Source organism: Alexandromys fortis, unplaced genomic scaffold, assembly GCF_014885135.2.
Source record: "Alexandromys fortis isolate MF-2015 unplaced genomic scaffold, M_Fortis_MF-2015_v1.1 scaffold_68, whole genome shotgun sequence".
NCBI lineage: Eukaryota > Metazoa > Chordata > Mammalia > Rodentia > Cricetidae > Alexandromys > Alexandromys fortis.
In genome coordinates, this window is record NW_026067948.1 from 1,126,382 (window position 1) to 1,178,942 (window position 52,561).

General features: G+C 40.3%; 1 protein-coding gene across 3 annotated transcripts; it reads right to left on the reverse strand.

Annotated features, from left to right (window-relative positions):
• Nucleotides 1-544: 544 nt before the first annotated feature.
• On the reverse strand, nt 545-46,149 carry Ankrd13c (ankyrin repeat domain 13C). 3 transcript variants are annotated; one of them, XM_050149468.1, is made up of 13 exons: nt 45,562-46,149; nt 35,471-35,512; nt 31,621-31,725; nt 27,186-27,271; nt 26,275-26,320; nt 24,042-24,108; nt 20,611-20,755; nt 14,554-14,685; nt 11,619-11,780; nt 7,411-7,490; nt 5,873-5,971; nt 3,418-3,518; nt 545-2,693 (listed from the first exon to the last, which is right to left on the reverse strand). In XM_050149468.1, exons 1-13 carry the CDS (start codon nt 45,995-45,997, stop codon nt 2,563-2,565), a joined length of 1,632 nt encoding a protein of 543 aa, XP_050005425.1. In that variant the 5' UTR covers nt 45,998-46,149; the 3' UTR covers nt 545-2,562. The 3 variants fall into 3 exon arrangements, with proteins under 3 accessions (XP_050005425.1, XP_050005426.1, XP_050005427.1); XM_050149469.1 differs by lacking the exon at nt 35,471-35,512; XM_050149470.1 differs by lacking the exon at nt 11,619-11,780.
• Between the last annotated feature and the right edge of the window lie 6,412 nt (nt 46,150-52,561).

A 52,561-nucleotide genomic window follows, 5' to 3' on the forward strand; every position in this document is an offset into this window, starting at 1 on the left:
GTCTGTCCCACAAGAAGAAACCAAGCTACAAAATCAGCATATACGCAGAGAACCTAGGGTCAGACCCATACAGGCTCCCTAACTTGTCACTTCCGTCTCTGATCCCCTGAGCCCTGGTTAGCTGATTTTGTGGTGTCCTTGACCCCCCCTCTGGCTCCTAAAATCCTTCCTCCCCAAATTCCCTGAACTCTGCCTAATGTCTGACTGTGGGTTTCTGCATCTACTCCTATCAGTTGCTGTAGGGATTCAGCCTTCTCTGAGGATTATGCTAGGCTCTGTTCCACAAAACTGCAGCTCTTTGCCCAAGAATATCTACTAAGGACATGTCTCAGGAATGGTTTCTTGAAGATGGAACCATATATACAGATGTCACCTGAGTGATGAGGTATCACACCTTTCAGGAATGGGGCCCCTACTACTAGCTTAAATTTTTTAAATTTACAATACAGAATTTTATCTACATTTCAAAAGTGATCTGCATGTAAGATTGTAAAAAAAATACTGACCTTAAATCATTTCATTAACAGGATTAAAAGGCACATCATGAAATTTTAATATTGTGAAAAGTTTATTTGCATTAATTATTAACTCCTTTTTTTCCCACCATTGTAAGAGATACATTTTTCTTTGTGATCAGAGAAAAAAAATATTTTGGAATGGAAAATCTGATTCTACTATTTGTTAGAGAAAAATTAAGTCTTAAAACAATCCAGTGCAACAATTTTCAGTAGTACAGTCCAGTGCAGCAATTTTCAGTAGTCCTGCCTCCAGTGTAATCCAGCAAAATATTCACATGGTAACAAGCTCTAAATCTCAAGCTACAATTTATCGTTGTGTCCTACATGGTCTACAGGGCCAGGGAGCCTAAAGCAGCAGTGGTCACTGCCTTTCTGAACCTCAGACCTTACAAATGACAACAGAACTCAAGTCACTGGATCAGCCATTATCTAAATGCCAGGGGCCAACAACCCTCCATTCCATCAAGCTAGCTCTGGGCTTCCCAGTTATTAAAATTATCTTACTGGAGTGGTTAGGGCTTTGGATTTTTAACTCTTGATTATTTTTCTTATAAAAAGTAATAAAACAACATATGCAAGGTGGTTTCACTATGTGAGATGTAACCGTACAGAGATAAATATCTGGTGGCTGATGCTTTGGATTTTTTTAAATAAGTCATCTCTTCAATAAAAGTCTCTAAAATCTTGGTAAGTGTAAACTACGGGTCACTCTATGACAACCTGACAGGTGCATCCTTGACACAGTTCATCAGGACACATTTATAAATATTTAGATAAATCTTTAATACAACATGATTCCTTATGACTCAGACATTAGTCTCCCTAATTTATTTTCATTCTTGGACCTTCAAAACATCTTGTAATAAATATGAAAAAATTTAAGTGCAAAAATGAGTAATGCATGATTTTAACACTTTGGAGACAGAAATCAGTAAATATTTTCCTGTGACTTAAAAAAAAAAATAAGAACTCAATCTTGCATGTTACTGGACTTTTAGCCTATAACAAATATATTGTAGCATATAAAATGTTTTTACCTTATTTTGAAAGCATTACATACACAGTTGTCCAAAATATGTATTTTTTAAAATTGACACCAATGCACTAATATTCCATTAAAAATAATCCGACTTATGTGCACTTACTAGAAAGCAAGTTTAAAAATTTGGAATTTGTTTAAAGTGCTGATACTTAGGAGAGGGCTAGCTGTAAGCATGTTACCGTACCTATCAACACGACAAGAACCTTTAAACTCAAGGTTAGGAAAACAAAAACAAACAAACAAAAAAGAGGTTCTATGAAAGGAAGATCAGTAACAAACAGTTTCCACTGAAAAGGGATTCAGGTAAAACATAGAGCACCACAATGAGCTGCACAAAGGTGCTGGGGGCACCACATTCCCTGCAGGGAGCACTCCCAACTGGATGCATTGCAGCTGTCAATGCAACTGTTACTGAGGTGCTGGGGGGCAGGGCACCACCTTCCCTGCAGGGAGCACTTCCTCGGAATGTATTGCAGCAGGCTGTAAATGCAACTGATGACTACCATTGCTCTGTTCACCTCAGAAAACTCATTTCCTTCTAGTTCACTGAACATTCAAATTACAGACTATACACAATAATGAAAAGAAAATTTAAAGGAACATTTATGCATACGACCCTGGATAGAGGTGATGCATTTCAAAGGGTTTCATATCTCTTAAGACACTGAATTTACATTAATGGTCCAGGAGTGTTTTAGATATAGCTATAGATATATTTATATGCATATATATTCCAACAGGAAGTGTAAAAATCTTTAAAAAGAAATCACAGCACTCACAGCTGCTTTACATAGGAAGGTCTCGGGGTCACTGGGTGTCAAACTATTACAGACAGGAAGTGACTTTAAAAAGATGGATGGCACATCCATTTTTTCATTTAATAAAATGAAGCTTCGGACATTTCATTAAAGGTCCGTTTCTCATCACATCACTGATGTGTCGACCCTCCGCTTACAGAAGCAATGTCCCTGCCACCTGGAGTCTCTTGCTCTTCTGGATCAGTTAAAGGTCAGGAAAACGACTCGGGTCTTCCTTGTAGTCTTCAGGGATGGCAAAGATGGACCCGTCAAATTCATCACATCGGAACTCCTGAAAAGTCACAGTGGCTGTGATCGTGGGAAACACGGGGATATCTGGAGAACAAATGGTGAGACACTGTCAGATGCCATCTGAGACAGTCCACTCGAGTAGGCCACATTCCAGAGGGACCCAATACACACCACCCAAGCCTGTGCAGTGGGCTCCAATGGCTTCCGTAGAAGAACATCCCGATTTCTCTTTCAAGTAATCTTCTATGATTACTTGAGCACAGCAATCACAGAAGAGTTTCTGGCCCAAAAGGTAAGTGAGTCTGAAAAGTATGTTCACCCGCTCTGCTCATTTGCTTCTCCCTGAGTGGGTTCTTGCTGCAGAAGGCACCCTGTGGCAACTGCAGGGAAAGCTTAGTAAACCGATGCAGATCTCTACTTCCCGACTCCCAACGTGAATGCTGAATGGTTTGTTTCCTGCAGCTCGCATAGGAGCCAGTGTGTCACAAAGGTTTCTTAAGTTTCTCCTGGTGCTGTGAAGTCTGCACCTTGTTTCATTATTTATAGCTGTGCTTCTTTATTTTAGTGACTTAAACGTTCACACACACTCTCCTGCAGGAGGTGCTACCATGACCTTTATATTTCATTTCATTTAAATCACAAAGAAATCAAAACTTTTATCTGCTATTGTTATTTCTCAGGCATTTTAACAGAAACACTAACACACTTAAGTAATAATTTTTTTAAACCTTAATAAAAATGAAGCAACTGGTACATTCTTTGAATTAAAAATAAAGAACACTAAAATTATACCTGAATTTTGTCTTACCTAATTTTACAGGAAAGCCTGGAGGAAGCTTCATTTGAACAAATTCTCTAAGCTTGTTAAAGTGCTTGAAGGGTGCTATTACTTCTAGAACATTCAATAATCTGAAAAATGAAAGAATAATGTTTTCATGGTTTATGTCCTTAAGGTTGTTCCTGAACTGCGTAGCTCAAACAAGATAAACTGAGGCAGACCATGTCCTCAGTCTTTCTGGGATGCATCTGTTTTCTTCTATTTTCATGACTGACTTCACTTTTAGGTTAGTAGGGTTAATCCTGGTTAATTTCAGATCACATAAGCAACCCCTCTGCCTAGATCCCAGAGTTCTTCAGTGTCCTATACAACAGAGTCACACAACAGCTCCTTCCAGCCTCTGGCTGGGCTATTCCAACACCCACTATTACTTTCCTTCCAACAGAGCATATCTTCCAGTGTCTTGCTGTGTAAGCAACAGCTAAACACATTAAAAACCTTAACTGCTTTGCTTTCCTGACAGCTGGACACACACAGATCACACTACTTCCTTTAACTTACTTTTTTTTCTAGGGCTGAGAGTTGGTCCCAGGATCTTGTGTATACACGGTCAGCACTTACTACTGAGCATAATCCCAGCACTTTTTTTTTTTTTTTTTTTTTTTACTTTTTGAAAATTCTTGAGACACATATAGTCTCAATAACTTGTCCAGGCAGGCCTTGAAGTTCTGATCCTCCCGTCTCAGTCTCCAATAGCTTGTGAACTTAGATTGTTCACAAGCTTGGAATTGTTCCAATAGCTTGGGATTGTGAACTTGAGCATAATTTACCCTTTCCTGTGTCAAAAACTATGGGTGAGTGATTGCTATGCTTTCTCTGCCCAAATCTCTGAAATTTGTTTCTTAATAACTGAGAGCTAAGCTAGAGAGGTCATGGTAGAATATTTGTCCAACATGAGCAAGGTTCAATCACATGAGAAAAAAAAAAAAAAAAAAGAAGTTTATCTGGAACCAGGGAGAGTAGCTTACATCTGTAAATTCATATGATCCCAAAACTCAGGAGTCTGAAGCATGGAGACTAGGGGAGTTCCAGGAAGGTTGGGCTAGAGTGAGGTCCCATCAAAGCAAAGAAACCTTGTCATTTAAAGGGGCAATTTTCCATGTGATTGTTCTGTAACAGCTTTTTCCCATCTTGGAATGAAATGCTATCTCACAGACTCTGCCCTTTCCTACAAAGACATGTCTATCACATCTCGAACACTAGCCCCCACTCTTGGAAGCTGGTAAATGTTCTGTACTCAGTCATGGCTCTGACTTCATCTCCTGTCAAAATTTAATTTCAGCCACATCTACTCTTGTCCACTGTGTCTGATGATTTTGTTTTATGAATAGTGCTGTTCTCTGCTCAGTTTAGTATTCCTTCTTCACTTCATTCTTGCCCTTCATCTCAGGAGTGATTTAGCTACACTGATTTATGCTCTCGGTGTGTTTCCACAGCAGTAACATTTCTTCTGTGATAGAATGGACTCTTGTCTATCTACTGTATGCAGCATTTCTTCATTTCCTTTCTCCTAGGACAGTGGTTACAATCATCACATGCACTAATACATCTATTTCTCACGTCTTAAGGCTCTCTGGAGTTAATTCCAAGCACACTATAAAATCAGCTGTATTCCTTTAACAGGGACCAGAGCTATCTCTCCATGTCTATTAACTCCCTTCTCACATCGCCTCCAGCTTCTACCCATGTGTGGCCTCTAGCTTACATAGAGGCTCTGTACAATATTCTATCTGACCTTCTTAAAGCTTCAGGGTAACAAAGGCAGGTAGTGTGAACAGATTTTGTTGAAAATTATATCTGGGCAGTGGTGGCACACGCCTTTAATGCCAGCACTCGGAAGGCAGAGGCAGGAGGATCTCTGAATTTGAGGCCAGCCTGGTCTATAGGTTGAGTTCTAGGAGTGGCTCCATAGCTACTGGGAAACCCTGTCTCTAAAAACAAAAACAAAAACAAAAAAAAAAAAAAGAGGGGAAAGAAGAAGAGAGGAAGAAGAAGAAGTAAAAGAAGTAGAAGTAGTAGTAGTAAAAGAACAACAAAATAAATGAAGGAGGTTAGTACTATAAATTCCAAGAAAAAGAAGACAAATGTATAATTTGACATAAATATGATCACTGTTGGAATCCAAGACACACTGGCTCATAAAGCACAGAAACTTGTGTGGAAAACTCGGACTATTTTCAGGCTCTGCATTCAGAAGCATAGTTGAAAAAACAGTCTAACTAATGTGCTGGAAGAAAATACCTTTTTATTCCACAAATGTCTATGCTTTCAGTTTTTATAAGCATGTATATTTATGTAAACCAGAAAATTTATGGGCAGGTGTACACACTCTTGACCCAAGAGCTGTCTGCTTTTTTCACATTTCAACACCTCAGATGCAAATAATGGTGCCTGTCAGAAATTTTGTAGTCAATAGCACACTTACGACTCAATCCCCAGGGGAAACTCCTGGCTCATGGCTACAGTGGCTTTAAATGTTTTCTTGCTCTCTTTGCACACCAGTTCTCTGCCCAGGTGTGGAGCCCTGCAACAGAAAGAACACTGTTAGGGAGCCTTGCAGAGAACTCATCACTCTATCAATACTCACCAATCTTCCACTTATCTTACCCTGTCTACAGAAATATTATTATGCTAAAAAAAAGATATATATATATATATAAGAAATGAGACAAAAATAGAGCTTAAAAGAAAAAAAAGTTAATACTCAAGGAATTTCATACTGAATAATACAATTTTAATAATAAACATTTTTAGGAACAAAAAACACTATGAGAATAAAAATTAATCTCTTTCACTATCTACTTAGTCTTAGCACTCAACAATAAAAGTACTGTGATTAAAGAACTGTGTACATATGCACTGTGTACAAGTGCCCTGTTAAAGCTGTGTACGTGTGCACTATGTACATGTGCACTGTGTACATATGCCCTGTTAAAGCTGTGTACAGGTGCACTGTGTACATATGCACTGTTAAAGCTCTGTACATGTGCACTGTGTACATGTGCACTGTTAAAGCTATAATAAATTTAAGGCTCCTTCTTTTGGTGTCTGTGACTGCACTGCGGCAAACACCCCTTCTATTAAGAGAGTGAGCAGAGTGGACAGGCTTGAGACCTTCCTTCCTTATTCCATTGAGTTGTGCGACTGGGCTTTCCTGCCCTGTTTAAAAGTTCTGTTGAACTATCTAGCACACGCCAGTGACTACATGATGGTTTCCTCTGACCTGCTGGGGTATCTAACAAAGGCTAGGCAAAATAGTGGTCACTCACAAAAAGACTATGCCCAACACTGTAAAAAGTTATGTCCATCCAACACTTTAACACTAGAACAGAATGTAGAAAACGTGTGATCACAACACACCTCTCAGTAAGGAAAAAACAAGGCAGCTTCTTCCTGAACACAGTGGAGTGGGGTGGAGTGGGTGGGAGTGGTAGGTGCAAGGGGGCTATTTTATTCTCCACCAAAGAAAACATCCGTTCGTCCATTCCAAATCACCTTTATTCACTCAGCTCTCCTCTAGTCAATGCACAGTAAAGGGAGAGGGATGCTGTGCCTACTCCTCTCCAGGTTATGGAAAGACGCTGAGCAGTCAATGAAATGAATGGTGACGGAGGGGAAACAAACTGGGTGGCTCACGCATCAGCACAGCTAAGAACAGTCTGCCAGACAAGGGAGCTGAAGAGCAGCACTCCCTTGAACCAGTCCTACAAGGCTCTTGCTTATCGGTGCGTGCGGTTGACAGAAGGGATGTAAAAAGAAGGCTCTAGATTCACAATGCACACAAAATTTGGGGATGTTTTTCTCAGGCTTACTTTATATTTCTTAAAGTTGTAACAATAGCTTTAGATAAAAATACATCAATAGTATGCTCTCAAGACTCTTGTATCTCAATAGACTGTTTTAATAAATTTTCTTCCTAACGTCCAAAGAAAACATAAATCAAAGGGGGGAAAAAACACCTACTTTCCATTTTCAGCAGATATGTATTCTTCCCACGTAATAGTGTTCTGAGGAGGAGGGGTAAGGGACTGTCTTCTTACCGGCTGCCAATAAGAAAAAGAAAAAGGAGAGTGTAGAACGTGGAGTGAGAAGATCACATTTAAAATGTAAAGTTAAAACATACTGAGGCAGAAAGCTTAGCAACCCCAAATTCCTCACGCACCACTCCAAAGAATACATACAGTGGGCTCCTCCCCAGCAACCCTTTCATAACCCCATGACTCTACTCACACATACATGTCCTACAACATATTCAGCTTGATAATGAACAGTAAAACAGACTGTCGTTTGAGTGACCTTTTTGTGAGGCTTTTTGTTTTGTTTTGTTTTTTTGTTTCTCGAGACAGGGTTTCTCTAGTTTTTTTGGAGCCTGCCCTGGAACTAGCTCTTGTAGACCAGGTTGGTTTCGAACTCACAGAGATCCTCCTGAGTCCTGGAATTAAAGATGTGTGCCACCACTGCTCCTGAGTGAATTTTTTGGGAGAAAAATTTATTTGCCATCTGATGCCAATGCATGATTAGACATGCAAAACATTTAAGATCAGATGCATCATCGTAAAGGACATACACAGGTAACTCAAGCATGTCAATCAAAACAGAAACCATCATACCCCTCTTCTAGCCACTAATTTACCTTCTTCGCAGACTCATTAAAAGAAAGCTGCAAACACTATCTGTGGCTCCTGAGTGCGCTAGCTCAAGTAGGCCACTGCTCCTCTGCAGTCTCTATTACTGTCTCTAAATAAAACTCCTTGCTGCTTTGCTGTTTTTGTGCTTTCCCAAATAATGGCATCAAGTAACTACCTGTTCTTCACTGTCTCAGTTATCTAAGATTCTTCCAGGAACTATGCTAGATACAGAAGCACAGACAGATACGCACATACTGGCTTCAAAAAATTTAAAGCAGCAGAAGAAAAAAATATATCAACAAGCAATTCAGCAGGAAAAAAATCCAAGAGTCATAGTCACTAGAAAGGCACAGGTGTCTGGGAAAGCATGAGGACCAACGTCATCCTCAAGGCCATTCTGAACTATGTGAGACTGTCCCCAAACAGGGCAAAAGACAAAAATACAAGACTAGGTCTATTCATATACTGGTGGGGGTACAGGGCTGAATTCTCCTGCAGGTTTCCCACAACCCAAACTCCTGGGCTCAAAAGCCTTCAGCAATAGTCTCCCAAGTGCCTAAGTTATAAATGCACAGCACTATGTCAGCTCAAAAAACAAGACAAAACAAAACAAAAAAACACAGGCTAGAGAGATGGCTCAGAGGTTAAGAACACTGATTGTTCTTCCAGAGGTCCTGAGTTCAATTCCCAGCAACCACATGGTGGCTCACAACCATCTCTAATGAAATCTGGTGCCCAATTCTGGCCTGCAGGCATACATGCAAAAATAAAACCACAGAAAGCAGCTCTACAGACTTGTGGAGGGTTCCACCTTTATGGTTTTGTTTTTGGAGATGGGGGTCCCTCAATGTAGCACTACCTGTCCTAGAACTTGCTCTGTAGACCAGGCTAGCCTCGAACTCAAGAGATCCACTTGCCTCTGCCTCCCAAGTGCTGGAATTAAAGGCGTGCACCGCCACTGCCCAGCTTATAATAATTTTTAAAGCAAAGAGAATTACAGTGAAGAATATGAATTGATGTATTTATTTCAACTATGGCAGGAAACAGCAAAAGGAGAGACAACACAAGGAGTTACCTATTGACTGTCTTTAAGGTCAAATTTCAATGCCTGTTAAATATGACTTTCGATCACTGTAGGATGAGCCAGCAAGAGTAACTAAACTAGGGAGAGGCAGTGCAAACTGAAAACTGCTAGGGAGAAATAAGGTGAATGACAGTCAAGAGTAACACCACTACACTTTGATTAAAGAAGGAAAGGATTTTTGTTCTGAGTTGTTTTAAAGACAGACCTTGGGTAGCCCAAACTGGCCTCAAGTTCACTGCGTACCCAAGATAACCTTGAGCTCCTGCTCTTTCTGCGTCCATCTCCGAAGAGCACATGCCACCTGGCCTACCTCCCCACCTCCCCCTGTTTCTATTATTAGTATGTCCCACTAAGAACTGGGGCTGGTAAACTGTGGCTTGTTTTAGCAGCCTGCTAGAGACTTTACAAATGCCTGGAGGCCAGAACCTTACTTTAAACTAGCAGTGACTGTGCAAAAGAAAAAGACTGGCTTTGAAGAGAAGACCCATCCTTTATGACAGCCTATAGAAAGCAGGAGCTGCCCCCAAGGAGCCAGATAATGGGAGAGTGCTGATGCCGGGGTAGCCAAAAGCTGTGGTACACATGAAGCCCCAAGTTCTAGACCCAGCAAAGATACATATAAACATAAACAAAGCTTCAAGCAGCATTTTATATAGTAAAGGATTTATCTATAAATTCAACATCACAATCACCAAAAGCCTCACATACACATACATTAGAAATTGATAAACTAAACTTAGGGCTGGAGAGATAGCTCAGAGGTTAAGAGCATTGCCTGCTCTTCCAAAGGTCCTGAGTTCAATTCTCAGCAACCACATGGTGGCTCACAACCATCTGAAATGGGGCCTGGTGCCCTCTTCTGGCCTGCAGACATACACACAGACAGAATATTGTATACATAATAAATAGATAGATAGATAGATAGATAGATAGATAGATAGATAGATAGATAGATAGATAGATAGATAAATAAAATATTTTTAAAAAAACTAAACTTAAATATTCACCAAGAATAGAGGTTCTTAACTGAGTTTGGTGTGCACAGCCACAAAGCTGAATGAAGCAGTAGGATCAGAAATCTGGGGAGAAATCTGTTTCTCCTACTTAGGAGAAACAGAAGATCCTGTTTCAAAAAGAAAGAAAGAAAAGAAAGAAAAGAAAAAGAAAACCCACAAAACTGTGTTTTTCCTGTCCCACTATGATCTGCCTTCAGCAGACACTCACAGCACCAGAAACTAAGCCAACATCTGCTCCACTATGCCAGAGCCAAAATAAGCCTACAGTTCACAAGGGTTTCCTTTAATTTCTGACTAAAGCTGAAAATCTATGTACTTCATGCATATTATTCTGTTCTATTCTATAGTTACATCCAGTAAACTATATTTTAATTTCTAATTTGAAAAATTACAGCTTCTTAAAATGTCATTTAAAGAGTCCTTAAGCAACTCAAATACAATAGAATACATTTCATGTTATCGTACATAAACCAAGTTGTCTCCATTTGAATGAACAGGCTTTAGTCGGGTCTGTAGACTTAACACCAGATAGTTTTTTACATACATTTATGCAGCAATTGGCTCATCAGAGCTAACTGGCAAACAGCCCATTAATTTCTTCTGTTTGATAGTGTTCCATGTATTCAGCCCCAATATTAAACAGGGGTAGCAATAGCCACCATCACAACAAAATTCATTTTTAAATCTAGTCTGTCACACTAATTGTAAGGAAATCCGGTCACTTTGCTCTAGGGTAAGCAAATACCCAAGCCTCCTGACTGCAGTTCCAGAGCTCACACATGCATGCATGCTTACAAGCACATGCACAGCTCTGAGACTGCTGCTTCCCAGACTGGAAGATGACTGTCACTATGTGTGAGATGTGCTTTGGTTGCTTTCAATCAGTCTTATTCAGACACTAAAAAAGGTGCCCATTCTCTCTCAAGGATCCCTACTCTCCTGGTTAGAGAGGAAGTTAACATCTGCAGATACTGACAGAGGGAATGGCTGGAAGAAAATAAAATCTTAGAATCTAGAAGAGACAGCTCAGCGATCAGAAGCACTTGCTGATCTTCAGAGGACCAGAGTTTGGACCCCAGAACCCCTAGCAAGCACAACTCCAGTCCCAGAAGATCTGACACACGTCTGGCCTTTCCCCATCCTTCCTGACCCCACACTCACTGCACCAGTGTTTCAATAAGCAGAAGCGACTCCAGTTCCCAGGCTGTGCAGGCTAGGGATGATCTATAAAGTGGTGGATCTTAAAGGCAGCAGGCAATAGGATACAGAATAAGAATTAACACCAGGTTTCATGCTTACAAAATGGCTTCAGTCTATTAACTAATGAATACTCAAAAGATAAAGTACAGATTCAAAAAATACCAAAAGTCTCCTCCCCCTGTCTATTCATAATCAACAAAGACAATAAAGGTACACAGGTAGACAGAGGTAGTAGAAGCGCACCTCGAAGTTCTGCTCCGTCAGGCTCCCACCTTTACTCAGGCTCTCCATGATGGCCTTATTCCGCAAAATGTCCTCCTCGCTGAGGTGCTCTCTTCTTTTTCTTGATTCTAGAACAAGCCCATTCACCAGATAAAAGTCTGCCAAAAAGTTTCCTACTCTTTCCTAAAACAAAATCAAATATTCCAAAATGACAGTTTAAAGGAAGGTTGATTTCAGGTTTCTAAAAAGTGTTGAGATCATAAAGTTCTCCATAAACATGTACCATGTCAATGAATATAAATATTCTGCTAATATGTGAAATCATCAGATATTTTCGGGAGTTAAATATACAATCATTCATTTCCAAACACAAAGGGAAATTTAAAGTACAAAAGATATTTGCTAATTAACCTGCAAATTAGGCAGCCTAAACAGAAGCATGAACGGTGTTCATTCACTACCTACTCCCAAGTAGCACAAAACAATCTAAGAACCTTACTAAAGAGTCAAATCTGAGTAACAAGGAGGGGTCAGGGGTAACACTGTTCCCATTTTATAGATAGAAAAGCAGAATTAAAATCTATAGTCCATGCCACACTAGATCCTCTCTGATCTCTGACAGAATAAAACTTCAAGTCACTGCTACTCACTGATTTGAAAAGGGGGGAAAAGAGTAGCCTTGCTCACTAACACGTTTAGATGTTAAATTACAGATGCAGGCGCAAAAACTCAAACGACAAAAGGCAACATGAAGAAGGCGGGCAGTTCTTTCCAATGAAGTCTCAAGTATAATCCGACGCTGACCCGCACCTCCAACACCCACACAGACCCGCGTAAAACTACCTATTCCCACTTCCACCTGCGTCCAGATTGACTACTCCACCTTGATGTGCCCTGGTATTCCAAAACTACATGTACAGCGCATCTCCAGTGCTTCCGTACCTCCTTACAAGTGACCAGGAAGCCAAGCATTTTGCACCCGTTTCTACCTACAAAATGGGAACCATGGCAAACTGACTCCCTCCTTACCTGTCAAAGACTTAAGAAGGTCACCTAGCCGCTGTTCAAGAGCTTTTGGCTGCTTAGTGGTAACACTAGGTGGACAGCAGTTTCAATTTTTATCTTCTCTTGAAGTGATCCGTCTAATGCTGCCCAGAAGAACAGAGCACAGACAAGTAAGACTTCAAAGCAACAAATGCACTGCAATAACTGGACCCACAGCCTGGAGTCCTAAGTGCCAATTGTTGCCAAATAGGCTTTGAGGGCTCAGGGGTAGACTTCTGTACGCCAGTAGGCTTTGAGGGCTCAGGGGTAGACTTCTGTATGCCAGGGAGGTGATTAACAGGTCTTGTGACCATAGAAAGAAGCAGAATTGATCAAATATAAATTATCCCAAAAATGTCAAGTGTGTACTACTTATGACCCAGCCACTGCTGTACCATGTGTATCATTCTTGCTGCCTGTACCGTACACTACAAAGGCATAAGGGAAACGAATGAATTCTGTTACAGTGGAGAAAATGGCAGAAACATGTGCTAACACTAAGGCTGTAGGAAAAAGTTGTAGTATGCTTACTTTACTATGTAACATGCAAACTGCTAACAGAAGCAGCACTCCTGTGAAAAGTAGAGGCTCCCACCACACACTCATGAAACAGCCAGTTCCAAAGCCTTAGACACCATTGTATTAGTATCAGGACAAAACACTACACATTATTTACAGATATATATTTATGTGTGAGAAATGCTAAAAAGGTCCGCAGGAGGGCCAGGATTGTAGACAGTGGTCACTAGAGTCTTCTGGCTTCATATATATGGCTATTTATATATGGTATTTATTTTGTGATGTCAACATGCTGCTGTGGTGGCATTTTTAATACAATTATCACTGAATTAACAGACTCTGGAAAAACAGATATCCCTCTATAAACTGTGTGAGTCTCATCCAGTTTCCTGAGCCTTAACAGAAAACACTAAGGATTCTAGAAGAAAAAGCAATTCTTCTTTAAAACTGCAATACAAAAACCTTGATATCCTAGGCATAGATTTCTGACTCCAGATGGTAGCACCTCTCCCCGTCAACAACCAGTTGGCTATTACAGTTCAGACAAATTCTCAAAAGTACACAAGCCAATCCCTTAAAGCAAGAAAGCCCACATGCCACCCTCTCCTTTTCTTCCCTTTTCTCATACCTTATCTCATTTATCCAACAGCCTTCATTGCTATCTCCTGAGTTACAGTTTTAAGTGAATATAAGCTTTGTTTTTCCAATGTAATAACATTCACTTACTATATTCATAAATATTATCTTAAAAAAAACATTAAATCTTCACCCCTTACCTGATACAGCTCTTATTGTTACATTTATAGTTATTTATTTTATTAATTTACAAACAATTATTTATTAATTAAAATGTTTCATTCATAATTTCGTAACTCAGGTCAGTTTCAAACCTGAACCTTCCTGGCTTAACACTCCATAGAGGCCATGCCAGGTGAAGCATTCCTAGCATGATTTTAAGTAGTCAGATGTGACGGAAAGTATAGAAACTTCCACTGAGATTTAAATTCACCATAGTCTGTAGAGATGTAAGCTTAATATGGGCAGACATAAGATACACGAGCTCTAAAGGATGAAGAAAAGACCCAGCAAAATAAATTCAAGTGTGCATCTTTTCATAGGCCTCTTATAAACAAATCACCAGAAAAAGAATGGAAACATGTGCAAACTCCCCTTATGAGGAGGGCAGACAACAGAGTTCAAATGAACTATACTTTCTATCTGGGCCTTTCCAAAAACACATGCAAACTATGTAATTAAGAATTCTAACTACTTCTGTGAATTCAAAAGAGAGGAAAGATCAGCCTAAAAGATAATTCCTATATTTTCATCATTATTTTGGTGATATTAGATACCAATTTTTTAAACTTAAAAAAAAATCTATATTTTTACATACTGTTTTATCTTCCCGAAAAAGCCATCCAGTTTGGGCACGTGTGAAAGAAATCGATTTGGTTGATAAAGTTGCAGAATAAATATCACTGCTCATTAAAATATCAACTTCTTCTTCTGTTTCCATCTCGGACTCCTAGGTTGGGGGAAAAGTTAGTATCAGAATCTGGGTTTCCTTCAAATATGTAACAAATTTCAAAGGACAAAAATATAGTTTCTAAATAACGTGAAGTGCTATTTATTCTAAAACTAGATGCTTACATTTCATGTCTGATATCTTCTCTAGTAACTAGGAATTATGACTAATTATGAATCTTTTAACCCATGGCAAAGGAAATATAGCATTTTCACACTATCATATAAAAAAGTAATAAACTCACTGTTTTTCATTATAGAACTATATGGTTGTGACACAAATTTTTTTAAACGCCTTTAAGAATCAAATAGAAAGATCTGAGACAAAAATCCTATTCAGAGGTTTTTATTTACTTTATATGCAGATAAATTAGCCTTTAGTTATTGGTAATATAAATAAAAGAATCCAGGGGCTGGTGAGATGGCACAGGGGTTAAGAACACTGCCTGCTCTTCCAGAGTCCTGAGTTCAATTCCCAGCAATCACATGGTAGCTCCCAACCATCTGTAGTTAGATCTGGATCTGGTGCCCTCTTCTGGCCTGCTGGCACCAAAACACTGTATACATAACAAATAAATCTTTCTTTAATATTTATTTATTTATTTATTTGTTATGTATGCAATATTCTGTCTGTGTGTATGTCTGAAAGCCAGAAGAGGGCACCAGACCTCATTACAGATGGTGGTGAGCCGCCATGTGGTTGCCGGGAATTGAACTCAGGACCTTTGGAAGAGCAGGCAATGCTCTTAACCACTGAGCCATCTCTCCAGCCCCAAATAAATCTTTAAAAAAAAAAAAAATCCATCACTGTTATCTGAGTTTTCAGATTTTCAATATTTAATTTCTTTCTTTTTTTTTTTTTCCTTCCCCCTCCAAGACAGGGTTTCTCTGTAGCTTTGGAGCCTATCCTGGAACTTGCTCTGTAGACCAGGCTGGCCTCAAGCTCACAGAGGTCCTCCAGCCTCTGCCTCCAGAGTGCTGGGATAAAAGCTGTGAACCACCACTGCCCAGCCTCTTTTTCAAAAATTTCTAAGAAGAACAAGGGAGCTAGCTGTGGTGGAGGACAACTTTTATTCCAGCACTTGAGAGGTAGGAAGATCTGTAAGTTCAAGGCCATCCTGGTCTCCATAGCAAGTAACCAGCCAGAGTTAACATGGGGAGAACAAATAAATATGACTTCTAAATCTTACCAGTAGTCTTGCTTAAGCTCTGTCTTTCTTTTCTTTTAAAGCATTTTCTATGCATTTGTAAATGCATGATGTGCATGTGGATGATGAGGGAAACCTATGTCATGATGTGTACAGAGAGGTCAAAAAACAACTATCAGGTGTGTTCTTTCTCTCTTCACATAGGTTCTAGGGACTGACCTCAGGTCAAACTCACATAGCTAATCTCTGCACTTGTTTCTAGGACAGAAAACCACATGCTGGGAAGCTGGGAAGCAAACAGGGAGATATACAAAGAGGTTCTCTCGCATAAAAAAAAACTCCTATTAGATAGAGACCAGGGAATGAAGGCTCTCTAGAGGCAGCAATGGCTACAAGCAGATAGCTATTTTCTACTCTTACAGCCCACTTTCAAGTGGGTATCACTGTGCCTGTGTCACTGAGTCCACAGCAATCAGCACCAACAGCTGGAATATACCAGCACCTTTGTCACCACCCTTACAAACCTTGATATTACTGCTAATGTATAGTGAGTGAAAGTGGATTCCTGGGTAGCACAAAAACTGGACAGTTTTCTAAAGAAATGTTTTGGTTCAACAGGTTGAGAAGAACATGAAATATTCCACTTCAAACTTTCTAATAGGTCATCTTGGGTACCAAACACTGTAAACCTTTTTTTTGGTGTTCAAACAAACTTTAGAAAACAGAAATCTATCTGTAAAGCAAGGACCCATCACTGAAAGAGATCTGCTGTTAATTATATTCTATCAATAAGCATTTAATAAGCAATCACTGCTTATATTTGCATATTACAAAAAACAACTGATTTCCTCTCTTAGTATCTCCAAGAGTTTGATTCTGGAACCTGAGATGCTCTAGTGTCTGCCAAAAAATGGCATGATGTCTACACATTGCCTACACACACCCTCACATGACATTAACGTCATTATTTCAGACAACATAAACACCACACTAATCTACAAGCAGGAGGACCTACCGTATTCCTATTCTAAGAACTACTGTTCAAAATCAAATTTCCCTGCATTTTCAGAATCATGAACACAGACACATCCATATATATTAACCCTGGGCATCACCACTCAAATACTCAAAGAGTCCTCCGCACCTTCAGCGAAGGACACACACACAATCCTAAGCATCACTGCTCTGGTGACCACAACACCTACGTCAGCTAACACTCACTCTTCTGCTTTTCTTTTAGTGCTGTGTCTGTGTGCTGAACTGCCTACAGATGCCACTTACAAAAAGAGGTCAAATTATCTACATCACAGTCCGCAGCTGGCAAGATAAATTCAGCTGTAGTCGTTTTACACTGAGTTGCACTGAACATGGCTGTACTCACTTACTCAGACTGTGCATAGCTTACAACCCACTAAGTGGTTGTAATGTTCTGTCCAGATCAAGAGTGTATCTAAAAAGTCCCAATATGTTCCAGATTCTCTAACAGTCTTTCAATCTATGGTGTAAATGTTGTATTAGCTACCAGATGATACAACTAAAAGAACCCCATTGCCTTCAGGGAGATTCACCAAAGAGAGAGGTAAAAAAGGTTGGGGATGGGGGTGGGACATAATAAACAAAGTTTTAGATTTTTGCTTTTTTTTTTTTTTTTTAAAGAAATATACAGCCCAGGCTGCCTCAAACTTGCTAAGTAGCTTTAACTCCTGATCTTCCTGCCTCAAACTAGCAAATGCTGGAATTGCATGTGTTTGGCTGGATTTTTTTCATTTGTCCATAAAATTTATTACATTTTACTGTTTAAAAGCATCCTAATTGAATCTTTGCAACTTTACTGCATTATTTGATATAGTTTTAAAATACATTTCTAACATTCTAGCAAATGATTTTTTTTTTAATTTTACATTTACTTTACTAAAACAAAATCCCTGAGAGAAATATTTTACAAGCAGGAAAGTTTTGGGTTGACTCACAATTTCGGTAGTTTCAGTCCATGATTTCATGATTTCACTGCTTATGGTGTGGAAAGGCAAAGCATACAGCTCTTGGGAGCATATTTGGACTGAGTCTGCTCATTAAACAAGCAACAGATAAAGCGATAGACTACGGATCAGAGAAACAAATTTTACTCTTCAGAGGTAAAGACTAGCTACCCACTTCATAACAGTCCATTGGTGTCATAATAATCTATTGATCAGCTGTCACCTTAATGAGTCCATAGCTTTCTCATCCAATGGCTGGAAAATCAGCTTTCAGGATATATATGGCTGGAATGATTTTTAGCGCATTCTAAGTAATATTTCACTATTAACTTGTAAATTAACAATAACATTTTAGTGCCAGAACATAATAAAACAACACCTTAAAATTATCACTGTAGATAATAGACAGGGACTATGTTACTGGTACATGTGTTTTCGGAATCACTTGACATTGTCTTTTTGCATAGCTCATTTTTAGGCAATCAGAATGCTAAAACTTTTTTGATCTTCTGACATTCCTAGCAGAAAGAGTCCTATATCAAACTCTCTGAAACTCTGGGACTTTCTGTATTTCCACTCCTCCTTCCACAACATCCCTGAGTCTTCTGTAAGGGAGGGCCTTATAGATGTTTCTGTTGGGACTGGGATCCACAACTGTATTTTAATTGGGGTTCGCATGTTTTTTTTTTGTTTTGTTTTGTTTTACAATCATACTGTTTTATGTGATTAAACCCAAGGCCCTAAGCTGCTGACCAACACTCCTATCAACTAAATTACAACTGGTACCTGATTTGAGATATAGTAACAGCATAAATATAGCAACACTGGCTACTCTTGCAAAGGAGCCAAGTTCAATACCCAGAACCCACATGGCAGAAAGTTCACAGCCAACACACTTGTCTGGATTCTAAAGAAACCAGAAACACACATGGATACCCAAACATACATGCAGGCCAAACACCCATACATATAAAATAATAAAAATACTTTTTAAATTAAAACAAAAAAAGAACATAAATACAATGCTCACTTGGCACAGAAAAATAAACACTAAGTTGGTGCCCTTGGATATAAAGATGCAAAAAGGGCCTTCCAGGTCCAGCAAATAGAAACATCAAAAACGAAAAAGGAAGCTTTAAATAACCTGACACATGTGGATACCCAGGTTTACTATGAGGTTATCTAAAACAGCAAGTCAGAAAGTCTAGAGAGTGAGTGAAGGTAAGGCTACATGAAGGAAGCCAAAGGAGACGCAGCAATGTCACCTTCAAGTAATATCGTTTTAATGAAAAGGGCCCGTGACCTTATTTTCAAAATTCAATGTAGAACTAAAAGCAGACAGAAAGGGAGCCAGGAAGATCATATATAAGGCCTGAGATACTAAAAATCTAAATTCTAGAAACAGTGGGATAAAGATAAATGCTGTTATAATGACATTAAGGAAAGAGATGAGCAGGCACATTTTCCAATCAGAAATCGTGGAGTGTGAGAAAAGATGCCAAAAATAACTTCTCGGTTTTTAAGATAATGATACCATTCACCCAAAGAGAGAAAGCAGGAAGAAGCAGTTTTGAGGAAAACAAATGAGCTAGGTGGTTGTTTTTATACTGTGTAGCTTAATTCATCTGTCTTATTCACCACACAATCCTAGTATCATCATCACCTCAATGAATAACTAGAATTTTCTCACATAATTTCGTTGCCTCCAATGTCTCTCTAACTCATCTCAGACACTGGTAATACTGGAGTTGTCATCTGTCACCTATAAGGGTCCGTTTCCTCATCTATCAGACAGATACTAATCGGCACGGGTTACTTGTGGCATAAACAGCTGTAAAGCACTTAGATTATAACCCTAATATTAAGGGTCAGTAACCCAGAGTGACTGTTTTTGCACAGTTACCCACAGCACCTGGCAGCTCCTAGCAGTTATTCCATGTGTAATGGGAGAGAAGACAACTCTGGAAGTAGGTGATGGAGGAAAAATTTGGTCAAATCAGTACCTTATTTAAACATCTGTGACCCTCTGTTGCCGACTGCATCAGATTGTGAGGTAACTTCTGGCTCCAAGGCCTTAACACTCACTCACTTTTTTTCCAGTGGCCTGTTCCTGACTTCACTCACTCACTTCACTCCTCTCCAAAGAATACCTTTTCTTCTTTTCCCTTCTTTTCTCCTGTAAATCTGCATTTCTGGGTATGAGTTAGGAAACTATTGCATTAGTGCACACACAACATCGACTATGAAGTCCAATCTAAGACGGTAAGCGAAGAAGCAGCAACATGATGTGGAATGCCCAAAACAAAGTAAGCTAAAGGGAAGAACTCGAAAATCAGCACAGCACACTCAGGAGGCTGAGGCACGAGAAGCACCTGAGCTCAAGAGTCTCCCACCTCAGAGGAACGCAGAAACTATCTGCGGGACTTGCTTACAGCAAGAGAAGAAAACAAATGAGGTCATTCAACATACAGCAGTAGACAGAGTGGCCAGCGGGAGAAGAGGTGGAAAGCAAAGCTTGTGTTCTGATGCTGTGCATAAGTCAGTGACAACAGCAGCTCACATGGCCAGAAACAGGTTCAACACGGGGGGCCAGTGAAAACTAGAACCAAGGTCACAGGTCCAGGGAGCAACTGAACTCTCAGGGTGAAACCAGGAGGAAGAAGGGTGCAAGAAAGAATGATAGCCTTGAGAATTAACCGTATCAATTACACCTTACGCTTTAAATAAAGCAATTATACAAAGGGTTTGCTAAATGCACATTTTTAACCCTTTAGTGAAATACTAGTAACACATACTCACCTCATGATGTATTCGCTGATAAACTTTTTGTTCATTGTCTAATACTACAAAAGACTCAGAGGGTGCAGCATCCCCATTGAAGATGAAGCTTAGATCCCCTCGTTGGCACTTCATGTCAGTAAAGTCTATAAGAGTTGTGTCAAGCCTGTAAAAGATGGACAGGTAAAAACTGACAAAATTTGATAAAACTTTATTAATAATTTATAATTAATTATAAAATTAATAAGTTTTGTGCCTCCTAAACTCAAACTAAGATGGTAATATCATAGCCTAACTTAGAAATTATAGCTTAAAAACTAAATTTAAAATGTTATTAAAAATATTATTTGAATACATACTCTATTATCTATATTTCCCTTTTCTGAGCATTTAGTTAACCAAGCAAGAAAGAAAAAGGTCCCCATGGCAGTACTATCCCCCATCCTATACTACTACTTTCTCATTCCCTGTGCTGTACCTCCATAGGGAAGGCAAAAAGGGAGACCTCTTCAAGACCATGTCACTAGCTCAGCATATTACTCAAGGAGGCACAAGAACACCATTCTGATTATAACTGAATCTACACCTAATCACCTATGCAAACCTTAGTGTCTGCCTTTCACACTTACCAATCATGTCTACCTACAAAACTCCTGGCCTTTTTGTTGAGCTTCCCAGATTCAGTCAACCACTGTCTTTTTAAACAATATTACCACAGCCTGAAAGCCTTGTGGAATCTAAGGATCAGTTTTAGTTATCAAACTGACATAATCTAGAATCACCTGCGAAGAATTGTCTAAATCAGGTTGGCATTCTTATATAGGAATGTCAATGAGGAACTGTCTTGATTGCCTTAAGGGATGTGAGAAGACCCATCCTGAACTGGGAGGCACCATTCTCTGGTTTTAGGCCCTCAACTGTCAGAGGACGTAGCTTAATTCTAAACACGTATACATTTCTCTTTGCTCTTGACTATAGATGTGGTACAAGTGGCTGTTTCAGCCTTCTGTCACTAGGACGTCCTTGCAATGATGGATTATTCCCTACAATTGTAACTAAAATAAATTCTTTCCCTCCTAAGCTGCTTTTGTCAGGGTATTCTTTTTTTTCTTAATAAAGTTGTATTTATTTCTATTACTTTAAGTTATATGTGTGTGTCTGTGCGGGGGTATGTGCATAGGAGTGCAGGTATTCAGAGACCAGGGGTACTGGATGCACCTGGAGCTAGAGTTACAGGTGATTATGAGCCACCTGATGTGGTGCTGGAACTTGAACTCTTTGGTCTTCTGAAAAAGCAATACGTATGCTTAAACACTGAGCTATCAATTCAGCCCCAGCCAAGATATATTCTTATCACAGCAACAGAAATTAAGCTAGGACAGAAGTCAATCTCTACCACATGTTTGTAGACCTGCACATCTGCATGGTTACTGATAGAATCAGTATCTGTACCTGGTATATAGTCTAGCTGACTGGGGCGGTCTCTGACATTCTATAGATCACTACTTGGGAAATACTGGGATTAAAGAGTTTACCACCCCCTTCAAGTACTCAAGTATATTATATTATATTATATTATATTATATTATATTATATTATATTATATTATATTATATTATATTATACATTACTAGTCCAAGATCACTTACCAGCTGCTCAACAGTCTTTAATCTCAGAAACTCCTTAGCACAGCTATCAAGAGAGTCACCCCACTCCCAGAAAGTCATTGTGAGAGAGCTACTAATCTAAAAGAGAGTGACGGTGCTCACCCTCTTTTGTCTACTGAAGTACATATTCCTCTTTGACCATATTTCCACCAATTACTTGGATGACACAAAATAAACATAAATTCTACAGATCCCTCTGTTAATATTTTATAATTCAGCTTCCTCTGGAGTAATGCTTAGAAGGACTATCTTAAAACATTAAAATAATATTTATGAGATGTTAATTTCCCTTTTTAAATAAAGTCTTATAATCTAGGGGAAAATCTTTGCCAATCCAGCCTCAGCATTGTTCTGTGCCACTACTTCTTCAGCCTAAGGCTGGAGGAAGTCCCATGCCCGGGATTCCCTGAATTGTTTGCTCTCACCCTTCGACTTCTGCCACAATCCTCCTGTCAGACTCTCAGTCTGAGTTCCCAAGTCAGCATCTTCAGTTTACTTAGTAATGTGCATCCCATCATTCCCATTTTTGTCCCCACACCCCCCAGTGTTGGTGATCAAGTTCAGGACTTCACACACACAGGAAAAGTATTCCGCCTTCACATCATTTGCTAAGAATAGTCATACATAAATGTGAAACAAATTTTGAATTAGAAGTTTCTGAATAAACAAGAATCAAATACAACTAAGACATAAAATGATATTTAAAAATTATTAAATTTCTCTGAGCTTTCTCACCTATAAATGAAAAGTGTATATATATATTTAAAAAAATCCCTCAGCCAGGCGGTGGTGGCACACACCTTTAATCCCAGCACTCGGGAGGCAGAGGCAGGCGGATCTCTGTGAGTTTGACGCCAGCCTAGTTTTCAAGAGCTAGTTCTAAAACAGGCTCCAAAGTTATAAAGAAACCCTGTCAAAAAAAAACAAAAAAAAAAAAATTCAAAACATTTTTAATTCTAAGTACTTAAATTAATAATCTGGAGAAATGGAGATAGATATAGAAGACTATCTACATATACACACTTCATACATATATCTATGACCATGTATAGACATACAAATTGGAATATTTATTAGTATTAATTTGTAAATATACAATTTAAAAATATGCTACATTAGTAAGCTAAAAATATAAGCAATGACAAAAGTAAAGTTTTACAATTAGTAAAATACATTTACTTCTCATAAATTTAATTATCAATCATAGTTATGAAAGGAAAAGAACAGAAGAAAATAAAAATCATCCTTAACAGCTGGGCCACCGGTGGTGGTACATGCCTTTAACCCCAATCCTCAGGAGGCAGAGGCGGGTGGATCTCTTTTGAGGCCAGTCTGGTGTACAAAACTAGTCCCATGACAGTCAGAGCTACACAAAGAAACCCTGTCTCAAAAACCCAAAAACCAAACAAAAAATTCATCCTTAACATGTTGACTGAAATGGAAAGAAGACTGAAGACAGGAGCAGGAGATGGGTGGATGTATGGACAGAAAAAAGGGAAACGAAGGGTGTGGAAGACACAGAGGAAAAGGCAAGACGTGGGTGAGGTCCTCCTGAAGTGTCCTTACTCCTAATGAAACCCAAGACCAGAGAAGCACTGCAGCATGACCTCCTCTGGTGCTAGAGTCTGCTTAGATGACAAGCTATCTGGAACAGGTCTTACATGAGTAAAGTATCTGAATATATTACAGTATGTTAAGTTACTAAAGACAAGCAAACTATGACTGCAAAAGGTTTCCTCCAGACTTAGCTTTCTTCTACTCAGAACACAAAGCGCACCACCTCACCTGATGTTGATACCTTGCTTGTATATTTTACAGGCATCAGAAGGCAGAATTCGGGAAAGCAAAGGCACTGCAATTTTAGAAACAAAAAGTTAAAAAGTAAAGTCTAAGATATTTGCAATTTTAAAAAAAAAAACAGCAAACATTTTACTAATTCACAAATGTTCATAATTGTCTTTAAGAAAGTATCCTCACTCAGAAATTGCTCAACTGTGGAGTCAATTTACTTTACTAGGTGTGCCCTTAACCCTGCCCTGCAGTAATATTTTGTGATTTAACAAATAAAGCTTGCCTGAAGATCAGAATGTGGAGCTAAGCTACTAGAGGACAGGAAGTGGTGGCACAAACCTTTAATCCCAGCACTCGGAAGACAGAGGCAAAGGGATCTCTGTGAGTTCAAGACCACCCTGAGCTACACAAGATTGAATCTATCTAAAAGAGAAACAGAGCTCACTTAAAAGTGAGTGGTCCCAGCACTTGGGATCCCACACCTTTAATCCCATCACTAGGGAGGTGGAGACAGGAGTGATATGTCTGGGTGGACAGAATACAAGGTGGGAGGAGACGAGAGTTGTGCAAGTCAGTCGAGGACAGGATCATCAGCCCTTGGGTCTGAGCGCTGACAGAGGTAAGCATCTGTCTAGGGGCTGACCGCAGTGCTTCTCTGACCCTTCAGCTCTCACTCCCTAATACCCGACTCCAGGTGTTATTTATTAATCCATCCACTTCCAAGAGTAGCTAACTCCATCACTTCAGGGACTGTGTGATATACAAATGAAAAACATACCCTGAGGTCACTAAACGTTATTCAATTATAAACAAGTGATCATAGATCTTATCTACTAGATCCCTTAAATATCATTTGGAAAAAATAGCAAAAATGTAACATTTAAACAAGATCTCTGAAATGAGGCCACTAAATTTAAGTTTGAATCCCAAATACATACCTGACTGCCTCAATTTCAAAGTTTATATAAGAGAAACCACACCATTTGCCCACCAACTTCTATCTTCCTAGGTGTGTACACATGTAAAGGTCAAAGGCTGATGGTGAGACAGGGTCTCTCACTGAAGTAGGAGCTCATCAATTTGACTAGAATGGCAAATCTCTGAACCCTCCTACCTCTACCTCTGCATGGGATAACAAGCATACACTCCTGCATCCAGCAAAGAAATAGAACGCAGGTCCTATGCCTGAAAAGCAGGAACTTTACCAGCTGAGCATCTCCACAGACTCTCAGCTGCACTGAGTGATGATGACCTGTGGTGAGTGTGCACACCCATGCACTGTGAAAGTGTAACTTGCATTAAAGGGTTTCAATGTCAGGATGTAACTCTTCAAATTAAGTTGTTTATCAATCTTCCATGACCTCCAACTGTAAAATGTCTATTATTTTTCTACTACTACTGAATAGATGTAGCACAAATAATAAAGACCCCAAGACAGATACTGGGGTTCAAGATCAGAGGAGCAAAGCAGCCAAATCACTAGAGATTCTTACCTGTACGAAATCTCATCCCCCTTATATTTCTCTCTATGCTGGTATGGCTGACTAGTGTGGCTAGCTTTGGACTCTGATCTTTAGGCAGGCTTTATTTATTAAAACACAAATGACACTATAAATAGTTTTTAGTAAGATCTAAAATGACCTAGTTATGGACAGTAATAACAAAATGTACTATGAATAGAATATGAATACAGCACACAAATAAAACATATTATTTAACTTCCAAACTACATACAATTATATAAAATGGAATAGACTTCACAGTTTTGTCACTGCATGGCTTCAATAATCATTTTAGGGAAAAATATCACTAACCATTTAAATAACTTTATAATACAAATGCTAACTTAGATGCTAGCAAAAATGTTTATTGTATTAAGTATTAAATCTTTAATAAAAATAAAATTAAGCTGGGCAGCGCATGCCTTTAATCCAAGCACAAAAGAGGCAGGGACAGACAGATATCTGTGAGTTCGAGGTCAGCTTGGTCTACAGAGCAAGTTCCAGTGCACCACCTGGCCCAGCAATACAAAAGTTATTTTAAGTTAATTTTCCATCTTAAAAACTAGAATTTTGAGAGCTGCTTCTCTAACAGTAAATGGAATGTTACTCGTGGGTTTACAATGACTATGCTAAACACAATGGACATTTTCTCTAAATAAGTATCAAATATGTCATGCTAATATTTCTATAAATCCATATTTTATAACAAAACATAGCACTCTTACCCCAGCTTTGAAAATCCCAGTGAAGCTCTAGGTAAAAATCACCTAGCTGAGAAATAAAATATGAAAAATTATTAAATATACTTTAGTTTAGTTACAAGCTATGATACTTATCATTTTGTACACCCCCTGAAAAATACCTGATATCATTTAAGATCTAAAGACTAGAGGAGAAATGAAAAATTCTTCTATTTCTTATGTTTAGAGTTTGAAAAGAATGAAACTAGCCAGGCAGTAGTGATGCACACCTTTAATCCCAGCACTCTGGAGGCAGAGGCAGGTAGGTCTCTATGAGGTCAGCCTGGTCTACAGAGAACTTCCCAGGACAGACAGGGCTACATAATGAAACCCTGTACAGAAAAACCAAACAAACAAAAGACAAAAGAAGAAAAAACAAACTGTCAAAATACCTTCATAGAGCAGCAGCCTCAGGAGGATGGGCTATCTATCAACCATGATACCACGACATACCTCTTCTAGAGCACTTGTTCAGTTTACTAAACATAGTAACATCGTCCCAGTTCAATGAAAATGTTTCTACCAATAACACAACCACACATTATAACCCTAGATTTTTATTTCAATTACTTGATTTAAAAATGACTTTCACCATTTAACTGATCCTTACTTTACTGGGGAGGAATTTAACTGCACTTTAAAAGACTGCTTGAAGGGCTGGAGAGAGGCTCAGAGGTAAAGAGAACCTGCTGCTCCTGCAAATAAAGACCAAGTTCAGTCCCCAGCAGCCATGTTGAGCAGTTACCACTGCCTGTAACTCCAGTTCCAATGCCCTCTGGCCTCCTTGGGTACACTACTTATCTACACATACTTACACGTGCGCATCTTAAATGCTTTTTAAACCCACACTTATAGTTACTGTTTAAGTAAAGAATCAGCAAAGAAGCCCGGCTTACCTCTTTTAGGGCTTTTAATAACCGAGGTCGTTTTTCTCCAACGCTCTCCCTGGATTGCTGCTTGAGTTTCCTTAGAAGAGCTGTGACTGAAGTTTAAAGAAAACAACTGATTAGTATTTTTCCTTATTTTTTCTATAATTGTTAACTTTCTACAATGAATGTCACTGCTTTTTAAATTTTTTAAAATTTGAATATACTACTGGAAGTGTGTGTGTGAACATACAACATGTGAGTGCACGTGGTATAATGCGTGGTGCATATGGATAGAAAATGTGTATGCAAAAGTCAGGCAACTCTGTGGAGCCATTTCTCTCCTTCTACCTTGATGTGGGTTCTGTGTGCTGAACTCAGGTTATCAAGCTTCAATTGCTAGGTGGCAAGTGTCTTTACACACTAAGTCATCCTGCTGGCCCTTGTTCCTTTTCTTTCTTCTTTCTTTAAAAAGAAATAAAAGTTGTAAAATTTCAAAAATCCGAGTAGCAATAAATAAAACTCCCGAATATGAAACTTTTTATAAGATTTTCTTATTTATGTGTATATGAGGAGTGTGTGTGTGTGTTATGCTGTGTGCACAGGAGTCCAGAAGAGTGTTGGATCCCCTAGAACTGGAGTAACAGGCATCTGTGAGCCAGCCCCTCCCCTATATAGGGACAGGTCCTCTAAAGAGCAGCAGAGCTCTTACCTGCTGAGATATCTCTCCAGCCCCCAACACAAAACTTTTAAAAAGAACTTGCCTAGTGGGAAAGAAATCCTAACGTAGTAGTCTCAATTTATCTTTGCCTTTTTTAGTCATCTATTGATGGATTAACTGAATAAATCTTTAGTAGAGATAAAAATCTAAAAACAAGTCAGGTGGTGGTGGCACACTCCTTTAATCCCAGCATTCGGGAGGCAGAGGCAGGTGGATCTCTGTAAGTTAAGAGGCCAGCCTGGTCTACAAGAGCTAGTTCCAGGACAGGCTCCAAAGCTACACAGAGAAACCTTGTCTTGAAAAACAAAAAAAGAACAAAAACAAACAAATCTGAAAACAGCACACCCATAACAAGATCTCATGAAGTTGATATAAAGAACACTAGGTAATTAATTAGAAATGAGCTGATACACAACTGGAGCGCTCTGAAAAATGTGTTACACAAGAAAATCTTCCTCTCAAAAAAATACAAATGAAGTCTAAAAGAAGAAATCTTAGGTCTAGGTAGATGGCAAATCAGCACAGACTTTGGTATGCCGAAAATTTGACAGTGCCCAACAGAATACTCAAAACTACCATAAAAATCAGTATCCCATGACACAAACTATAAACAAGCCTAGAGACCAAAGACAACCGGAGAACAGGACAACAAGGCATAGCTGTCTGCATCAGGAAAAGCTGGGAACTCTGGGACACGGGTTAAGATGAAAATATTCATTTTCTCCCTAGGCCATCATTGCTCACTAGGTAAACACAATTTTGTTTTTTCTTTTCCTTTCCCTTTTTTTTGTTTTTCGGAGACCTGAGCAGCCTAGAACTCACTATGTAATGGACAATGACCTTAACTTCTCATGCCTCCAACTTCGCCGGTGCTCAAATACCCAGTTTTACACAGTGCTGGAAATCAAACTCAGGGCTTCATGAATATTATATAGTCTATCAATTGAGCTACATTCTTAGTCCTGACTGCTTATTCTATAGCACAAAAACATTAGCGAAATTAGCAGAAATTAAATTTAAAAGACAATCACAAAGCTTTTGCTAATAATTTATAATAAAGTTTCTGATTCTCCCCCAAAAAACGTAATCATCTATGCCATAGAAAATTTCAAGATAATGCAACTAAATGAAGACTTTGTTTGTTTGTTTATTTATTTATTTACTTATTTTCGGTTTTTTGAGATGGGGTTACTCTGAGTAGACTGCCTCTGCCTTCCCTAGTACTGGGGTTAAAGGTGTTCACCACCACTGTCTGGCCTACATAAAGAATTAAAAGCCATTTCCTTAAACAACATCACAAATACAATTCACACTGACATTTCTAAATAAATACCATTGGTTCAATTAAGTTAAATATTTGAGTTTTCACTTCACTTTGTTGTTTGGGTTATTCATGAGGTCGTTCCTGACAAGAAGTACAAACCAGCTTGAAACACACAAACTCTGCCTCTACCTTCTATGTGCTGGGTTATTGAGAGCTAAATATTTATGTGATAGGTTACAGTGAAATATAAAATTGAATACGCAGATGTCCTGAAATTGGATTTCCATTAAGAAATATTTCCTGGCTCTCGTCACAGATGACAAGCTCAAAATGTCCAAGAATCATGCCCTTTTTCTTTAAGGCACAAAGTGGCTTTACACATATTTTTACTGTGATAAAAAATCCTTGGAAGTCTCAAAGTCCTCACTAGTTTCCCTTCAAAAGAATCAAAGGAAGTCCTCAGACAAGCTACTACTCCATCCTTAGTTAGTCCTTTGATATGTACACTTTACCTTTGTCCCCTGAAATAATACTATGACGAGGTCTGTTTCTTCATCTCATAGGGGTTTCTGATTTTGTTCACAAAGGACAACTGTCAATATGTAACAAAAAATACCACATGCCAATTTTGCTGTTAAAATTCCATAGAAGTCTCATCACATATTACATTTTACAGTCAAATACAGGCTCATCATTCAAAGTTGTCCAAGCAATTCAGGCAACTCACATGTGTAATATGTGGATGACATACAACTAAATCCCAAGAAAGTTTCCAGAAAAATCTAAAACTTAGCACAGAAGACTGAGTCCACACAGCAGCCTGAAAGTACAAAATGCTACATAATTCTTCAATAAACATGATTTTTCTACAAAGCTGTTTTAAATTGATTTTCCCACATGAACTATGAAGTAATAATAGTACCAGTCATCCAGATTAAATCCAGACAACCGCTTCCAATTATCCAGATTAAAGCCTGCAAATGTGATCTGGGTATCAGGCATGGTGGTTGTTGTGTAACAGTTTCTTTGAAGATTAAAACATTCCATCCTGCAGGAAATTTTTTAAGCAGGAAGGTAAACAATTCAGAATAGCTTCAGAAAGTCTCTGAAATTGAGCAGATTCACTCTAAGAGTAAGTAATAAAAGCTGAGAGTTCATCTCATATCTAGCTAAGTCAAGCTGCAAAGAAGATTCTCAGATGGAGGCTGGAGAGATGGCCTTAACTCAGAGGTTAAGAGCTCTGGCTGCTCCTCCAGAGGTCAATTACCAGCAACCATATAGTGGCTCACAACCATCTAGAATGAGATCTGGTGCCCTCTTCTGGCCTGTAGGAATACATGCAGACAGAACACTGGGTACAAAAAAAAAGAAAAAATCTTTAAAAAAAAAAAAAAAAAAAAAAAGGCAACTCAGACAAGCAAAGCTGCAAAGACAATTCTTGACCAGCCACTCTCTTCCTGGAAGAAACAGAAACCAGCTGAGCTGCCTGGAAGAGGTTTAGAACAACTGAGACACCTGGAAAGGACACTCTCCAACCTGCTGATTGCCTGCAGACTGTGTGCTCCAAGTTCTAAACTTTGGGAGCTGGGGGGTGCGGGTGGGGGACTTTGGTGATGCAGCTGTCTTTTGGGTCATTTCTGATCCTTAGGTAACCCCTCACCCATATTCCTATAAGTAGTAATAATAAAACTCATTGGTTCACCAAACTGGACTTTAGCTAAGGAAAAAAATAGCCAAATTGTATGCTAAGGAGCTTCAGGAAGGCTTTAATGCCTAAGCAGCAGCAGCAGTTCAGAGAAGACACCCAAGTAGAACAATAAAAGTGAAGACGATCAAGCCTGACCCAGGGTGGGTAATTACCACCACCACCACCACCCCACCCCCGGCAAAAGGTTATAGCGGGGATGGAGATAGTTTGTCCAGTCAGGAAATCCCCCAAGAGCCAGATATAATGAATGAGAAGGGTACAGTCACTGTGCCAACTCAGGGCCACTCTGACCGAGGGATCCAGCAGGCACAGAAGAGGAAAGCATTCCCTTTAGCCCTGACTAGGTCTGAGCAGATTAAGACAGGCCCTGAATTTAACTGGGTGTGAAAAAATGTAGAAGCCCCTTCAAAAAGTTCCAAGATAATAGAAACATAATGGCTCAGAGACTAAACTAAGAGACAGCACAGTTCTTAGCTTTCAGGAAAGTCTACATCCACTGAAAGTAGGTGCGTGTTGATAGCACCATAATTTTTATTTCAATTAGTAAATCAATGTTTAAGCAGAAATAATAATTTGCCAGAAAAGACAATTGAATCTTGACTTCAAAAAGAAAAACAGCCCTAGTACCACAACCACTCAATGCTTCAAGGAGGACATGAGCAGGTTTTCCCAAATGACTCAATGTTCAAGTATTTCCAAGTTATGGATAATTCACGCGTGAGTTTGCAGACAACCTCAGCACATCAATCAGTATTTCTAAAGCACTGCTTACTCATCTGTCTGTCTCCATAGCTGATGGCTTCCGCCAGAGGGCTCCATCCCTGAGCATTTTTCACCTTTACGGGAGCGTTGTGAGCCAACAGTAAATGTGCACATTCTGCAACATAAAAATTAGTAATAATTATCAGACACACAATTTTTAGAATATTTAAATATGAGTGTTATGCAAAAGTTCAAGAAACCAGATTACTACATTTGTGAAATAATACCATTCTATGTATAATTAGTAACTTATAAACTCCCATGTATATAATCAGTTCCCCAGATTCAAAGGTACCCAACCTAGCTAAAAATAAATTGGATTCTCTCTAAAAATAAAGTACTGTTTTCTGTCTCCAAAGAATATTTGCGGCCGGGCGGTGGTGGCGCACGCCTTTAATCCCAGCACTTGGGAGGCAGAGGCAGGCGGATCTCTGGGAGTTCGAGACCAGCCTGGTCTACAGAACTAGTTCCAGGACAGGCTCCAAAGCTACAGAGAAACCCTGTCTCGAAAAAAACAAAAAAAAAACAAAAAAAAAAAAGAATATTTGAAGCGAGTTTCCAAAGACTGCAAGCTAACCTATGAACCTCAAGAGTTACTTTATATAAATATTTACAATTCAGTTGAGCATGGTGGTGCATGCTTTTAATCTAAGCACTTGGGAGGCAGGTGGACTTCTCAGAGTTGTCTGAAGGCTAGCCTGGTCTGCACATCGAGTTCCAGACCAGCCAGGGCTACATGGTAAAACCCTGTCTCAAAACAAAAGCAAACAAGAAAATATCTAAAACCCAGAAAGATCCAAAGAAGAAATTGCATACCTGTCATGTCAATGAAATGTTAATTCTTTATTTCAGGAAGAAAAAAAGTGTTTTCAAAAGCACACCGAGGGCTGAAGAGATGGCTCAGAGGTTAAGAGCATTGGCTGCTCTACCAGAGGTACTGAGTTCAATTCTCAGCAACCACATGGTCGCTCACACCATCTATAATGAGATCTGGTGCCCTCTTATGGGGTGCAGGCAATACGTGCGCACAGTACACTGTATACATAATAAATCAATCTTTAAAAAATGGATACCATAGACCTTTATCTCTTTGTATATAATGGTCAATTTATAGCAATTTCCTCCCTGAGACTATGGAACCTATCTTTATGGAAGATATCACTTGGATTTGTTTGTTTGTTTGTTTTTCAAGACAGGGTTTCTCTTTGTAACAGCTCTGGATGTCCTGAAACTCACTATGTAGACCAGGCTGGCCTCAAACTCACTGAGATCTACCTGCCTCTGCCTCCCAAGTGCTGGGATTAAAAGCATACACTACCAATGCCTGGCTTCCTCTTTACAATGAGTTTCAATGTAGTCATATCTTAAGCACTGTTGTGCACACAGGTTTGAATTAATGATTACCAGGAAATTTTTTTTCCAAATTGTATATGTCTAAAATAAGCTACCTGTGGTCAGACTCTCAAAGTCTGAACCAATACTGGCTGAGAGATGCTGAACGGAACTACCTCCTGATCTCCCATGGATCGTTACTCTGCTAGTGATTGCAGACACACACACACACACACACACCCATTAAATACTTAACTAAGCAGTTACTATATGTCTATTTAGGTATTTTTAGTGGTGGAGGTGGTGAGCATGTGCTAGGCAAGCATCCCATCCCCAAGCTGCATCCCCAGTCATTCCTAACTACTAGAAACTGAAAACAGAAGTGAAGGAAGATAAAGTCTTATTACCAGAACTTTTATCCTATGAGGAGGACAAGTAAATCATTTTTTAAAAATGTACCAACTTTTTGAAAGAACATGGTAGGGTGAGCTAAATGGCTTTACTTCAGCATTATTCTTGGTGATAGAAGGAATGACAATAGCAGAGAACTCCATTAGAATAAGAAATATAGCCGGGCAGTGGTGGCCCATGCCTTTAATCCCAGCACTTGGGAGGCAGAGGCAGGCGGATCTCTGTGAGTTCGAGACCAGCCTGGTCTACAGAGCTAGTTCCAGGACAGGCTCNAAAAAAAAAAAAAAAGAATAAGAAATATAGACATTTCATTTCTCAAAGGCATTGAAGAAAGTCTGTTCAAAATATGTGAGAATATGTGATATAGAAGACTGATTACTTTGGAGAATGTGGTGGCTAGCCCTTTTAACCCCAATACTCTCACAGAGGCAGATGGATGCCTATGAGTTTCAGGCCAGTTTGGTCTACCATAGTGAATTCCAGGCAAGCCAGGGCTACATAGTACAACTGTCTCAAAAAAAATAGATTCTTTTTTAATACAATGATAGCAAACTAAGTGTCCATCATGGGTTATAGACTCACAGTTCCACACACACTGCTAGAGAACTATGCGGTTCAAAGAGGAGCACTACAGCAAGGGACAGGAATGAGGGAAATGGTCAGAACACATGCAAGTAAGGGGTTAGCTCTTTTCAGAAAGTAACTTACTTCCTGTCAACAAGTGATGCAACCAGAGAAGCAGGTTACACCATCCAGTGTACTGGACAGAGGAAAAGCTCTCCATGAACATTCAGAGGCATCACTCCAAGACTATTTACTAATTAGAGTAGAATGTCTACAGCAGCCACACCTACAGCATCACCAATCAAGGGAGAGGACTTAGAAACTGATATAGAAAAGCACAATATGAGCCGGGCGGTGGTGGCGCACGCCTTTAATCCCAGCACTTGGGGGGGGGGGGTAAATCTCTGGGAGTTCAAGGCCAGCCTGGTCTACAGAGCTAGTCCCAGGACAGGCTCCAAAGCCACAGAGAAACCCTGTCTCGGGGAAAAAAAAAAAAAAAAAAAACCTATGAAGAAGTGGGAATATCAGATAACTGTGAGACACAACTCACCACAATCCTATGCTTGCCCCAACTTCAAAGTCACAGCACAGGCTGGTTCATTAAGGCTCTAGAGTAAACTATTGGTTTTAGCAATTTGAGTTTTCTCAAATGGATTTTACCTGGAAACTCTATTTTCTTCTGGCTACTTATCAGTATTTCCTGAAACTAATATTTTATGAAGTTTTTGAACATGTATTCATTTATTTTATGTTTTTTCCTACATGTATGTCTGTGTACTATGTGCATGCTTGGTACCCACAGGCTCAAAGAAACAGTGTTAACAAATGGTTGTTAGCGCCAGGCAGTGGTGGCGCACACCTTTAATCCCAGCACTCAGGAGGCAGAGGCAGGCAGATCTCTGTGAGTTCAAAGCCAGCCTGGTCTACAGAACTAGTTCCAGGACAGGCTCCAACGCTACAGAGAAACCCTGTCTCGAAAAACCCAAAAAAAAAAAAAAAAAAAAAGTTGTTAACCACTATGTCACTATGTGGGTAATAGGAACTGAACCAAGTCCTCTACAAGAGCAATTAGTGTTCTTAACTACTGAGCCATCTCTCTTGTCCTTGGTTAATTAATTTTTTTAATATTTATTTATTTATTATGCATACTATATTCTGTCTGTGTGTATGTCCGCAGGCCAGAAGAGGGCACCAGACCTCACTACAGATGGCTGCGAGCCACCATGTGGTTGCTGGGAATTGAACTCAGGACCCCCGGACGAGCAGGCAGTGCTCTTAACCTCCGAGCCATCTCTCCAGCCCGGTTAATTAATTTTTAATGACAAAACTGAGGCCATCGAGATGGCTCACTGGGTGAAGACTCTTGCCACCAAACCTGATCCCCAGGAACAACGTGACAGAAGAAGAGAACCAACTTCCACAAGTTGCCCTTTGATTTCCATACACATACTGGGGCATGCATGAAATCACATACATACACACAAATAAATTTAATGTTTTTAATGACAAAACTGATGTGTGAGTGAAGTTAAACATTAAAAGTATTTACTAACCTTTATTTCCTAACATCACAGCAAGATGTAAAGGAGTATTTCCTAAAATTGAAAACAAAATTAAATTAGAAGCCACAACAACAACATGAGTTTTATTTAAATGTGAGTTCAGCTCCTTCAGGATTGTTGTCACCAAACTCTTAAGCAGAAGTAACACGTTTGTTTTCTAAGACAAACTCAGAATGGGACAAAAGTGAAGCTCTGAGTACCTTTCCTGCCCTGCCCAAAAGTAACCAGCATGACATTCACTCTCTGAGATGTTCCCACAGGCTTCAGATTCCTTTTGCTGCTCATTTATCAAATCAGTCTTTGTCCTTTTAGCAAATAATTCACACATCTACTTACTATGTAGACCAGGCTGGCCTTGAACTCACTATCTGCCTGTCTCTGCCTTGGTGCTGGGATTAAAGGTATGGCTCACCACGCTCCACAGGTCAGACACATCTTTAGGTTTCCAGATTGCATGAACAAGTAGGTAGCACCATTCCACAGGTAGGGACCCTGAACTAAACAAAAGTGGTAAAGAAAAAGCCCCTTGAATGTGGAAATTCTCCTGTTCCAGGTTCTTCAAACTGTGAGCAAGCAGCGCAGACTGCTGTGCCACAGCTGTAGCAGCTCCTGCCCTGCCATCACACTCTCCCCAGCCTGGCACAAAGGGTACCCTTTCTCCTTCAAATTGCTTCCAAGGTATTTGATCACAACATGAAAGTAATTTAATACACCACCAATACTACTCAAGTTGGCCAAGTCAAAGCAGTCTCTGTGAAAATCCCAGTAATATTTCTCGAAATGACAAGCTGGTATTAGAATTTATACGAAATTCTCAAGGAACCCAGAACATCATCAACTCAGAGTTGGCAAATGGCAAAGCTTTCCTGGACCCTAGCCACTATCTCTTGTGAATGGTTTATGGCTGTTCTCAGAACAGCCTGTAGAGCTGGCAAGCCTAAGAGAGTCACTTGTTGCCCCTGAAGTAGACCTACTCTAACCAGCTATCGGCATTTGGTTTCTATGACAGAGCCTAGACTTTCTAGAAACCATCACATTACACGGTATTTAAATGTCCTCTCATAGCTAAATTTACTTAACTCTGGCATTTAATATACTGTATTTTATAATGTTAGAATCATAAAAACAAAAACTAAAACACCATATAATCAAACAATCTCACTCTGGGGTATATATTAAAGCAGTAGTTCTCAACCTTTTGGGAGTCAAACAACCTCTTTCACAGGGCTCACCTAAAACCATCGGAAAACACAGATATCTACACATTACAGTTCATAACAAAAGCAAAATTATTGTTATGAAGTAGCAACAAAAATAACTTTATTTTTGTTGGGGTTCACCTCAACAGTAGGAATTGTATTATAGGGTCTCAGTATTATCATTCTGTCAAAGAGACATCTGCACGCTTGTGTTTATTGCATTACAACAGTGAAGATACCGTCAATCAAGTGTACACCAAAAAAAAAAAAAAAAAGGACTTTTAAGTGGGCAGTGAAAATACTACTCTACCATAAAGACTTTTCTCTCTTTTCTGTAAACATGGATAGAAGTGGAAGTAAGGGAGATAAGCTGGGAGCAACAAGCCAAATACTGCTGTTTTTACACTTGAGGAAGGCAGAAAAGCAAGGAACACAGCAGAGACAAACCCTGGTGCTCTCACTTACATGTAGATGCTACAGGAGCTACTCCAGGACATACTGAGTGAAGTCACTAGAGGATAGGGAGGGGAGAACATAGGGAAACACCAAACAGAACTGAGGTGTCATCTGGTACAATAAGGCAATGACAGCCTAGAGCTACGATTCAGAGTAACTGAAGGTCAGAGTCTGATGGCTCCCAAGACATGGAAAATGAAAACATCTAAAGAGCTAGAAATGCTAATTATGCTGACTCGGTCATTGAAGAATGCATACACGTATCAAATTATATTCATTTATTCCATAATTATGTGAATATACTGTGCCAATGGGGGGGACTTCAACTAAATAAGATTAGGACTTCAGAAAACTTAAGTGTATATTGTCCAAACTAATGACAAGAGCAGTTTACTTAAAATATTTTAATTAAAAATATGAATATCTCTAAAGTATGCTACACAAGAATGGAATGGATTTTAAGATCTATTCTGCATTTAATTAGGGATAAAACATTTTTACCTACCCTGAGCAAAGGATGAATTGCCATCATCAAAAATAAAAGTTGTTTTGAAGTATAAGAAGAAAATATAGGGCTGGAGAGATGGCTCAGCCGTTAAAGGCTAGGATCACAACCATAAATATAAAGAGTTCGGTTCCCACGGCTGTCTCTCCATCCAAGTAAAAATAAATAAATAAATAAATAAATAAATAAATAAATAAATAAATAGAAAATATAGTTTTACAAAGTCTCATTGTTGTAAAGAGAAAAAGTTTTCAGAGCCTTTTTTGGGTAGCTGTGGGAACTCTTCGACACCGTACTAAAACTGATTTGTTAAAGGCATTTACAATGGGAAATCCAAATTCTATCAGGATCTCTTACAGTAAAACACGTTGGTTTCTCTTGTACTGTAGGTAGAATTTTTATTTTCTTTTTTTTTCAAAAGACACTTTTTACAAGATTTATTTGTGTATGTTATGTACATGAGTATTCTATTTGCATTTATGCCTACATACATGAAGAGAGCAAGGGATTCCCATTATAGATGGTTTGAGCACCATGAGGTTCCTGGGAATTGACCACTGGCTGAGCCATCTCTCTAGTCCACTGTGGGTAGAATTTTTATGGGGGGTGTGTGTGTTGCAAAGGACCAAACTTGGGCTTCAAACACACTAAAGTCTAGTACTCTATCTATACTACACTCTAACCTGAGCAAGACATGATTACAGAATACACAGCATCATGAAAAGCGCTGTCTAGAAAAGTCTATGGCCATCCAGATACTGATACATTCCAATAGGCAGTACCAAAACAGCATGTTCTATGTGACCGTGACCAGAGCAGTGGTTGTAAGAACTAGGAACCTGGAAAACTTTAAATGGCTGAGCTAAGTTTTCAAAATTCTAACTTTAACTTATTATTTACAAGCTTTTTTGTTGTTGTTGTTGTTTAAGTTTTTTAACAGTTTTTTTTGTGTAGCCTTGGCAGTCCTAAAACTTACTCTGTAGACCAGGCTGGCCTCGAACCACAGAAATCTGCCTGCCTCTGCCTCCAGAATACAGGGATTTAAGATGTGGGCCAGCACCACTACCTGGCTAATTCTTCTTCATTTAATTAGCAGCAAACACTATTTTGTGCTGAATGGGATCAAGCTCACCCCATTCATTTACCAGAGAAACATCTGCCAAATGTCTAAATTGTCTATAACCTGTTGTCTTTTTTCCCCAAGAAAAAAAGTGCTCTGTGGGAAAAGGGTATGTAGTTCCTCTCCTCATAGTTTCAGAAATATTTTTCCCTCATTTCCCCTCAGCATGCAAAAGACATTGTATACAGCGCCTGAATGGCAACAAGAGTCCCCAAAAGGCAGGTGTTCGTTCAGCAGGCCTTTTGTGCTCAGTGAACAGGCCAGCGAACAGAAGGCAAGCGGTGACTTGTGTTATCACGAGACACTTTTGATCTGTATACCCTAATTATAGAGCAAAGCAAAAACAAAAAACAAAAACAAAACCCAGACCTAGTACAGCACTAGGTTGTACACACATATCCAAGTCCATATCCCCTCCACCCCTCACTTCCAGTAACAGCTGTTTACTGTAGCAGCTATCCATGAACCTGTGCCTGCAGACACCTGCTTCATAGTCAGACCTCTGATGAAAACCACCCGATTGCATTCCATGTTGCTACATGCAGACACCTTCACAAGTTCTCAGCAAGCTTACAGCATGGCTGCCTCTCAAGTCTCCAAACTCCAGCCACATTTCCATTTTTTGCCCACTTCATCAGTGTTCTCTCTCTGAGTTCCTGATGGCAGTACCTTTGCATTTACTTATCTCTGCTTGAAACTCTGTTCTAGACTCTGTTCCGCTTAACTCTCTCATTAGTGTACCCCACATACGCGCACACTCAACATGACTCATTAGCAGTCACACCACACATTCACTGCTTTGTCTACTGTCTGGCTCTTCAACTAGCATGCAACCCCACAAGAACAGGAATTGGGTTAGTCTGTTCACCTCTGCACTCCCAGCATCAAAAACACAGATATCAGAAGCTCCATGTTTATCTGTTGAATGAATAAATCAACCAATTAAAAAAACAGAAGCCATTAAGAACCAAGAGAACAATTTCAAATCTGTTTCTACTCTCAGAAATGCCTTACTCTAGAATAAGGCAGATCCCCTCTCAGCTGTCCTTGTAAAGCAAACAAAAGAAGCACATATAAGGAGACAGACGGTACAGGGGTTTCCTAGAACTCAATACAACTCTGTAGAGCCTGCAGTAACGGCTGCAGATCTGTGCACCTAAAACTCTTAGCAGATCCAGTAGTCCAACAATCTTGCCCTCTACTGTTCTGATAGGCAGTATTTAAACACCATCAAATTAAATCCTCAAAAATCTACCTAAACGTCAAGAACAAGGCAGCTATTACAACCCAGAGAAAACAGCCTGTCACACACCAATCAAAAGAAACAAAGGCAGAGTCACTAAATCTCCAAATTCACCAGCAACTTCTCATAGCTATGAAAGGTTAGGGAGAGCACTTCACAATCCTGCACTCTCACATCAAAGTTACCAACAGTTGGGAAGAGCTGATTAACTTAGGGAGAAATAAAAAAACTCCATGTTTAACATGCAGGAAGTGTAATCCACACCAAGTCTTCAATCTATTTGTACCATTTTCAGTTCTGAAGTACTGAATAGTAAAATCACTTAATGTCCATTATAATAAAGATGAATAGTCCAAACTACTCATGACTCAAAAAAATCTTGACACTCAATGTAAAATAAAAGTCTACACTATTCGTTTTTCAAATTTCTACATTATTTATTTGTGTGTGTGCATGCAGGTACGCATGCCTACAGAAGTCAAAACATGGTATCAGATCACCTAAAGCCAGACTTGCAAGCAGCTATGACCTACCCAACATAAATGCTGGGAAAAAACTCTAGACCTTCCTAAGAGCAGCAAGTGCTCTTAGCCACTGAGGTATCTCTCTAGTACCTTAACCTTTAATTTTATATTAAAGAGAAAATTTGAAGATATAATAAAGATAAAGGTATGGTAATTTTGTGTATTGTTGTGGTTTGAAGGAAATTACCCCGCAAAGGGAGAGCCTCCATTGGGAGGTGTGGTCTTGTTGAAGGAAGTGTGTCACTTTAGAGGCAAGCTTTGGGGTCTCATATACACCCAAGGCACACACAGTGGAACAGTTCACTTCCTATTGCCTTCAGATCAAGATGTAACCATGTCTGCCTACACGCTGCCTTGCTTCCTGTGATTTTGATAATGGAGTAAACCTCTGAACTGTAAGCAGCCACCCCAGTTAAATGTTTTCCTTTATAAGAGTTGCCGTGGTCATGGTACCTTTTCACAGCAATGGAAACTGTAACTAAGACAGTACTTTTAATGTATTATTTCCCTATTCCCCAAAAACTGTTATTAAATAATCCCCAAGGAACAATCGCTTGGTATACTTGCTCACGAGAAGTAGATATTTTATCATGTTTAACTTTTAAAGCAATGTTTAAGCCCAGAATACAAAAATTCTGAACTTATTTAGCAGATGTATTTGACCAACATCTCATCAAGAAAAAAAAAAAACAGTATACAACAAAAAAATTATCAAAAATTAATCCAAACTAAGGAGCTAATCAACAATAAATTTAAGCAATGACAGAGTAGACATAAATAAGCTCTCCACATAAACCAAGGGTCAATAATAAAAGCAAAACTAAATACCTTAACTGTAGAGCATTGTGTTTGAAAAGTAATTGCAAATTTGGGTATGGGAGTCTGAGGCAGGAAAATTTCAAGCTTTAGGACAGAGCTTGGACTACACAATGAGACCTGTCTCAAAAACTGGATCAGTAGGTGACTGATAGGTAGACAGACAAATAAATGCAAGAAGGGATAAGGAGAAAACCACCAAATTACTTGAGAAAGGCAGCATTAAAAAGTTTTTATCTAGGACTAGAGAGATGATTCAGTGGCTAAGAGCACTTGCTGCTCTTCCAGAGAACTCAAGTTTGGGTACCAGCACCTATATCTATACCAGGCTACTCACACCCAACTGTAAGCTCCAAGGGAAATACCTCTAGCCTCTAACAGCACCTACCTGCATTCACACACACACATATCCACATGTAGACAGTCCAGACACACATACGCCCCTACCTAAAGTAACAAAAATAGGCCAGGTATAGTGGTGCATGCCTTTCTTCCCAGCACTTGGACTTGGGAGGCAGAGGACAGTCAGTGGGTCTCTCCTTATGAGTGAGGCCAGCTGGTCAACATATCGAGTCCCAGAAGAGTCAAGGCTATATATAGTGCAACCTTATCTCCAATAAATAAGTAAATACAAATCTTTTTTATCCTTAGGTCTTTTTAAAAATATATTTCATTTTATTTATGAGCATGTGTATGTGTACATATACCAAGTATGTTCAGGTGTTGCAGATGGCTGTGAATGGCCAGATATGGGTGCTGGAGTGACCTGAGTCCCAGTGCCACTTCTCCAGCCCTGTTTTGGTCTTGTACTGTGAGGCTCTGCTGCTGTGGAATTTCTGTGCAAGGCCATCCCTGCCTGCACAGCCACTGCACTGTTCTCACAGGGAAGGGGAACATATCAGGGTTCCGTGAACAGCAAGTTTCTACAGTTTTAATTTACTTATTTAAAACACTGAGTATTTGCTATGTTTTAGGAAAACCATCTTAAACTTTTCACAGAGCACATCATATGACAAAAGGCTAAAGAAGATGCACTGACTAAAGGGCTATCATAGGGGTGAATAACCCAGTGCTTTTATTTGTGCCATCGCACCAAGAAATTTAAAAACATGCAAAAAATTCTACAGAAACTGAGAGCTATCTAGTGACAGGATCTTTCCATAGGCTCCTATATAAAGAATACAAGACTCCTAATAACCGAAAAAATAAACTGGGGCTTTTTAACTTCTATTGTAAATATTAAGTGAGAAATATGCATTAAAGGACTGTACTGCAAAACAAACCACACATTAGAACTGACTTTCCTAAAATGCAGTGAGTCTCAACAGAAATTCACAAAGAAGGTAACATGCACTCACGGATTCTGACTATTCTTTCTTTCTTCCTTTCCTTTCCTTTTTGAGACAGGATTTCCCTGTGTAGGCCTGGCATTTGCTCTGTAGACCAGGTTGGCCTCGAACTCAGAGATCCTCCTGTATGGCTGTGATTAAAGCTGTAGGCCACCACTGCCCAGCCATTATTTCTATTTCCAGTCTCATGGTTTCTATTGCATATGCAACCTTAGCAAAGTTCTTTGCCTCTCTCAACTCTTCGGATAGAAACCCAATAAGAGCCTTCTAAGAAAATCATTTAACAATGTCCATTAAAAGTAAAAACACAGCCGGGCGGTGGTGGTGCACGCCTTTAATCCCAGCACTTGGGAGGCAGAGGCAGGCGGATCTCTGGGAGTTCGAGACCAGCCTGGTCTATAAGAGCTAGTTACAGGACAGGCTCCAAAACCAGAGAAACCCTGTCTCGAAACCCCCCCCCCCCAAAAAAAGTAAAAACACAGAGCAGGTAATAGTGGTGTGCCCCTTTAATCCCGGCACTAGGGAGGCAGAGGCAGGCAGATCTATGTGAGTTCCAGGCCGGTATGGTCTATAGAACAAGTGCCAGGACAGACTCCAAAGCTACACAGAGAAACCCTGTCTTGAAAAACAAAAACAAACAAACAAACAAACAAAGTAAAAGCACTGAGCAGGACTGAGCTGGTAAAACGCCTGTCACACAAACATGAGGACCAGAGTTCGAGTCCTTAGGAAAACTGGGTGTGGTGGCACTGCTTGAAATCCCAGAGTTGTGGAAGCACGGACAAAGTATCTAGAGTAAAAGTAGCATTCCAAGAATGGAACCGGTAGCAGGCAAGATGGCTCTGTACGTAAAGACAACCTAAGTTCAATCCTGGGACCTACACAGTGAAGGAGAGACATGATCTTCTAAGCTGTCCTGGGATCTCCACAAACAGGCCCACAGGACTCACTGACTTCCACGAAAGGTGCACAGAAGAGCAGGGGAGCACCGCAGCGGCCTTCTTCCTTAGTGAGAGTGTACAGGAGGCTGCTCAGCACTTTCACTGGCAGGAGCCACTGGTGGCAATCATCAGAAGTGACAGAAAGGCAACTAAACAAAATACACACATTCCACTTAAAAAGTAAATTGTGGTACATAAAGAGCAGGAGTGTAAGGGTATGCAGAAGTCTAAATACCTGAACAGAAGTCAGCTCTAACAGATGCTAAACACAGAACTGGAAGTCTAACAACTTCAGTAGTCCTGGGAATTCCGCTCATCCCTTACCTCAAAGAGCATTAGCTATCAAAGAGATTGTTGTGGACACTTTCAAAGCAACGTTAAGGTAAATTTTAAAGGCAACGATAAATCACAGTTACTGGTGGACCAAATTTAAATCACTTCCAAATAACCAATAAATTAGTAATACAACTCAACTATTTAAGTCAGGATACAATTCTCAGCAGGAGTCAAATGTGCTTGTTACAACAACAGAATTAAATAAAAAGTAGAAAAATGAAGACCTGGAAACAGCTTCAGAGCACTTTTTCGGTAGTTAATGGTGGTGGCATTATGACTACAGTACAGTGAACTCAGGAAACAAGGTCAGCTACAAAACTGAAAAAGAATATGTGTTTACTTATTTTCTATCTTTGTTCTACTTTTGGAACAAAGAAGCCTACAAACCAATCAAATTCAGGGCGCTTATTTCACAGGTGGTATTGCACTAATATGCAATGCCACTTTGAGCAGCTTGCTTTATAACTTCCACATTAGGTTAAAAACAGCTGCCAACAATATTTGCTAACTACTACAAGTTTAAAACGAACTGTTAATAAAATGTTGAAAAATAGTTATTACTATTCACATTAGATTCAACTATTTACGATTACACATTAATTGTAAATTAGGTACAATCCTCAGCACCATGAGAAACAAAAATGGATGCAAATCAATCTTAAAACTTGTTATTTAGCCGGGCGGTGGTGGCGCACGCCTTTAATCCCAGCACTCGGGAGGCAGAGGCAGGCGGATCTCTGCGAGTTCGAGTCCAGCCTGGTTTACAAGAGCTAGTTACGGGACAGGCACCAAAGCTACAGAGAAACCCTGTCTCGAAAAAACAAAAACAAAACTTGTTATTTAAAGGAGGGAACAAAAAAATCATCTGACAAGATGTGACCAAAAGTAGCTACCGTCCAGCATCAAATGAGCTATGCTTTCTCAAGCATGCTGTAAAGACAAGACTTTATTATGAAAATTACAGTACTGACTTTACCCTCAGTCAAGGTAAAACATTATTCCTAGTGTGAAAAAGGCAATTAAAAAAAAAAAAAAACAGCTACTGACAAGTCTCTTCAATCGCTTTGGGAAATCAAACGCAGACACATTTCTGTGTGGCTTTCAAAAACCAGTGTGTAAGTATCCTGAAAGCAAATCCCCCCCACACACACACACAAAGCACGGTGACAAATACAATTCACACCTAGCTGCACTGGGTGATTAAGACCAACAATATATATGTTCAAATTTAAAGCCCCAAGAAGGAAGTGGGGGCAGTAAAGACAATGCCGAAAACCAGGAAGACCTGCCTGGATGTGAGACAGCCTGACTTTAGGCACACGAAAGGCCTGCCGCCGAGACAAGGCAACTTATCCTGAGAAGCTCGGGAGGGGAGGGGGGGGGGACAAGAAGGTAACATTCCTTCTGAGCCGCACCCACGAGACCCAGACTCCTGACCCCCGGCACGGTGAAGCAGAAAGACTCGAGGGTTTTCCCCGCTGCGGTGCACGGTGCGCGAGCCGGGGCCCAGAACCCCGAGGCTGACGGTCACGCCACACACACACACACACACCAGGGAACCGAAAACGGGCAAAGCCGGCCGGCAGAGCTCACCGTGATTATCTTTCTGTCCGATATTGTGCGTGCGGATGAGCGAGGACAGTCTCCTCACGTCCCCCTTGAAGACGCACTCGTGCACCGGGTAGAGCGAGGGGCAGCTGCCTCCGTCAGCGACCACAGCCGCGGGGTTGCTGCCCAGGCAGGCAGGGGTCGGGCAGGTGGCGGTCACCGCGTTGTGTTGCAGCGGGGCCGGGGCTCCGGGGCTGGGCGCGGCGGGCGCCTTCAGCTGCTGCCGGTGGTGGTGGTGGTGGCTGAAAATCTTATGGCAGGCCTTGCCGCCCTTGCCGCCGCCGCCCGCCCCGCTTCGGCCCCCGGTGAAGGCGCCGCCGAGAGCGGCCGTCGCCTCCTCCTCGCAGGGCTCCAGCACGTCCCCGTCCTCTTTGCTGGGCTTGTGGTCCCTCCGCAGGGAGCGGATCTTCTCCCCGGTCATCGCCGCCGCGGCACGCAGGGCGGGCTCCGGGAGGCTCACCGCGGGCCGAGCCGGAGCGGCGGCGGCGCCCGGCGATCAGAGAGGCGGCCGCGACCCTCGCACGCAGCATGAACTCCCGGGGCGACCGCGGACCCGCCACACACGCATCTCCCGGAGGCGGCGGCCCTCGTCCGCGACGAGGAAAGCCGCGGCCACACGACGCCGGGCGCCGCCGAAGCCGCCTCCTCACACGGAAAGACCCGGCGCGGCCATCTTCCCCCGTCTCCTCTCGCGAGAGCTCCGGAGAAAACGCCGCGGTGGGTTAGCGGGGCCCTCCTGCGCTCGCGCCTTTGTCCGGGCGGCGCCCCGCTCCACTAGTACAGGGTTCCACCCTGAGCCCGGCTCTGCGGCTAGAGACCCGGACTCAGAGCTCTGACCTGGTGCTCCAGGGCTTTGGCCTGCAAAGAAGAAGGTTGACGACAGTTGCAAACTCTGGCTTAAACCCTCAGGTTAGAGAACCTCCCTTAGAGCGAGGTGGAAAGACACCGGGGCACGCCGGATGTGACATCACTGAGCTGCGCTGGACACTCACTCAGTAAACAGTTGCTGAGTCTCTGTTTGGGTCCCTAACCTGTGCTGGTACAAGGCTGTAGTGCAGGAAAGATGGCCAGGTTACAGGAAAAGAGAGGTAAATTTAGTTTTTGAAGGGTGATCTTGGAGGAATATAAGGGCTGACTTTGGAATTTAAAGGCTGTTCGTTACACCAGGAGGGGAAGACTTTCAAACATTTGTTAGTTGGGTGTATTTGGAACAAACGTCAGGGTTAAAGTATGTGAAGGATGCTTACTTAAAGAAGCGGAATAATTTTTTTTTTTTTTTTTGGTTTTTCGAAACAGGGTTTCTCTGTGGCTTTGGAGCCTGTCCTGGAAGTAGAATAATTTTTAAAAATAAGTGGGGCCGGGCGGTGGTGGCGCACGCCTTTAATCCCAGCACTTGGGAGGCAGAGGCAGGCGGATCTCTGGGAGTTTGAGACCAGCCTGGTCTACAAGAGCTAGTTCCAGGACAGGCTCCAAAACCACAGAGAAACCCTGTCTCGAAAAACCAAAAAAAATAAAAATAAGTTCAACATTAGCATATTGAGTTGAAGGTTCCTGATGTTTGACCACAGTTAGTTATCATACATTTTGGAAATATGGGGATAAATTCTTAGGAAGGAGAAGACAGAGTTTGGATAAGATTCAGGAATTATACAGTAGCCCAGAAGTGGATAGCTTCTCCTAAAGAAGAGTGTGTGGAGTGAGAAATAGAAAACACCATAAAATATAGAATGACTAGTTAAGATAATGAGTGGGAGTCAAAGCGGGGTGTGTGTGTGTGTAATATGAAACTGTGAACATTTAGAAGCTAAACTGAACATGGTGGCTCAAAACGATAAATTCTGCCACTCCAGAAACTGAAGCAGGACAGGAGGATCACGTAAATCCAAGGCCAGCCTGGGCTATCAAGTGAACTCTATCTCAAAATTAATAGATGGGCCTGTGAGATAGCTTGCCACCACGCCTGAGGACCTGAGTTTAATCCCTAGGACACAAATGGTGAAAGAGAACCCACACCAACACTTGGTTCTCAGAAGCCTAGAGAGAACTGTACAGATAAAGAAATGTAAACAAAAATCTAATTATTAGCAGATAGGCAGTCAGTCACGTGTCTCCTTACTGGCTGCTATCTCTCCGTGGCTCTAAAATCTCCTAAGTGTCCTTCCAGTGAAATCAAACACCATAAACATTTTTTTAATTCAAACAATTAAAAATTTATTTAAAATTATTGTGGTGGTGTGTGCTTGTAATCCCAGCACTCAAGTGGTACAGCAAGTGACCATTTTCAAACACCAAACATATGTTCATCCATAAACTTTAAGGGCTTAGATTATACAACAGAGGGAAGTGACATCAAAATACGAGTAATGTGAAAATATTCGGCTCAAGAAAAATACAAGACCTGAAATCTCTAACATCCCAATATAACATAAGAGGAAACTATTAGTTTGGTAGTGAAACAGAAATCAAATGATCAGAAAGTCTTTGTGGTGGAGTTAAAGAGGTTGAGAGCTGCCGCGGACCGTCCCTCTCGGAGACCACCACCCACGGGGGACCAAGGTGAAGGATAGGATAGTCAGGATACGATGCAAGGGAAATGACAGACAGACACACTGTGTAGTGAAAATCTGCTGCAATTTTACTTCTGTAAAGCTTCAGTTTTTGTACAAAACAGATCAAAGAACTTGGCAGGTTCATTACATCACCCCACTCAGGGTTCCAGACATAAATCAAGATTAAGCATAACCAAAATAGAGCTTCTTCTACGTGCTCCTTTCTACGTGTTCCCCCTTCCGTGCTCAAGATGTTGGCAAGGACTTTTAGTTTTGTTTTGTCTCTTAGAATTCTGTCTCACACCATTATTTACTTTCTACCGTGGGAGACTAGTTCTCAGGGTCCTGTGTTTAGCTTTCCATCTATATAGTTTTTATTCTTAATAGTTTTCTCATTTTCTCATGATAGTTTCTATACCAATATATTAAAACTAGTCTCATGTTATCAATAATTTCCTTTCTTTCCTTCTTACTATAAAGACACCAGGGCTTCTGGGATCTAGCTAATCTTTCCATAAAGGGGAATTTTCTCTAACTCTCCTTTTCTCTCTAAATCTGATTCACTATGACGATTCCCTCATAACATATCAACTTTAGCCGCTTCTGTTTCATAAATAATAAAGTTTCCCAGGCTCATGTGGCGTGGGGCATACTTCAGTTCCTCAAGGACTGCTTTATTGAACAGTGGAGCCAAGCCAAGGACGTACTTTGATCTCTTGGTAAGCGGATTAGGCAAGGTGTTAGGAGTGCTCGCTCTCAAGGCCATCTCCAGATACGAGATTTGCCTAGGGCATCAGGTCCTCTCTGGACTGCTGATTGCCAGGTGGACCACCTGGGGCTTCGCTCCAAGAAGCTCTAACCCCAATCCTTCAGCAGGCAAAAGCCAGCGCAGAGGCATTTTGTCACTACACGGCAGTCACTGCTGTGGACGTGGCAGAGAGCACCCCTCCTTTTCCAGGGACCCCCAAGTTCAATTTCCAGCACCTACAGGACAGCTCACAACTGTCTGTAACTTCAGCAGTTCCAGGGGACCCAACACCCTCACACAGATATACGTTCAGGCAAACCACAAAACTACATAAAATAAAAATAAGTAAAATCTTTAAAAACAATATTTGTGGATCAAGTAATGACTGAACTAGGTTTTAAAAAACTGTGAAAACCCATTCTCCACTCTTAAGAGGCTCGCGTTCCTACCCTAGCAGGCCCCCATGCCTTCTCATGATATTTGGATGTCCAGAGCTCCTTTCCATTTTGGAATTAGTTCACAATTTTTCTCTTCTGTACACAATGACTTTGTAATAAAATTTCGGTATAAAAATTGGGGTTAGGAAATTACACTCACTGTTACCCTAACATAAAATGGTTTCTCTTTTATTCTGAATGTCAGTCACAAACTACAATTGTATAAGTATCAGCAGTATCGATGATTTACAACCTGGTTGAAGTGAACAATGTTTTCAGATTCTCCTATGGTTGCTGCAGATAACATTTAATATTCATTACTAGCTAAAATGTTATTAAGGTCTACTACTAGATCTTGTTTCTTAGTGGTTTAATAAAGGTAAATGTATGCACAGATTCATTTTTTAGAGTATTCAATCGCAGTTTTGATATACTTTCTGGTTTATTTTATGCTCCCAGAAAATCTGTTCCAAAAATGAGTGACAAGAGTTTGCTGTAGCGTTGAAGAGGTCAATGGAAGGAAAATAAACAGTAGGAATCCTTGGAAATCACCTCTCCTAGCAGCGCCGCAGCCTTCTGAATTGTTTCCTCTTTTTTTCTTCTTTATCTTTTGTTACATTTTCCATGCTCCATCCTTCATATTCTTGTCCTTTGAGTTCTGTGAGTAGGGAGCTACACCTAGCATTGTGGTGTCAGGGTTCCAGACAAAGAGCTCCACAGAGTCACCTGCAGCAACCTCAGGATCAATTTGCAAAGCCCTAGCCTCTCCTGCCTTTTTTTAAAAAAGATTTATTATTTATTATATATACAGTGTTCTGCCTGCATGTATCCCTGCAGGCCAGACCCTAGCCTCTCCTGAAGCCTGGATTTGTAACTGCACCACAGAAAACAATCCAGACCAGGAAGTTAAAGCAGAATTTGGAGTTTACTAACAAGAGAGTATAAGATGAGAAAAAGAATCACTTAGGAAAAGTACCCAAATGGGCTTCTTAAGAGTGTCACATTTAAGTATTTTAGCAATCATCAGTCCTTAATTTACATTTTTCAAAGGGTTTCCAAGAGTGTTTGTTTTCAAGACAGGGTTTCTCTGTAGCTTTAGCTTTGGAGCCTGTCCTGGAACTCATTTGGTAGACCAGGCTGGCCTCAAACTCTTGGAGATTGGCCTGTCTCTGCCCCTCGAGTACTGGGATTAAAGGAATGTGCCACCACTGCCTGGCTTCTCTTCCTTTTAAACCCTAGGGTGGCTCCTGAAATAGTTCACATAAAGAGCCGTCCTCTGCCTATCTCAAGTTCTAAGCTTGATTCACTACTATTTAACCTTCTAAGTTGAAATACCTCCACATAGTATCTTCTCTCTGGGCAACCTTATTAGAAAATTCTGTTGATTCTACTGGAATTGATTCTTGACTCTCAGTTTATGGGAGACTTCAGACTCCAGAGTGAAGGTCCGCTTTCCCTTCCCGTGTCCCGTGTATTTTTATTTATCCTGCCTCAGTTTCAGCACAGTGCCTTCCTTACAGATCACAAATGCTTACTATCAATAATAAAGTGTTTAACTAATAAGACATTAAACCCTGAGGTATCCACAATATGCTGATATGACTAAGCCATTCTAAAATATTAGATATAAGCTTCTTAAGTAACCGCAGTCTGGCTAGGACTGAGACGGAACTGAACTACTGCTTTATACTCAAGTACTAGTGGGAGCTAGTCGTCTGCCAATACTCAAGTACTTTTTTGTTCCATTTCCACTTAGAAGTAACAATAAATTAAATTAGAACTGCCTTTAAATTATAGCAAAGTGTGATACTTTATGTGAAACTCCCAAATAATAATAAAATATTAGGGGGGGGGAGAGAAAACAGTGGTGGCTAATGCTCTCACTCAGTTCTTGCATAGTGTTACTTTCTAATTAGTGCACCTAGGCTACATCTTTCCCTCCCAACCTTTGGGCAGGTTTGTATTTTAAAATGTCTCAACTATCTAGATATGGTTTCTTATCCTCCATCTTGTTGAGGTAGGTCTAGGAACAGTTTGGTTGTAGAGCTACCATAGATGCCTAGCTAATGAGGTTGGCCTCTTCAGAACCTCCCAACAACACCACACCAGTTTTCTAGCAAGTAAAGAAGAACAAAAGCACACAAACCAAGACCTTCTCCACATATGTTACTCCCTTGCCCTGTGTCTCTCTGTGTTTGCTCCCACTTCCTTCCTGTGGTCAATGCTTTTCTTTCTAGTATTTTCATTCAGTAGAAATCTGAGAGGCAGGGATTGCCAAGGAAACCAGAGCCCAGCCCAGTGCTTAAAGCTATCGAAGGAAGCAATCTTCCTGAGACAGATAAAATACACATCGATCCGAAAACAGAAGCAGAAAGAGCACCAGGAACCTGATGAGAGCCAAATTAGGAGGCTGAAAGGAAAGTTAAATGTCAGCCACACACACACAGTATTTGAATATAAAAGGGTGAATATAACAGAAAATAGTCACTTTATTTTAATATATACACAGGCTACATAGGCATATCCTATCTATTAGGCACCTGTGTCCACATACAGAAATATAAGTCCTCCATACGAGGAATAGAGGAATATATGGCATACATCAAGATCTCTTCTTGAAGCAAATGCCCCCAGAAGTAGACAGATAATCAAATAGATTCATTGGTCCTATTGGTAACATGAAACCCAAGTGAAAAACAGCCCCAGCTATGGATGAGCACTCAAACCATAAATAGAAGAGCAAATTTAAAGGAAATCCATCAATGTGTTCCAAATACTAGGATAGATAATTCTCACCAAACTGAGAGGTTAGAAACTCTAAAATGACCTTCGTATGACCCAATTGGTGAATTGTACTTGAGATTCTGGGAAGAGTTTTACAGTTTCTATTATTCGGATCAGGCCAAACCCCAAATGCCATAACAGTTTAGTCTCAAAGGGCAAGGCAGACTGACAGTAACAAATTGGTACACCAACATCGTCTGCTCAGGCTCAGAGTAACTCACCGTAAATGTTATCTGACCTGTTGCTTGTTTCCTTATCCATAAGATGGGAGTAACAGTAATTTCTATCTCACATGGTATTGTAAGAATTTAATAGAAGCCAGACAGTGGTGGCGCACGCCTTTAATCCCAGCACTCGAGAGGCAGAGGCAGGTGGATTTCTGTGGGTTTGAGGCCAGCCTGGTCTACAGAGTGAGTTCCAGGACAGTCAGAGATATACAGAGAAACCCTGTCTCAAAAAGCAAAAAA

Coding starts and splice junctions, on each gene's coding strand:
- Ankrd13c (XM_050149468.1), bottom strand. CDS start 45,997: ATGACCGGGGAGAAGATCCGCTCCCTGCGGAGGGACCACAAGCCCAGC. Junction 35,513..45,561: donor CGGACAGAAAGATAATCACG/GTGAGCTCTGCC, acceptor TTTCAATTTTAG/GAAATACTCCTTTACATCTT. Junction 2,694..3,417: donor AGGCTTTCCTGTAAAATTAG/GTAAGACAAAAT, acceptor TTTGTTCTCCAG/ATATCCCCGTGTTTCCCACG.